The sequence below is a fragment of the Notolepis coatsorum genome (genome assembly GCF_963971535.1).
Source record: "Notolepis coatsorum genome assembly, chromosome: 9".
Taxonomy (NCBI): Eukaryota; Metazoa; Chordata; class Actinopteri; order Aulopiformes; family Paralepididae; genus Notolepis; species Notolepis coatsorum.
The window spans coordinates 11850843-11922931 of record NC_140173.1 but is presented as its reverse complement, the minus strand read 5'-3'; the positions used below and the strand labels follow the sequence as shown (position 1 = coordinate 11922931).

Sequence of the window (72089 nt, the reverse complement as noted above, 5' to 3'; positions counted from 1 at the left end):
GTGGTAGTGAAAGGGTTAACCTTCTGTAGTGTGGTAGTGAAAGGTTAACTTCTGTAGTGTGGCAGTGAAAGGTTAACCGTCTGTAGTGTGGTAGTGAAAGGTTAACCGTCTGTAGTGTGGTAGTGAAAGGTTAACCGTCTGTAGTGTGATAGTGAAAGGTTAACCGTCTGTAGTGTGGTAGTGAAAGGTTAACCTTCTGTAGTGTGGTAGCGAAAGGTTAACCTTCTGTAGTGTGGTAGTGAAAGGGTTAACCGTCTGTAGTGTGGTAGTGAAAGGTTAACCTTCTGTAGTGTGGTAGTGAAAGGTTAACCTTCTGTAGTGTGGTAGTGAAAGGTTAACCTTCTGTAGTGTGGCAGTGAAAGGTTAACCTTCTGTAGTGTGGTAGTGAAAGGGTTAACAAGCAGAGGGATACTCTCACTGTAACCAATATGGCCGTCTCCTCTGTCACCACCAGGTGAGCCGTGGCCTCTGCTCAGGCCAAGGGCAGACAGCAGCCAGCGGATCATTCTCTCGACGAGAAGGTGATCGGCTGCAACCTGCCATCCCTCCTGGACGCCTCCCACCCTGTGGACACAGCCTCCTCCAAACACTCCCCTCTGGCAGAAGGCTGCGCTCCATTGGGACCAAAACCTCACACCAGAAGAACGGTTTCTTCCCGTCTGCAGCTGGGCTCTACAACTACCCCCCCCCCCCCCCCCCCCAGCCCATAGACACTGTTACCTATCCACTTCGTGCCTAGTGGAAGGCCCACATAAGGCCTTCACAGAGCGTTTCCACTTCTCCCGGTCAGCTGCCGTTGTTCTTGCTTCAGGCCATGAGCTCCACCCTGCCTCTTTTATTTCTTTCTCTACCGTGCGTCTCCAGGTGGTCTTTGGTCGTCCTTTTCTTCTTTTCCCTTCTGGTGCCCAAGTCATTGCTATGTTGCAGTCGTTGTTGTGGTCTTGCCTCAGTATGTGTCCTATCATCTTCCATCTTCGCCACTTCACTTCCTTGCTCAACGGCTTCATGTCGGCTCTTTCTAGTAGCTCTACGGTGCTGATGCGGTCTTGCCACTGGATTCTGAGGATTCTTCTCTGAGGCATCTGTTATGGAACACGTCGACTGATTTGTTGTCTCCCTTGTTCATCTTCCATGTTTCACATCCATACAGTAGGACTGGCACCACCAGTGTTTTGTACAGTCTCAGCTTTGTTCTTCTTGAGATGCTGTTGGAGTGCCAGATCTTTTTGAGTTTGATGAATGCAGCTCTTGCTTTGGAGAGTCTGTTCTTTAGGTCTTTCATACCTCCTCCCCCTTTACAGACGGTGGCTCCCAAGTATGTGAATTGGTCTACATCCTCAATCTCTTGGTCATTGATCTTGATTTCTCATGGTTTTTGTCTTTCCGGTGTTAATCTCGAGTCCCACTCGTCTGGCTTTCTCCGTTTATTGTATGCACCAACGTACCAAAATAAATGTATTGTACTGTGCAAATGTACTTGGTAAGAAACCTGATTCTGAGACAGCTCTTCATAATAATAAAAAGTATAACGCCCATGCGCCCATTCAAGTGAAAGAGGGCCAATAGAAAACTTGCCATTTCCATAGGAGTGACTAATGTGATGGGTAGTCAAGCGAGAGAGAGAGCGAGAGAGAGAGAGAGAGAGAGAGAGAGAGAGAGAGAGAGAGAGAGAGAGAGAGAGAGAGAGAGAGAGAGAGAGAGGGAGAGAGAGAGAGAGAGAGAAACGAGGGCGTATTCTGCTTCGCTCTCAGCTTGGCTGGGAGGATGACAGATTTGTAGCCACTTACTAGTCTCTGGCAGGGCTGATAATGTGCCTTCACATAATAGACCCTGTCCATCAGCGCAAGCAAGCGAGCGAGCGGAGAGGAGAGGAGAGGAGAGGAGAGGAGAGGAGAGAGAGAGAGAGAGAGAGAGGGAGAGGGAGAGGGAGAGGAAGGGACCAGGGAAAAACCACACCAAATGATGTGTACCTTTTCTACCCCCCTAATCTATATATATATATAATGTAAATTTTTATAGTTTTAAGAGTTTTTGATGTACCAACTGTTGGTGCATCCAACAACGTCAACAACCGCCTTGCTGCGCGCGTCTATGACGACACTGTTGACACCATGTATCCGTGACGTGCGCCCCGCGACAACACTAGTCGTTTTGGGGGGGGCTCTACCACCGCCCCTGATCCTAGGGGAGACACTGCCGTCTGTAGTGTGATAGTGAAAGGGTTAACCTTCTACAGTGCGAAAGTGAAAGGGTTATGGGAAATAAATCATAATCACCATTATTTTAGTCAATAATGATTACTCGTCGAATTTGGAAACACCAGTCCTCATTTATCAACAATGCTTAGAAAGTGTTCTATTTTCGTTCTTAAGCACAGAATTTAGAATGTGTGTACGTACAGAAAAATCGGGATTTATCGGACGTGCGTAGTGTACACAGGTTCTACACACACTCCGTGTTGATAAATACCATTTGTTCTACGCTCGGCGCTCGTGCACGATTTTAAGTATTTGCATATAGAACCGCCCGTAATTAACCATATACGGTAATGAAACACCCCCATGAAATGTGGAAAAGTGGACTAAACCGAGCGAAGCGTGTTATGGGAGAAATACGCGACAGGCTGACAGACATGTACACGTACGGTGTTGTCGGATATGATATCTATTAACTTCCTAAAGACCATTGCTGCCTGGGCAGCGCAAACACTAATAAAGACCGTTAACCACTGTTTGCCATTGGTGTCATTAATAACCATGCTGGAATATGACTGCTTTTTCTTCGTTTCGTTCGATTAATACCCAGGGATTAAAGTTCTCCGTCAATTTTCTACCTGCATATGATTTGTAGAGGCATACAATCTATTTTGATGTCGGTATTAAGTAGCCTATATAAACAATAATACGAGAGCATATACAAGAACAATGAATCTCACTGCCATGTAGCCTACGCCATGTGTAGCCTGCCTATATGTGATCAATACAAACTTGAACTTGAATTCCATCATGCCTGTGTGCGGGAGCTCACAAGGCTGTTGTCACAATGTAAATAAAAACGTGCACTGAAAAGTTACAGTATGTAGTTGGTTGATTATTTGTATGACAGTCAGTAAACCCTTGCAAAAAGTATCGGTTTTATTTAATGAATTAACATGCAGCATTGCCTTCCTCCCGGCATGCAGCAACAACATGCATCAGGCAAATGCGCATCGCAACATTGACTGAGTGGAATCCCTTTCTATTCACATAACTGCATTTGTGATGGAGCTTTGACAGCTACATGGGTGGTACAGTAACAGTCTATTGCTCGATCCATCTCCAATATCACGATGGACCGTGCCATGTAGCCTATGTATAGCCTGCCTATGTGATCAATAAAAAAACGCGAACTTGAATCCCATCATCATATTTATATGTTGTTTCTGTCCACTATGTGTGTTACTTTGTTATCCCCCCCCCCCTATCTATGTAAAGCGACATTGGGTCTCTTGAAAGGCGCTATATAAAATGAAGCTAATAAGCTATTATTATTATTGTTATTATTATCACGTCTGTGCGCGGAGCTCACAAAAAAAAATTATTTTACTTTTAGTCTCAGTGAAGTTTCAACGGAGGTCATCTATTCTAACTAACAAATTGAAGTAGAAAGCATTTCGTTGTGGCCAATCTTATTTGGACCGTGCCGGTGGCCAAAGACCCGAGGGTGGAGAGGACTTGAAGTCAGTGCACCCCATAGTATTCCGATAACCCTATATATAAACCATGCTGCATTCATTCGGAAAGAAAGAAAGACTTATTCCAAATGCTATATTTATAGGGTTTGACAATAATTACACTACTGTCGCTATTTCACAATGAACTATAATGAATTACGGGTCAACCTCATGGTTTATTTTTACTACTTTAGATTATATACAGTATGTATATTGTATCTTTACTTTTTTAATTTTTTTACTTACTTTCTTACTTTTTTTAACTGTATGTAAAGCATTTCACCGTAAAGTACGTGTATTTTATTGTGATATTTAATAAACAAACTTGAACTTGAAACTACCATGTAAACACCTAGAAACCCAGTGCTCGCGAGTAACTAAAGTATAGCAATCCATTTAAAACAGCAGTGCTGCATGACCAATGGGTTAAGCATAAAGTCTAGAGCTAAAAAACAAATCCATTTCACAGCTACCCCTAGAACACAAAGCCACAGTATAGTATATGCTGATCGACATCAACTCCGTTCCACATAAGATGATAATGTAGACGTTCCCACGATGTGAAGGCCATGACAACTCCATGTGACTTTTCCCACTGCTCTTCCATCAGACACGCCGTGGTAATATGATATCTGTACCACGCCTTTGGAAGTTAGATCCTACTGCGGTGACTAGTGAAGAAGTGAGTGCATTCTGAGTTACAGTGTTTTAACTGGTTAAGGAGTGATTCAATTCTCAGGGGGCTATAGCGATCAAGTATATATGCATATTATATTTTACATTGTTCGTTATATGTTTTGTCTATCTGTCTGTAATCTATGTGGTTGGCGCACGGCATGGCCATAATGTTTTTAGTGTAGGAAAAGTATCCAAAATCCCGCCTGTATCTAACCCATCGTGTAGGTTTAGCTACAGTAGGTACATTACTTCCAGAGGTACAGCGATAAATGTCCTGTGTAACTGTTTTGGTTAATTCAGAAATATATAGACTATAGAGAGTTGCTCTCCTCAATTGTGCCCGGCTGGGAGCGAACCAAGACTGCAGTGTGTACGTACGCAAAGCAGAAGGGACCCCCATCTGAGGATATTTGAGTTGTTACATGATGATTATGATTGAATCGACAATTCCATAACTACCTGCAGTGGAAAACGAACGAAGTACCAGGTACCAAAAGTGAGTTGAGTCGAAAAGCGGCAGGGCAATTCCAGCGTTATGGATGTTACATTCAGAGAGAAAATTGGAAACTTAACTTAACATTGACAAGGCATCGATTTGAATTGGAAGTATAATTTACACATTTTAGTTACACTTATTGAGATAAAGATGAGCCTGCAGTAAAAAATAATTTTACCTTTTGGATTTTGAGATAGGTGACAAAATACACAGCGTTATGGATGTTACGGAAATGGACAAGCTTTTCGGACTCACTGAACACATGATGAAAACTCTATGAATATCTTTTTCAAAGAATAACATGTTTACTATCACTTTGTAGGGAAGGGTTTGAGGTACCCAAAAAGCACATTCAGGAAAACCTGGCATTTCCTCTCAAGGAATGAATCACAAAAAAGTGCTGTTATGGATGTTACATTTTTGCGTTATGGATGTCACACATCTGAAATAGACAAAAAACACTATCAAAAATAGGGCTTTACCCACATGTGTTTGACTTCGTGGACCATTTTGAGGGTCAAACCAGTCTGGATTCATGTTGTAGTCTGAAAAAATGCCAGGAAATGTTACTTCCGGTTTTGCACTCAAACAGGAAGTGGACCGGAAGTAATGTTACTGTGACATCACAAATGTTCTAGAATGTTTGATTATGACATCATACTGTGACATCACAAATGTCAACCTCACCATGAAAAAATTTAAATAACATGATAATAACCAAACCAATTTCAAATGTATCATCAAGGTCTATATTTTGAAGTACAAAATAGATTTGATCGTAATATTTATGAGAATGCATGTTTTTTCACACTACAGGAGGAGACACAATGATGTAAAAAAAAGAATTTCAATTAACCTAATTGTATGACTTTCTGAATGGCCAGAATGGCAAAAAAATCAAGAGATATTTTTCTAACCTCACCTTTGGTCATGAAGATCTGTTGCATCAATATGTGAATCAATTATGTACTTTGTGTCTTTCTATTGACAGTGCCACATTCTTTAGTACCAAATTATGTTTCCAGAACTGGCTGTGGGATATATAGGCCATGGTGTGTGTATACTAGGTTAGGTTTGAGCCCCCCCCCTTAAATGTCATGATATATATATCTGTATATCTGTATGTCGTGTATGTCATAAATGTCATTATGAATAGAAAAGGGGGACCCTGATGTAAACGAGACGAAAAACTTTCTCTGGTCTGCATCCCCTTAACAATTGTGTGTATTGAGCCATACTGTATTGTACCCATTCTGCAATCTGTTAATAAAGTTTTCAATCAATCCTGCTGCAGAACGAGAGGAAATGGTGAAAGAAGTTATGACAACTCAAATTCGGTCATTCTTGGTTTAGCGTCGAGTTGGTTATGTGTTATGTTATGAGTCATGTGTTATGAGTCCGCTGCAGAAACATTCAGTGCGCTCGACTGTTGTTTTTTGTGTAGTATGTCAAAAAGTGTGTGTGTTTGATTGATTGAAAATGTTATTACCAGATTGCAGAATGGGTACAATACAGTACAGCTCAATACACACACATTTCTTTTTTTGGATCCACTTTTTCTCCTTATTTTCTATTTTTTCTCCCATCCCAATTTCGTGTTTCCAATTCTCCCCTCCCCTGTCTTGAACGTTGCTCGCATATGCCCCCCACTGGTCGGTTGTAGGGAGGATAGAAGCCTTGCATCACGTGTCCCCTCCGATACACGAGGAGGCAGCCTGTCACATCTTTTCACCTGCCAGCGCGGACTCTCATTGGCGAGGTGTAACGTGTGGGAGGCTCATGCTGCCCCCGCCATCTCCAGTCTCTGCTGTGCAGGCAGGCGTCCCCCAACCGACCTGTAGGAGTCGCTGTCCACAACGTCCAGATTACCACCCATCGACTTCCACCTGCTGACTCTGCCAATTGAGCCAGTGACAACCGGCCCAAGCCGGAGGCAACGCCGACAGCCGGAGTCGAACCCGGTGTCTCTTGCGTTGGTGACGAGTGCAATGTCCGCTGCGCCACCCAGCCGCCTCCAATACACACAATTGTTAACACTTTCCGTGCCGGAGCTCGGTGCCCCGGAACCTCCTTGAATGCCGCGACCCACTTCAATGTTAGCATTAAAAACGCCTAATCTATGTTTTATATTATGGCTATGTGTCTAATCTGCCCGTCGCTTATCAATGACTCGTTTGCAGTCAACATTGTTGAAACGGATTGTTTTTTTATCGGTTCATTTTCGTTTTATAGCATTTTGAAAAGCCCTCGTTTTCAAGGACAATATAAAGATTCCGTGATAAAAGACATTTACTGGAATATTCTAGAATACACAAAAACTGTCATTTTTCGGCCTATTTATGAATTTTAGACGCGAGCTGAAAATTGATTCTCTTATTTCCTCATCAGCGATCACAGCCAAACAGCCACATCACACATAGGGGACACGCTGTTATCTCAGCGAATACAGCTCCGATTACCCCAAGACTGGTAACAGACTCCTTACCTTAGATCAGATGTTCTCCAAAAAGATTATTCCAATTCTGATCGCCATTCCAAATATCGATCACGCTTATTGATTGATTATTGGCTGCTGTAAATATATATTCCAGGCTGATTTCCGTCCCGTGATCAGATCCCTCTTGAGCAGACTGCTCGCCAGCACAAGGAGCCAGTTGGCTCCACCTCTACGGATCTACAGATCCCAGGTCAGTCTAAGCGACTGACCTGCAGTTACACAGGGATAGACGATAGGGGGCGCTTTTTCCCAATCTGAGCTCCCGTAAGGGCTGGTGTACCAACGGGAGACTCGGTTGATGAAATATGAATTCAGATCGCTAATAAAAAAATAAAACGATAATAATCATCGTCTGCACTCAGTGGGGGGGGGGGGGGGGGTAATAAAACGAGATATGACGTCGCTGGCACTCAATGTGGGGATGCAGACCAGAGAAAGACTTTCGTCTTGTTTACATCAGGGTCCTCCATTTTCAATCCATCTTGACATAATATGACATACAGGTAGACAGTACTGCTACATCTATACATTTATGACATACCAGATTTACAAATACAGTGTGTGTGTGTGTGTGTGTGTGTGTGTGTGTGTGTGTGTGTGTGTGTGTGTGTGTGTGTGTGTGTGTGTGTAAGAGTAAGAGAGAGAGAGAGAGGGAGAGGGAGAGGGGGAGAGGGAGAGAGAGGGGGAGAGAGAGAGGTAGCACCAAGAGAGAAAACAGGAGTCCCACATCAGCCATCATCATCCAGGAAACAACAACTCACCATATCATAGACGTTTAAGATGATCGGCTCGTTTGCCATCACTCTGCGGGCCTCTCCTCTCTGTGACGCCGTCTCTCTCGCCTCCACACCTCCTCCTCCTCCTCCTCCTCTTCCTCCTCCTCCTCCTCAGATCACTCGGCAGCAGGTCTCCTGTTCGGTGTCACAACAATCAGCCCTCAGTTCCAGTAACAACACAGTTCCCCAGGAGCAGCAGCGGTTGCCCGACGACATCCAAAGTCTTTGTCCCCCAACATCCCCCTCCCAACAACAACAACAACAACAACAACAGCAGCAGCAAACAGCTGTAGCTAGTATCCTTCTAGCTTCTAGCTACCGAGGTCCTCCGAGTGAAAGGGGTGACTTGTTCTCTCGAGGCGGGGGGGAGACACGTCTTCTCCGAGGAGATGGGTTGGCAGTGGCAGGAGGAGGATACAGCAAAGTCATTTTCCTCATCAACAACAACAGGAACTCGGATGTTTCATTGTGTTTCCGATTATATCAAAACCGCGATTTATTTCCTCCGATCATATAGTTGTCTTGTTGTCGGCGGGTTGGCGAGCTAACGGTCGGCTGCTGCTGCTGCTGCTGCTGTGAGGATGGTTCAGAGAGAGAGAGAGAGAGAGAGAGGAGGAGAGAACGACTCATCCATATTCGATTCGTCAGCCTTGCCGCCGTGTAGCCTTATGGGTAATGTAGTTCAATGTAGTTTCAATTCCACTATGAATTGAAAATGGGGGACCCTGATGTAAACAAGACGAAAGTCTTTCTCTGGTCTGCAAACAATTGTGTGTATTGGAGGCGGCTGGGTGGCGCAGCGGTCTAAGCGCTCGCCACCAACGCGAGAGACACCACCGGTATCGAATCCGGCTGTCGGCGTTGCCTCCGGCTTGGACCGGCCATCATACTGACTCAATTTGGCAGAGTCAGCGGGAGGGGAGTCGGGATCATCCCTATGTTCCCCGGGTCCTATGTTCCCCGGGTTCTATGTTCCCCGCTTTGATTGATTAATAGATTGAAAATGTTATAATTTTTTATTATTTTATTAATTATTAATGTCCGCCTTGTTTCGAACGGTTAAGCTTAGGCCCTCGTTCGAACTGGTTAAGGTTAGAGTTTGGAATCAGGGCTGGTGGTCTAAAATTTTCAATCTATCAATCAATCAAAGCGGGGAACATAGAACCCGGGGAACATAGGACCCGGGGAACATAGACATGCTCCCGGGGAGTCGATGGGTAGTAAGTAATCTGGTCGTTGTAAACAGCGACTCCTACAGGTCGGTCAGGGCGCCGGCACAGCAAGGACAGACGTTACACCTCGCCAATGAGAGTCCGCGCTGGTGTAACGGAGGTCCGTGAGGATATCCACAGTCACAGAAACAGGGGTGTTGACAGGTGACTGTGGCAGTAAGCGGGCTGTGAGTTAAACTCACTTCCTCATAACAGGGTTAATAGACGCATATAGGTACGGTACTTAGCAGTGGATTCACTTCTTAGTGCAGCAGTCTATGTCGTCGCCCGCGGAGCGGGAGACCCCAGTTCGACTCTCCCTCGGGGCATCAGCATTTAATACACAACGCAGTAATTGTGTGTATTGAGCCATACTGTATTGTACCCATTCTGCAATCTGTTAAATAAAGTTTTCATTCATTCATTCATTCATTCATTCATTCATTCATTCATTCATTCATTCATTCATAGTATAATTGGTTGGGTTGGGTGGGCTGTGGCAGGTAGGTGGTAAATCTTTTTTTATATAAGATATTATAGTTCTTTTTATTGTCTTTTGATACAGAAATTGGTTTTGTGTTGGAACACAATACTGTGTTACAAAAAAGAAGCACATAGGACAACCATGTTACAGCACATAGACATACATACAGACGAGACAACAGAGATACAATGTAATTAACCTTCCCTCCCAACCAACATGATTCATTTGATGTGGCCCAGCCACAGTCCCATAGGTCCAAGGTCATGTTGTCTTGCTGCACAGCCCTTTCACTGTCCTGGGTAGGTTGGGCCACATTTCTATCCTGCTTGTTAAGTAGGCTGTACAAATAAAAAAATATATATATCTTTTCAGTCTCCTCTTGGGGATCTGAAACGCCTATGTGAGGGTAGCAGCTGTGTGTAACACATGTGATCTGAAGAGTCTATGTGAGTGTATTCTGTGTGTAACACATGTGATCTGAAGAGTCTATGTGAGGGTATTCTGTGTGTAATACATGTGATCTGAAGAGTCTATGTGAGGGTATTCTGTGTGTAATACATGTGATCTGAAGAGTCTATGTGAGGGTATTCTGTGTGTAACACATGTGATCTGAAGAGTCTATGTGAGGGTATTCTGTGTGTAATACATGTGATCTGAAGAGTCTATGTGAGGGTATTCTGTGTGTAATACATGTGATCTGAAGAGTCTATGTGAGGGTATTCTGTGTGTAACACATGTGATCTGAAGAGTCTATGTGAGGGTATTCTGTGTGTAACACATGTGATCTGAAGAGTCTATGTGAGGGTATTCTGTGTGTAACACATGTGATCTGAAGAGTCTATGTGAGGGTATTCTGTGTGTAATACATGTGATCTGAAGAGTCTATGTGAGGGTATTCTGTGTGTAATACATGTGATCTGAAGAGTCTATGTGAGGGTATTCTGTGTGTAATACATGTGATCTGAAGAGTCTATGTGAGGGTATTCCGTGTGTAATACATGTGATCTGAAGAGTCTATGTGAGGGTATTCTGTGTGTAACACATGTGATCTGAAGAGTCTATGTGAGGGTATTCTGTGTGTAATACATGTGATCTGAAGAGTCTATGTGAGGGTATTCTGTGTGTAATACATGTGATCTGAAGAGTCTATGTGAGGGTATTCTGTGTGTAACACATGTGATCTGAAGAGTCTATGTGAGGGTATTCTGTGTGTAACACATGTGATCTGAAGAGTCTATGTGAGGGTATTCTGTGTGTAATACATGTGATCTGAAGAGTCTATGTGAGGGTATTCTGTGTGTAATACATGTGATCTGAAGAGTCTATGTGAGGGTATTCCGTGTGTAATACATGTGATCTGAAGAGTCTATGTGAGGGTATTCTGTGTGTAACACATGTGATCTGAAGAGTCTATGTGAGGGTATTCTGTGTGTAATACATGTGATCTGAAGAGTCTATGTGAGGGTATTCTGTGTGTAATACATGTGATCTGAAGAGTCTATGTGAGGGTATTCTGTGTGTAACACATGTGATCTGAAGAGTCTATGTGAGGGTATTCTGTGTGTAACACATGTGATCTGAAGAGTCTATGTGAGGGTATTCCGTGTGTAATACATGTGATCTGAAGAGTCTATGTGAGGGTAGCAGCTGTGTGTAATACATGTGATCTGAAGAGTCTATGTGAGGGTATTCCGTGTGTAATACATGTGATCTGAAGAGTCTATGTGAGGGTATTCTGTGTGTAATACATGTGATCTGAAGAGTCTATGTGAGGGTATTCTGTGTGTAATACATGTGATCTGAAGAGTCTATGTGAGGGTATTCCGTGTGTAATACATGTGAGGGTTCTTCTGTGATTTTATGGGCCATTCTCAACATATTTGTAGTGTAACTTTCCAGGAAGGATTTTAACCCTTTCACTGCCACACTATACAGAAGGTTAACCCTTTACTATCACACAACCGACGGTCGACGTGGCAGTGAAAGGGTTAACCTTCTGTGAATTGTCACCGTGAAAGGGTTAACCGTTTTGGTAGTGCGGCAGTGAAAGGGTTAAGGAGGCTCGCCACTCTGGATGTTGCCCGGACCGTGATGCTATAATACCAGACGATGATGATGCAGCACTGGATGACACTGTACTGTAACAGAAGAGGCTAAACGTTTTCTCTTCATACTGTTTTGATGTGTAGATTGTTTCTCTGGTTTTTATTTATGAATGTGAACATTTTAAAATTTAAAAATATAGTTTTGGGTAAACTATTCCAGAATTCTTGGCAGTCGATGTACAAGAATGAGTCTTTCCCCATCAAGCCTTTAAAGCGACAGTGTGTAATATTTGTCTATTAATGAATTAAGTTCTGGAGCGTGTACGGAGCAAGTTGAGACCACTATGCGTGTTTGCTGATGGCCTCACATCAGGTCTGGTGCCTAGAATGAACCAGACGAGATTGTCTCTTCACGCACAGAACACAGGGTGTTTTTTGCAACACTGGAGAACAAACACACAGCCATCTAGAAACCAAGAATTAGCTCTACAGAAAGTCTGCAGGGAAAATAAAATGTGAAATAATTAGCTACACACCCTCAAGACGGCCTACACTCTTCTTCTGGCCGCCTCAGACCCACTCCTATCCCAACTCCGGGGGGGTCATTGAAAAGAAGCAGGCTATTCTCTGTCCTTTGTACTGTATTTAACTTTTATGCACTTTGCTACTAAATAATCTACCTTGCCTATATTACTATGCACTCAAGACTGTAGCACCAAAGCTTCTGTTTGACAAACATTGTTACTCAGCTGAATGAGTTGTTCCGTTCCTGCTGACCTGTTGTACAGAACCTTCCTGCTGACCTGTTGTACAGAACCTTCCTGCTGACCTGTTGTACAGAACCTTCCTGCTGACCTGTTGTACAGAACCTTCCTGCTGACCTGTTGTACAGAACCTTCCTGCTGACCTGTCGTACAGAACCTTCCTGCTGACCTGTTGTACAGAACCTTCCTGCTGACCTGTTGTACAGAACCTTCCTGCTGACCTGTTGTACAGAACCTTCCTGCTGACCTGTTGTACAGAACCTTCCTGCTGACCTGTTGTACAGAACCTTCCTGCTGACCTGTTGTACAGAACCTTCCTGCTGACCTCAGACCTGTTGTACAGAACCTGTTCCCTTCCTGCTGACCTCTGACCTGTTGTACAGAACCTGTTCCCTTCCTGCTGACCTCTGACCTGTTGTACAGAACCTTCCTGCTGACCTGTTGTACAGAACCTTCCTGCTGACCTGTTGTACAGAACCTTCCTGCTGACCTGTTGTACAGAACCTTCCTGCTGACCTGTTGTACAGAACCTTCCTGCTGACCTGTTGTACAGAACCTTCCTGCTGACCTGTTGTACAGAACCTTCCTGCTGACTTGTTGTACAGAACTTTCCTGCTGACCTGTTGTACAGAACCTTCCTGCTGACCTGTTGTACAGAACCTTCCTGCTGACCTGTTGTACAGAACCTTCCTGCTGACCTCTGACCTGTTGTGCAGAACCTGTTCCCTTCCTGCTGACCTCAGACCTGTTGTACAGAACTTGTGAGTCGCTTTGGATAAAAGGGTCAGCCAAAATCACCAAACGTAAATGTAAATGAAAAAAGTGTTGAAAACACAGAGGCAGTACCGCTCACGGCCAGCAGGCACCACAATTACACGTTATCGTGTTAAATTAGTAAAGGACAAAATCAATAGGGGTTCCTGTTGGTGGAATGCTGGTGGTAATTAAAATAATTATAGGTAATGTGGGACTTTCCCCGCCTTTGGCAAGTCAAGTTTCTTTAATAGTTGTCATACAGAAGTACAGAATACTTTTATACAAAATGCTTCTTACTGTTACGCTCCAGAGACTGTGCTAGACAAGATAAGTATGAAATAAAATAGTATAGCATGTAAAATAGAAGTAAAAATAGAGGTCACAGTGTTCAGTATAGACATATGTACAATGTTCGATGCAGAATAGAAGTAACTGAGTTACCATACAATATACTATGCAATATACTAATATACAATACTATATAGTGCAAAGCAGAAATGGGATGAGGTACAATTTAGGTACAATTTACAGTAAGGTGTACGAGTTGTAGTGCAAATCCTTTACCAATAAATATAAAGTGTGTTTAGGTGATCTAAAGTGTGGAGAGTGGGTGCTGCAGTGTGTTGTTTGTTTTTTTTTGTTTTTTATCCACTTTTTCTCCCATTTTCTATATTTTCTCCCATCCCAATTTCGTATCATCCAATTCAACCCTCCCCTGTCACAAACGCTGTTTCTTGCCTCCCACAAGCCGGCTGCAATGTGGACTAAGTCATACATAGCACAAGTCCCCTCCGGTACTCGAGGTAACAGCAGTCGCATCTTTTCACCTGCGCAGCTCGATCTCTCAGTGGCGAGGAGTAACGCGTGGGAGGCTCACGCTGCCCCCGACACTTCCTGATTCTACTGCGCAGGCGCACCAACCGACCTGTAGGAGTCGCTGTCCACAACGCCCGATCCCCACCCATCAGTTTCCCACCCCCTAATACGGCCAATGTGTATTAGTATGAACGACCAGCTAAACTGAAAGCAATGTCGAGCGCTGGGCTCGAACAGGCGAGCCCAGCATCTCCACATTCGTGGCGAGCGCCTTGCCCACTACGCCACGTAGCCGCCCTCAGTGTGTTGTTTGTTTAAAGTGAGTATGTGGGTGTGTGTGCTGTGTGCATTTGATGGTTGTTGCATAGTGTTTATTGTTCGTTGAGCAGCCTGATGGCCTGGGGATAGAAGCTTCTTCTGAGTCTTTCTGTGCTCGCCTTGAGACTCCGGTATCGCTTGCCTGACCGCAGCAGTTCAAAGAGGCAGTTCGGGTGGCTGGAGTCCTTGATGATTCTCTTAGCCTTACCCCTGCACCGCTTGTTGTAAATGTTCTGGAGGGTGGGAAGCCCCCCTCCAATTGTGCGTTCGGCTGAACGTGTCACTCTCTGTAGTCTGCTTCGGTCTTGTGCAGTGCTATTCCCAAACCAGGAGGTGATGTTGCCAGTCAGGATGCTCTCTATTGTACATGAGTAGAAGTTCTTAAGGATCTTCTGACTGACTTGGAACTTCCTTAGGCGCCTGAGGAAGTAGAGGCGTTGCCGTGCCTTCTTCACAACACTGTCAATGTGTGTGGTCCATGTCAAGTCCTCGGATATGTGGGCTCCGAGGTACTTAAAACTGTTCACTCTCAACCGGTGCCCCGTCGATGCTGAGGGGGCTGTAGTCCTTGACCCCCGACCTCCTAAAGTCCACAATCATCTCCTTTGTTTTGCTGACGTTCAGGGAGAGGCTGTTCTCCTGGCACCATCCCGCCAGGACCTTGACCTCTTCCAGGTAGGCCCTCTCGTCGTTTGCAGAGATCAGGCCCACCACTACTTTCCAGCCCACCATTATCTCCAGCACCTAGTGTGCTCTGGGAAACAAAACAAATGCACCCACTTGCACGTGACCACGCCACTCCCATGCGTGCCTCTATATTATACTATATTTATGATGAATTGAAAATGGGGGACCCTGATGTAAACAAGACGAAAGTCTTTCTCTGGTCTGCATCCCCTTAACAATTGTATGTATTGAGCTGTACTGTACTGTACCCATTCTGCAATCTGTTAATAAAGTTTTCAATCAATCAATCAATCAAGTGGTCACGCCTCACCCTTCCTCATTTCGTTTCCAATGCGGAAGCAGCTCAGATGCACTTCTTGAACTGGAAATTGTAAAGCGTAAGGAGAAATTACACAATGTTGGGAATTCGCCTGAAGTTCGCCAGCCCCCGGAACCTTCTCGGCAAGTCCTAACAGTGCGGCGGTCCTGTCCTGTTTTTTCCTCGTCGCATGACAGCGGACCGAGGGACTTCGCGCGACGGTTGGCAGTCGAGCCACGTCGCGCCCAGGTAGGACCTGCGCTAGCAGGCATTGGTACTGGCATGTGTAATACTGCTTGTTGTCTCGTGAGACGACCGAGTGATGTATTGGCGCAGGGGGCGGGATATTTGGATAAACGTGGTCATCATGACTCACTTTTGGATGTTTTTCCAAGTATCAAGTTTCTTTAATATTTGTCATACAGAAGTACAGAATACTTTTATACAAAAGTATCCTAGCACGCGCAGTTAATGCTAATGCTAAGATGTTTGGGACACCGTTCCCATGTTCCCCACCGGGGTTGTCACCACTCTTCCCTCTTAACCGTTTCATTGCTGAAGGTCAATCGGTGTCTAATGTTGAGGGTTTTGCTTAGGCTTTTTTACCCTTTACACGGGGGGATGGGCTGACGACAGGGCTCAGGACAGGTGTGCCGTGCTTAGAGGAGCAGGTAGCCTCGGCCCTTTGCCCTGGCATGGTTGAACGGTATCTCACCCGGAAGCCGACGCCGGAGGGCGAGTTGGCCCGGCAGGTGGCTGAGTGGGCTGATGAAGCTTTTTTTTTTTTTTTTACTTTATTTTTTAGCGTTTATCGCTTTTCTGGTCAAGCATGACCGACAGATACAGGGTGAAACGGGATATAGATCAGGGGAAGACATTCTGGCAAATGACGGCGGGTCCGGGAATCGAACTCGGAGTCCACCAGATCCGTGACGCAGCACGGTTTTCCCCGACGCAGAAATAGCGCAGAGATATGCGGTGAGCTACTGGAGCCCCCCTGATGATGAAGCTTATACCGCAGCGGGACGGAATTTAGCAGCAACCAATAACATTGGCTGCTTTTCTGTCCAAAATGGTGTCGGTGGTGAGGCCTTAGGGCCAGCCGACGTCAAATACATTGCGCAGGTTTTTGAGGATATACAGCTTTCGACCCAGCCGCAAGCTATAACCGCAGGGAGGGCTAGGATGCTGTCAACGCTTGTTCACAGGCATCTTTGGTTGGAGCAGTCTCCCCTTGAGGAGGAGAGGAGACATCCCCTCCTCAGGGCTCCCATCTCCGCGGATGGACTTTTTGGTCTGTCCGCAGGGGCGCGGGCGGTATTTGACCTGGGCTCCACACCGCCCCACACCGTGCAGCCAGAAGTGAGAGCACGGCCTCGCCAGCGGCTGCAGCGAGGCCCCCGACCAGCGGCCATGTTTCCCCTGCCTGAGATACCCTGGGCACAAAGAGAACAGGTGATCACAAGGCCGACAGCCTCGGCGGCCGAGGGATCGGCTACATTAGATGGGCACGCCCTAAAAAAACTTTGCCATCTAGCTGTGTCTAGCACGCTCTCCGGTTACTCCCCCCCGCTACACTACGGGACTCAGGGCTCTGATTTGTCCCCTTTGGCTGTGGGCTGCGTTCTTCCAGTGAAGCGCAAGCGGCCCCACATTTCGCTTCTCATGGAGACAGGGGCTGACACCCAGTTGCTAGCTAGGCCTGGGTCTGTCTATGAGAATGCTGTGCTGTCAAGCGGCTCCCACACCACACGTCCTGCGTCTGTGTTTGGTGAGCGTGGTGTTGTGTCTGTCGACGGAGCAGGCTTCCCTGTATCTAAATCTTTTTGTCAGATGGGGAACTCTAGGCCAGGAGGTCGCAGCGTGGGTTCCCCCAGCCCCGCCCTCGCCAGGCCGGGTATTACGTTAGTGCCTCCCCCGACCGGAAGACCGGCGGTGGTCAGTCAGGCACGCGTGATTTGGGTGGTAGTAATATCACTACAGGGCTACGGTGTGTAGGGACTACTCACCCTATCGGGCAGCGTGGGGACCACACACCTTGCATGTCCAGCTGCAGAGCAGGCTGTCCTCAGCGGTCTATGCCGGGAAGATGCTCAGCGGGGGAGCCTATGTCACCAGGGGTGATGGCTGCTCTCCCCGTATCAGGCTGGCCCTTTCTGTCGGGGTCCCCCCTTGGGTGCGATTGCCTCGTTGGTTGAGTCAGGGTGCAATATCCCGGCTCCGCGAGACACCCTGCTCGCACGGTTGGCGAGTCCAAGGTTGGCAACACACAGCGGGAGGGACCGGGCCTCCTATCTACGGTTCCTGGCGGACCAGCGCCAGTTGGCTGCGGGTGCGCTTTGGGATTATCATCACGTATGGTTACAGGAGTGCCATATGTCGAGGTGGATGGAGAGAATGCTGAGGGAGGGGCTTGTGTTACAGTTTGCACAACCCCACCCTCCGTTTTTGGGTTTGGTACAGACCCTTTTGTCAGGGTCCGCAGCTGTGACAGCTCTGGCCAACGAGATCCAATCTCTGTTGGCGAAGCAGGCCATCGTCGTGGTCCCAAGGGAGGACGTGATGTGTGGCGTTTATTCCCGGTATTTTCTGGTGCCCAAGAAATCGGGAGGTGTCAGACCTATACTGGACCTGTCCGCGTTCAATCGACTGATTGTGGCGAGAAGGTTCAGAATGTTGACCGTCAAACACCTGTTAAGCGCTGTCAGAGTGGGAGACTGGTTCACCTCCATAGACCTGAAGGATGCGTATTTTCACATCCCGATCTTCCCTCCTCACAGGAAATTCCTACGGTTCCTGTTTCAGGGCATAGCGTACGAGTACCCGAGGCTGCCGTTCGGCTACTCTCTGGCTCCTCGCACATTCACCAAGTGCGTGGAGACCGCGCTGGACCCTCTGCGTCGTCAGGGGATACGAATTTTATTCTACCTCGACGACATTCTGGTCCTCAGCCGGTCAGAGGAGATCGCCAGGTTTCATAACAGGCTGGTGGTGGAATTCCTTGCCAGTCTGGGTTTTGCTGTGAACTGGAAGAAGAGTACTCCTCTTCCCAGTCAACAGGTGGAGTACTTGGGCTTGGTTCTAAGCTCAAGGCACATGAGGGCAACCCTCTCAGAGCAGCGGCGGGAGGATATTCTCGGCGCGCTCAGGAGGTTCCGTCCTGGCAGGACGGTTACGGCGCTGTCCGTGATGCGCCTGCTCGGTATGATGGCATCTGCTCACTCTGTGGTCTCTCTTGGCCTCCTCTTCATGAGGAGGATACAGAGGTGGTTTTCCAGTATGAAAATAGACCCGGTGAGAGACAAGTGGAAGCGGCTGAAGGTTCCCGTGTCAATACTGGGGGATCTCAACCACTGGGGGGGGGGGCCTGGGGCCCTCAGTGGCTCAGACAGTGGCTCAGGAGGTAGAGCGGTCGTCTGGTAATCTGAAGGTTAGGGTTAGACAGTGGCTCAGGAGGTAGAGTCTGGTAATCTGAAGGTTAGGGTTAGACAGTGGCTCAGGAGGTAGAGCGGCCGTCTGGTAATCTGAAGGTTAGGGTTAGACAGTGGCTCAGGAGGTAGAGCGGCCATCTGGTCATCTGAAGGTTAGGGTTATACAGTGGCTCAGGAGGTAGAGCTGGTCGTCTGGTAATCAGAAGGTTAGGGTTAGACAGTGTCTCAGGAGGTAGAGCAGGTCATCTGGTAATCAGAAGGTTAGGGTTAGACAGTGTCTCAGGAGGTAGAGCGGTCGTCTGGTAATCTGAAGGTTAGGGTTAGACAGTGTCTCAGGAGGTAGAGCAGGTCGTCTGGTAATCAGAAGGTTAGGGTTAGACAGTGTCTCAGGAGGTAGAGCAGGTCGTCTGGTAATCAGAAGGTTAGGGTTAGACAGTGTCTCAGGAGGTAGAGCGATCGTCTGGTAATCTGAAGGTTAGGGTTAGACAGTGTCTCAGGAGGTAGAGCGGTCGTCTGGTAATCTGAAGGTTAGGGTTAGACAGTGGCTCAGGAGGTAGAGCAGGTCGTCTGGTAATCTGAAGGTTAGGGTTAGACAGTGTCTCAGGAGGTAGAGCAGGTCGTCTGGTAATCAGAAGGTTAGTGTTAGACAGTGTCTCAGGAGGTAGAGCAGGTCGTCTGGTAATCAGAAGGTTAGGGTTAGACAGTGTCTCAGGAGGTAGAGTCTGGTAATCAGAAGGTTAGGGTTAGACAGTGTCTCAGGAGGTAGAGCTGGCCGTCTGGTAATCTGAAGGTTAGGGTTAGACAGTGTCTCAGGAGGTAGAGCTGGTCGTCTGGTAATCAGAAGGTTAGAGTTAGACAGTGGCTCAGGAGGTAGAGCAGGTCGTCTGGTAATCAGAAGGTTAGGGTTAGACAGTGTCTCAGGAGGTAGAGCTGGTCGTCTGGTAATCAGAAGGTTAGGGTTAGACAGTGTCTCAGGAGGTAGAGCTGGTCGTCTGGTAATCAGAAGGTTAGGGTTATACAGTGTCTCAGGAGGTAGAGCTGGTGTCTGGTAATCAGAAGGTTAGGGTTAGACAGTGTCTCAGGAGGTAGAGCGGTCGTCTGGTAATCAGAAGGTTGGGGTTAGACAGTGCCTCAGGAGGTAGAGCGGTCGTCTGGTAATCAGAAGGTTAGGGTTAGACAGTGGCTCAGGAGGTAGAGCAGGTCGTCTGGTAATCTGAAGGTTAGGGTTAGACAGTGTCTCAGGAGGTAGAGCGGTCGTCTGGTAATCAGAAGGTTAGGGTTAGACAGTGGCTCAGGAGGTAGAGTGGTCATCTGGTAATCTGAAGGTTAGGGTTAGACAGTGTCTCAGGAGGTAGAGCTGGTCGTCTGGTAATCTGAAGGTTAGGGTTAGACAGTGGCTCAGGAGGTACAGCGGTCGTCTGGTAAATCAGAATCAGAATCAGAAAGGTCTTTATTGCCAAGTAGTTTTCCCATACAAGGAATTTGCTTTGGACGTTATCGGTGCGACATTAGCGGACAGACATTAACAGACAGATAATAAAATAAAGAGGTGGAGTAAAATCAAATCAAATATGAGCTAAGTTAAGCACAATAGAATAATATAATTATGAAATAAAATGTACAACTGTAAATAAGAGGTTGAATACAATTATATGGGATATAAACTAAATTAAATATAGCACAATAGTACAATTCTAAGTTAAAAAAAAAAAAAAAAGGAATAGGTCAGGGCTGTACAACTGGGCAGATGTGGTCAATTATATACACTAATTAGAATGAAGTAACAATACAGTGGGCAAGTATATAGTCCAGTAGGGTGTGTTAATGTAACACAGTGGGGGGTGTCAGTGAGGGTCCCGAGCCTTGTTGATGAGGCTCACTGCAGAGGGGAAGAAACTGCTCTTGTGGCGTGAGGTTTTGGCCCTGGTGGACCACAGCCTCCTGCCAGAGGGGAGGGTTAGACAGTGGCTCAGGAGGTCGAGCGGTCGTCTGGTAATCTGAAGGTTGCAGTTTGATTCTGGCTTCTCCCGGCAGCGTGTTGAATTTAACCCCTAACTGCTCCTGATGTGAAGGTTGGCACCTTGCGTGTGTGAATATGAGGCATAAGTTGTAAAGCGCTTTGGATAAAAGCTGTTATATAAATGCAGTCCATTTACCATTTTTAGGGGCTCTGTGTCCTCTGCCTCATCATTGTCTTTATGATATACTAATAATGCTGAGTCATCTGCATATCATTCACAACGAAAAGGTACACTGCCCTGGGGGACCCCACACTCCCCACGCAAGTCGCCCTGACATTGACAATTTGCATTCTACCTAAAAGATAAGACTGAACCCAATTGACTGCTTCGTTGCTGAAAACCAACACGTTTAATGACACTGTGTCGCCAAGCTTTTTGCAGGTCTAAAAATTACTCAACAACCAACTAGGCTGCAGCAAAAAACTAAAAACCAGATTTACAAACATAAACATAAAGACAGAAAACACTCATCACAGACAAGCTGGATGTGGCTAAATGTGGCTAAACATATTCTTTACAAACATAGCCACAGCACTGGTTAATAAACTACCCTCCCACTCAGGGCATTATGGGGTAGAACACATAGTAGCATACTACAAAAACCTAGGGGTCCGAAAAGACGACTTAAAGCTGGAAATGGTAACAACCGATGAGGTACTCAATAAACTGAGCGCCCTCCAACCCAACAAGGCCACTGGCCATGACAACATCCCCTCCAAATTCCTCAGAGACTCAGCAGCCGCCATCACCCCAGTCATCATCATCACACACATAATAATCCTCTCCATTAAACAGGGACACGTCCCCAAAGACTTCAAAATTGCGAGAGTGACCCTGCATAAAAAAGGCAGCAAATTAGACCCAGGCAACTACCGCCCTGTTTCTATTCTTACCTCCATCTCGAAAGTCATGGAAAAAATTGTCTACGAACAGGTCGAAAAGTACCATGCGGAAAAAATCGAATCTACGAATTCCAATCTGGCTTCAGAACATCCCACTGTGGCGGCTGGGTGGCGCAGCGGACTAAGCGCTCGTCACCAACGCGAGAGACACTGGTATCGACTCCGGCTGTCAGCGTTGCCTCCGGCTTGGCCGGCCGTCATACTGGCTCAATTGGCAGAGTCAGCGGGAGGGAAGCCGGTGGGTGCTAATCTGGTCGTTGTAAACAGCGGCTCCTACAGGTCGGTCAGGGCGCCTGCACAGCGAGGAAGGGAGATGGTGGGGGTAGTGTGAGCCTCCCACACGTTACACCTCACCAATGAGAGTCCATGCTGGCAGGTGAAAAGAAGTGGCTGGCTGACTCCGCATGTATCGGAGGGAACATGCGATAGTATCTATCAACCCTCCCTAGACCGACCAGTGGGGGGCACATGCGAGCAGTGATGCCACAGATTACTTGTAAAAATAATCTGATTACTGATTACTCATTACTCTTTTAAAAAGTAATCTAGTTACTTTACTGATTACTTGATTATCAAAGTAACTTAGTTACTTTGAAAGTAACTAGGATACGAAGTTGTCGTCCCCCCCCCTGCTGCTGCCACAACATGAAAATGACAACAGTTTTTTTAATAATTATAATGCTTTATTGAAAGTGCATAATGTCATAACTCATGATTGGCTGCTCAGACAGGTCATCATGAGACGTCATCAGCCATCAGGCCATATAAGGTCACAGCTGTCCACTGCTCAGGCACTCTAGGACAGTGGTTCCCAAACGAAATAAAATAGAAAATGTATATAATATAATTTTAATAAAAAATAAAATTGTAAAACCGTTGTGAAATATAAAACGTGTTTTTTTTTTGTATTTTCTTTTGTATAATTTTTTATACATAACATCAAATTAGACACACAGGCATTAACAGTAAACATCCAATGAAATCACCATTTGAATCATTATAAATGTAGTATACGAGATATATACCTAATACTTGCTATCTAATACCCTACATACATATGCTCTTGCTCGCTCACCCCCCCCGGACCCCCACTTGGATAATCCATCCATTTTCATTCGTTTCTAACCAGGCACTACATGGTATTATAGTTTGTTATTCTCATGTGTGTGTGGCTGTGTGAGTGCGTGCGCGAGCGCACGTCCCATCTCCGGTCTAGCTGACTGTACTCCTGGCTCTCTTATCATCAGCATTATGAGATAGTAACTAAATAGTACACTTGGAAAAGTAACTGTAATCAGATTACTGGCTTGTAAAAAGTAACAAGTTAGATGACTATTTACTGAAAAAAGTTATCAGATTAGAGTAACTAGTTACTTAGTAACTAGTTACTGGCATCACTGCATGCGAGCAACGACCAGGAAGGGGAGGGGGGAATTGGCACGACTAAATTGGGATGGGAGAAAAAAATCACAGAAAACAGGAGGAGAAAAAGTTAAAAAAAGTAAAAAAAAAAAAAAAAGAACATCCCACTCCACTGACACATGCCTTCTCTATTTGAACGACCACATCAAACAAGAGGTGGACGCGGGCAAATACTGCGGCATGGTCATGCTGGACCTACAAAAGGCCTTCGACACTGTCAATCACACCATTCTGATTGACAAGCTAAAAGCAATTGTTTTTTAGCTGGATGTAATCCTACCTGGAGGGGAGAGAACAGATGGTGGAGGTAAACGGTACTATATAGCTGCATGTCCCTGTCATAAATCTCATGATGTCATATGTTGTGTATGTCATAAATGTCACTATGAATTGAAAATGGGGGACCCTGATGTAAACAAGACAAACGGCTTTCTCTGGTCTGCATCCCCTTAACAATTGTGTGTATTGAGCCGTACTGTATTGTACCCATTCTGCAATCTGTTAATAAAGTTTTCATTCATCCATTCATTCACAGTCCACCTCTCCCCTAATATGTTAGGTACAGCAGGCAGGTGTCTGTGGAATGAGAGAGGAAATGTATCCCATCAATCTGTTCCAAAATCTGTCCTCTACTGAGAGTGCACAGAACAGACAGGCCGGTAATTTGCGTGCTCAAGTTTACTGCCCTTCTTATCGAGGGGAATAACGCACGCAGGTCCCAGCTCTGTGGGGAACTTCCCTTTCACAATAGATAGGATCACTGTGTCACACGGGGTGCGATTGCGTTGGCACGCTGTCTAAACCAGTCGCCTTGAAGCGGTGCAGTTCATTTAGCCTTTTGAGATCAGTTGACCCTGGCACGCTATCAAATGATAAAGTATTAACTAAGAGAAACTATTAAAAGTCTGAATATTCTTCCTGTTGGTCCGCGCCAATGGAGTGAGGGCGGATCTTCCGTGTCGCCAAAAATCAAGTCCTTCCCCAAACAGTTTCCTTTGGAAACATGTCGAATCATGGAAGTGGAACATCACACTAAACCTGAGTCAATCCCATGACAGACCATCAGTGTGCTTCACCGTACAGGCCCTGTAGACGACCTAAATAGTGTTTTGATATAACTGATATCAAAGCAATAGTGATTCAATTGATTACATTACATTTCGAATGTCCATGCTACAGTGACACAAAGACTACCACGATACTGATTTAGGTTACTTTGATTTCATTGGCTTGAAGAAATGTTTTCACTGTCAAATTGACTGACTGCGGTCATTATATGAGGATATATCAGTATCAAGAGTATTCTGAAGCAAGAATATGTTTATGTTTGCAAACAATGAAGCAAAGCAAACACTGAAGCAAACTGTGTTTTTTGTAGCCCAAGCGAGGCGAATATATTGGAGGCACATTTCATTAGTCGTTTGCCCACCTTCATATCCCCTCACTGCTGATAATGTAACACCAGCTGCCCACCTTCATATCCCCTCACTGCTGATAATGTAACACCAGCTGCCCACCTTCATATCCCCTCACTGCTGATAATGTAACACCAGCTGCCCACCTTCATATCCCCTCACTGCTGATAATGTAACACCAGCTGGCCACCTTCATATCCCCTCACTGCTGATAATGTAACACCAGCTGGCCACCTTCATATCCCCTCACTGCTGATAATGTAACACCAGCTGGCCACCTTCATATCCCCTCACTGCTGATAATGTAACACCAGCTGGCCACCTTCATATCCCCTCACTGCTGATAATGTAACACCAGCTGGCCACCTTCATATCCCCTCACTGCTGATAATGTAACACCAGCTGCCCACCTTCATATCCCCTCACTGCTGATAATGTAACACCAGCTGCCCACCTTCATATCCCCTCACTGCTGATAATGTAACACCAGCTGCCCACCTTCATATCCCCTCACTGCTGATAATGTAACACCAGCTGCCCACCTTCATATCCCCTCACTGCTGATACTGTAACACCAGCTGCCCACCTTCATATCCCCTCACTGCTGATAATGTAACACCAGCTGCCCACCTTCATATCCCCTCACTGCTGATAATGTAACACCAGCTGGCCACCTTCATATCCCCTCACTGCTGATAATGTAACACCAGCTGCCCACCTTCATATCCCCTCACTGCTGATAATGTAACACCAGCTGCCCACCTTCATATCCCCTCACTGCTGATGATGTAACACCAGCTGCCCACCTTCATATCCCCTCACTGCTGATGTAACACCAGCTGCCCACCTTCATATCCCCTCACTGCTGATAATGTAACACCAGCTGCCCACCTTCATATCCCCTCACTGCTGATAATGTAACACCAGCTGGCCACCTTCATATCCCCTCACTGCTGATGATGTAACACCAGCTGCCCACCTTCATATCCCCTCACTGCTGATAATGTAACACCAGCTGCCCACCTTCATATCCCCTCACTGCTGATAATGTAACACCAGCTGGCCACCTTCATATCCCCTCACTGCTGATAATGTAACACCAGCTGCCCACCTTCATATCCCCTCACTGCTGATAATGTAACACCAGCTGCCCACCTTCATATCCCCTCACTGCTGATAATGTAACACCAGCTGCCCACCTTCATATCCCCTCACTGCTGATAATGTAACACCAGCTGCCCACCTTCATATCCCCTCACTGCTGATAATGTAACACCAGCTGCCCACCTTCATATCCCCTCACTGCTGATAATGTAACACCAGCTGCCCACCTTCATATCCCCTCACTGCTGATAATGTAACACCAGCTGCCCACCTTCATATCCCCTCACTGCTGATAATGTAACACCAGCTGCCCACCTTCATATCCCCTCACTGCTGATAATGTAACACCAGCTGGCCACCTTCATATCCCCTCACTGCTGATAATGTAACACCAGCTGCCCACCTTCATATCCCCTCACTGCTGATAATGTAACACCAGCTGCCCACCTTCATATCCCCTCACTGCTGATAATGTAACACCAGCTGCCCACCTTCATATCCCCTCACTGCTGATAATGTAACACCAGCTGCCCACCTTCATATCCCCTCACTGCTGATAATGTAACACCAGCTGCCCACCTTCATATCCCCTCACTGCTGATAATGTAACACCAGCTGCCCACCTTCATATCCCCTCACTGCTGATGATGTAACACCAGCTGGCCACCTTCATATCCCCTCACTGCTGATAATGTAACACCAGCTGCCCACCTTCATATCCCCTCACTGCTGATGATGTAACACCAGCTGCCCACCTTCATATCCCCTCACTGCTGATAATGTAATACCAGCTGCCCACCTTCATATCCCCTCACTGCTGATAATGTAACACCAGCTGCCCACCTTCATATCCCCTCACTGCTGATGATGTAACACCAGCTGGCCACCTTCATATCCCCTCACTGCTGATAATGTAACACCAGCTGGCCACCTTCATATCCCCTCACTGCTGATAATGTAACACCAGCTGCCCACCTTCATATCCCCTCACTGCTGATACTGTAACACCAGCTGCCCACCTTCATATCCCCTCACTGCTGATAATGTAACACCAGCTGGCCACCTTCATATCCCCTCACTGCTGATAATGTAACACCAGCTGGCCACCTTCATATCCCCTCACTGCTGATGATGTAACACCAGCTGCCCACCTTCATATCCCCTCACTGCTGATAATGTAACACCAGCTGGCCACCTTCATATCCCCTCACTGCTGATAATGTAACACCAGCTGCCCACCTTCATATCCCCTCACTGCTGATGATGTAACACCAGCTGCCCACCTTCATATCCCCTCACTGCTGATAATGTAACACCAGCTGGCCACCTTCATATCCCCTCACTGCTGATAATGTAACACCAGCTGCCCACCTTCATATCCCCTCACTGCTGATAATGTAACACCAGCTGGCCACCTTCATATCCCCTCACTGCTGATAATGTAACACCAGCTGGCCACCTTCATATCCCCTCACTGCTGATGATGTAACACCAGCTGCCCACCTTCATATCCCCTCACTGCTGATAATGTAACACCAGCTGGCCACCTTCATATCCCCTCACTGCTGATAATGTAACACCAGCTGCCCACCTTCATATCCCCTCACTGCTGATGATGTAACACCAGCTGCCCACCTTCATATCCCCTCACTGCTGATAATGTAACACCAGCTGGCCACCTTCATATCCCCTCACTGCTGATAATGTAACACCAGCTGCCCACCTTCATATCCCCTCACTGCTGATAATGTAACACCAGCTGGCCACCTTCATATCCCCTCACTGCTGATAATGTAACACCAGCTGGCCACCTTCATATCCCCTCACTGCTGATGATGTAACACCAGCTGCCCACCTTCATATCCCCTCACTGCTGATAATGTAACACCAGCTGGCCACCTTCATATCCCCTCACTGCTGATAATGTAACACCAGCTGGCCACCTTCATATCCCCTCACTGCTGATGATGTAACACCAGCTGCCCACCTTCATATCCCCTCACTGCTGATAATGTAACACCAGCTGGCCACCTTCATATCCCCTCACTGCTGATAATGTAACACCAGCTGCCCACCTTCATATCCCCTCACTGCTGATGATGTAACACCAGCTGCCCACCTTCATATCCCCTCACTGCTGATAATGTAACACCAGCTGGCCACCTTCATATCCCCTCACTGCTGATAATGTAACACCAGCTGCCCACCTTCATATCCCCTCACTGCTGATAATGTAACACCAGCTGGCCACCTTCATATCCCCTCACTGCTGATAATGTAACACCAGCTGCCCACCTTCATATCCCCTCACTGCTGATGATGTAACACCAGCTGGCCACCTTCATATCCCCTCACTGCTGATAATGTAACACCAGCTGGCCACCTTCATATCCCCTCACTGCTGATGATGTAACACCAGCTGGCCACCTTCATATCCCCTCACTGCTGATGATGTAACACCAGCTGGCCACCTTCATATCCCCTCACTGCTGATAATGTAACACCAGCTGCCCACCTTCATATCCCCTCACTGCTGATAATGTAACACCAGCTGCCCACCTTCATATCCCCTCACTGCTGATAATGTAACACCAGCTGCCCACCTTCATATCCCCTCACTGCTGATAATGTAACACCAGCTGCCCACCTTCATATCCCCTCACTGCTGATAATGTAACACCAGCTGCCCACCTTCATATCCCCTCACTGCTGATGATGTAACACCAGCTGGCCACCTTCATATCCCCTCACTGCTGATAATGTAACACCAGCTGGCCACCTTCATATCCCCTCACTGCTGATAATGTAACACCAGCTGGCCACCTTCATATCCCCTCACTGCTGATAATGTAACACCAGCTGCCCACCTTCATATCCCCTCACTGCTGATAATGTAACACCAGCTGCCCACCTTCATATCCCCTCACTGCTGATAATGTAACACCAGCTGGCCACCTTCATATCCCCTCACTGCTGATAATGTAACACCAGCTGGCCACCTTCATATCCCCTCACTGCTGATAATGACAGTGGAGCAGAGGGGGGGGGGGCAGGGTACACAGTGGAGCAGGGTACACAGTGGAGCAGAGGGGGGGGGCAGGGGGGGGGGGCAGGGTACACAGTGGAGCAGGGGGGTGCAGGCCGGTACTCTCTCTTTCTTTCTTCTTATACATGTGTAGCAGGGTGGATTATCCCTGCTCCGTGGGAACGGGTGTGCACGGTCACTGGGTAGCGAGACACAGTAGAACTCTGGCCAGCTGCACCTCCGTCTTTGGGTCCGGAGCGTCAACTGGAGGCTGGCAGTGGGAGTGTATGGGGCCCGGGATTTACGAACCTGGTCCGGTACTCTGGTCTTCCTCTCCCGTCCAGGGCAGTCAGCAGTACTCCCCAACACGCTCTCACTTCCCCCCAGTTACTCCTCTAGCACCCTCCCACACCTAGTGACTGGATTGTAAATAAATAACTTGGTTCCCCCCGCAAGCAGTACCCTCCCTCGTAAACCCTAGAAACCTTACAGTAGGAAAGGGAAGGTTGAATAGGAAGGGATTAATAGTATGTATGTTACCCGCATCAAAAATGGTTAGGATTAGGCTCAGTAAAAGACACACACACCGTGCTCCCATTCAGTTTGTTATTATTGCACCATTGTTATCGTTACACAATAGTTACAATACAATGGTATTCATGTAATTACGCCCTAGGCACCAAGTGCTCTCGCTGTAAACAGACTAAGTGCTGCCCACGTGGGCTAGACACAGTACCAATACCTTCCCTAAGGGTTTACATATACTGCTCTAGTACTCCCAACTATGGGGGAAGAAGGGAGGACATGAGAAAGGAATAGAAGGGTTCACTGAATGGGAATTTACTATAAATAAACATACACGTTATTACACTTAAATAAAAGGAAAGAAATCAACAAGTGGGCCAACAAAATACCAAACAGAAGTCCTATCTTAATGCCGGCATATATTGTTTGGGGTTCCCCTTATGAACTGTAATAGCAACGCTGACTTCGCCCGCGGGCTGCATCACACTGTGTACGGTGTAAGGCTCCGGAGCATAGACGCTCATTTATACTCATCCAAAATGGCCGCCTCGCCGCGCCACTGTTGTCCGGAAGGCAAGATGGCGTCGAGCACTCTCGGCGAGGACACTAGCAGGCGGAGCTGGAGCAGAGAGGCAGTGCTGGCTGAGAGCGTGTGCGGGGCGACGACGACCTCTGCTGGACGGGGCGAACTCTTGTATCCTGCAGGCAGCCTGGTGCAGATCTGGTCGCAGGTAGCCGGGGCAGACTGGTTGCAGGCAGCCGGGAGCAGACTGGTTGTAGGTCCACGCGTGTATCTGGGCTCGCACTCTATACCGTCACACTGCTACTGTAACCCGACTACTATGGACTCAGATATGCTGTTAGCCGCACGCTACTTATACCGCCACACTACTACTGTAACCCGACTATTATGAACGTTAGTGCTTTGTTCTGTACCGTTTGCTCACACACTATCGCTGGTACTTCTAGGATATCACGTCAACTAGCAAGTACTTCCTATCACCCGTCGCTATCCCACGGGGCCCTTCAACTTAACTTCTGCAACAGGGCTCTTCCAGAGCACACGCCCATTGCGACTGTTCATGGTCAAGTTCACTGCCGAAGAGGCTGGTTCCTCGCACTTCCGTCTCAGTTGGCTTGCTTCCTTCTCCGTCGCTCTCGTACGCTCTCTGCTTGCCACCGCGGCCCCTGCTGGTACCGCCTACTAGCTCCACAGGGAAAAGGATTGTAGAATAGAGTCCAGTAATGCCGTTTATAATCCATATTTCGGTCGGTGGAAGGAGGGACTCGCATCATTGTTCGTGAGAATATCAATGATGTCTTTGTGCACAAAGAGGAAGTAGAAGATTACGTTATGCACTTCTGAATAATAGAAGAATATTCAGGATGCTACACTTTGATATCATCAGCCCTCGACTCACTGAGCCTTTATCTGCTGGGTGTTTGACGATGGCATGTTTAAAATGGGCTCACCCTGCCTGGAGTCTGGTGGCTGTTATCTGGAGCAGGATTATACATCATAGGGTTAACAATAGAGTTCTAACCCTGCGCTGACTGGTGACGTGTTACAAAGGGCAACTTTAGTCCAGTGGCAATTAACCTAAAGATAATGTAACCCAGAGGAAGTCCCTGTTTAGACCTGGATCTGGATATCTCATCATGAAACCATCCGATCTGGCCTTTGTGTTTACACCTGTTATTTACACCTTTTATTTATATGCATTCTCGTTGTCTGCATTCTGTCCGCATTGGGATCTCGTCGTTTCTCACATGCAATATGCAAACGTCCAAAGCATGTAAGTAGGTGGGGGTGGCGACAAGTCAGTGGTAAACATATTGTTCTTTTCTTTTGTGAACACTTTTAATATTGTAATGCAGCGGGAAGGGAAGGATATGGAATGGGATGTACCTGCCCATGCAGACAACAGGGACATCTAAAGTTCTACAGGAGTGAGGTGACGTCGTTACAGAGAGCAACCAGTTGCACGTTGCACTCTCAAGTTTGAGATGTTGCATCACCGCTCTCAGCCACTCAGTCCAGCTCGGTGGCTTCTCTGTGCAACGTGGCACGTTTTCTCTTATCTGGGCTTTAGTCCTGGAGAGATTATGATTGTTTTCTCCTCCTGCTACACCAAAAATAACAATCATCAGGATCTGGCTGAATTACCATTTCAAAAAAGAAAAAACATCTGACAGTGTTTTAAAAATGTAACTCCAGTAAGTGGACCGTTTCAGACATTGCCAGGATGAGTGTGCAGGAGACGCCTGCACCTGTCACAGGTGGGATCTACAATTTGGGAACATTTTAGAGAGTTTGACGTTTTGAGAACTGTAGTTGAATGAAGCCATGTTGGAGCACAGATTGAAGCCATGTGTACCTCTCTTCTGAAGCGTCTTCCCCTTGCTCTGCAGTCAAAGCCACTCCCAAATGCCCCTCCCACGCAGATCCCATAATCTCCGGCAATGGGTTCGAGGTAGAGGGGAATTACACCGCTCCTAGAAGGCTCAAAGAAAAACAGAGATTCCATGAGCATCTTTTCGGGCAACTCTGGAAAGTAAGGTGTATTGGCTTCATGTAACTGCGAATCTGGAGGAATTTAAGAAGTCATAAGTCTCTTGTGGCAGTACAAATTAATTATAGAAGAAAACAAACTAAGGATGTGTGGATTTTTCTGTCCTATCGCAAACATATCTGGTTGAAGTCCTCTGCCGCTTGTGGGGAATCAAACGTTTTTCTCACCCCCTCGTCTAGGTTGGTAACTGATTGTGGGACACTAAAGGCTGTGCCCACCTCCCAGAGCCTCGTCTTCACCACATCAACCCTTTCACTACCACACTACCAAAGTGGTAACCCTTTCACAGCGACAATACAGGTTAACCCTTTCACTGCCACACGACAAAGGGTTAACCCTTTCACAACCACACTACAGACAGGTAGTGAAAGGTTAATCTTCTGTAGTGTGGTAGTGAACGGGTTAAAGGTAGATCAGGGTATATGTGGACCACTGTGCCCCAGAAGGGGAGGGAACCTTTCCCCCTGGGAGGCCCACAATCCTCTCTATCTTTGTGTAGAGTAGTGCAACAGGGCGATGATAGGTCTCTAGGTCAGTCTCCCTTTTTTGGGCTTTGGTGCAAGTGACCAATGCGATCGAGGGCGTGTGCCACACAGCTTGCTCTGTAGTCACCTGGGCTCGATCGTGGCAGATCTTCTTCACCTTCTCTCCAACATCTTGGCGCAGGCCTTCAAAACGTTGTTGTTTCGGAGCATATGGTCTCAATTTCTTGTCTTACACACGAGAGATTCCATTGTTATTAATTTGCGCCTCGACATTTTGTTCCACTCACCAGCTTAGCTGCCATCCGCTCCTATTGTTCCCGGGTCCGTTTCTCTCTGTCAAAATTGAACTATAGTAGTAGGAATGTGCAAAATAAGTGAAAGATAACGGGGGCCGTCCACCTCTACTCCATCCCAGGGCAGAACCGGAGGTCCACATAGGATTATTATTATTACACTTATCTTGATATTGTTCATTTACTTACACTACTGTAGCGTTTGTTCAGCCATTGGTTCTTGCACAGGAAAAGACAAAAAAAAAATCACAATGCATTCTGGCTAATATGGTCCTCATGTTGTGGCATAGAGACAAGTGTACATTGTTATTAATAACTTGCTTCCTCTGAAGGGTTGATCTCACAACGTTCACTTGAACTTCTTATATAACGGGACGGTGCTTAAGATGGCAGCAGGGAGTTCCCCCGAGAGGAAGTTGACGAGGGCAGATGTTAAATGGGGATGGGGCACATTGTTGGCACATAGTTGGCACATGCTCAGAGTGCGCTGGTCTGTATTGCCGTGAAACAGCAATATCTGGAGGAAAAAGTGCCCTGCTTGGTATTGCACTTTGTTTATATTTCTTGTTTTGGTCTAACGTGTGGGTTGGAGTTGATTGTGGAGGATGGGGTGGAGTTGCTATAGGCTCTGTCACAGATTCAACCTTTAAACTAAGTCTCGCTTTTTGTTACACGTCCTGTAAAAAGCAGTCAGACGCTGAGCTCCACACCAGACCAACTGGGTCTGAACTACAGCGTCTCAGTAGCTCTGCTCATGGAGGCAGCTGTAGGCCTACAAACAAAAGGAATTTTTTTTGTATCCACTTTTTCTCCCATTTTCTATATTTTCTCCCATCCCAATTTCGTATCATCCAATTCAACCCTCCCCTGTCACGGACGCTGTTTCTTGCCTCCCACAAGCCGGCTGCAATGTGGACTAAGTCATACATAGCACAAGTCCCCTCCGGTACTTGAGGTAACAGCAGTCGCATCTTTTCACCTGCGCAGCTCGATCTCTCAGTGTCGAGGAGTAACGCGTGGGAGGCTCATAGCTGCCCCCGACACTTCCTGATTCTACTGCGCAGGCGCACCAACCGACCTGTAGGAGTCGCTGTCCACAACGCCCGATCCCCACCCATCAGTTTCCCACCCCCTAATACGGCCAATGTGTATTAGTACGGACGACCAGCTAAACTGAAAGCAAATGTGGAGCGCTGGGCTCGAACAGGCGAAGCCAACGTCTCCAGTATTCGTGGTGAGCGCCTTGCCCACTGCACCACGAGCGCCTTGCCCACTGCACCACGTAGCTAAGGATTTTTTTTTTTTAATAAAAACCAATACAAAATGTATCAGAAAGAAACTTATACTCAAACAATAGAAAAACTGAGCTAGACCCACGGCTCTTGGGCCCCAAGCAGACCCTTAGCAAAGTTCCAACCTCACTCACTGGAAGCTCCGGAATCAATCACTTAACTCAATAAATCAATAGACATTATTGCCATGAATAAATACTACAGCATATGAGATTCATCACAAAAAAGAAAAAAAAATTACTTTTGTGAGCCCTCAGGTGGAGCAACAAGCTCTCTTTGGAGTCTTCAAGTTGTCCACAATCAGCCTCTAATGATTGGTGAACACAGTATTGTGCACAGTCAGGGAAGGCTCACTCAAAATATACAGCCAGCCTCAAAATGTTGGACAGCTAACAGTCCACCTGTGAGTGAGTGAGCCAGAGAAAGGTGTCAAGTTGCCCCCTAGTGGTTACGGTCAACACTCAGAGAGAAACAGACTGTAATGCATGAAATGTGACAATGTTTCCACCAAACATGTTCTTTCATTGATCATGACTGTATGTTGTAGGAAATAGAACATGAGTCTGTACAACATTCTAACTCTTCATGCGTGGCATTATCTGTTCACAAACAACCATTCTGGCAAAATTCACATCATGTGACCAATTTAAATATACTATGCACTCAAAGTGTCGCACTCAAGTTTGGCACTGCTAGACGAACAATACCACGTACCCATAGCCATACCCCTCCTGCTGAATTTGTAAGTTGCTTTGGATAAAAGTGTCAGCTAAATGAATAAATGTTCATGTAAAATGTTGTAATGATTGTGAATTACATCTCTGCATCTCAAAAAATAAAACGCTTTGCTTTGCAATTGTGTTCCGTTAAGACAGTTTGTTCCTTCAGTTTGTGCTTCTAGTTGATTGGTCGATACATCTTCCTCATAATGTAACAACAAGCCAACTGTCTGTCAAAGGAGGTCGGACTTGTTACAACTCCACCCAAAACTGACGAGGAAACTTAACAGGCTTGAATATAAACATTGCAAAAGCAAGGAAAACTCTGAAAATGGACTTTGAAAGGGTTATGAGGTAGGAAAAGTATCCATCATATTCATTTGTACCAACAGAGGCACAAAAACACCAAACACCAAAAGAGAAATAGCTAAAAAAAATAATAATAATAATTACCATAGCTTCTTTACAACATTTTACAGCATCGTTGAACACATACATTTTTATTTATTTATAAATGTTCACTTCCAACATGGCAGTGCGTAACCATCGGTAACCACTATCCAAACATTCCGTGACAAGCCTCTATTCGATTCGGACAGAGTCGTCGTGCCTTTAAGTGCACAATGGTCATTACTGTGTATACTGTATACTGTACACCAACACATGAATGGCCCCTGGGAGTCATTATTTATGAGTGGGAAACTGGGAAATAACAGTGGTGCCAGAGTTTCCACGTTGTGACGTTTCATCGCAGGGAACATGCAGGAGAGCACCACAGACAGTTGATGGTAATAAAATAATATTATTGAATTATTATATAATCCAATTTGTATAGTTACATTTTATTTTAGTTATATTGTTTTATATGTAGTTTAGTAAAGATTACCCACAGGGGAAGAAAAGCTTTGGCACAGCGTCCATGTTCGTCGCCATTTCCCTCCAGAGCCCCTGAACACCAGTCAAGTTGTGATTCCGGATTCCTACGGCGTTAAGTATAGGAGCTTCCCGGTTGCACCAGAAAGGCACCGATATTCCCAGTCTTCAAATACGGCAGTACCACTCTCCAAACGTTCCGTGACAAAGCCTCTATTCCACTCTGACAAAGAGTGTCGTGGTCATCCGGACCGCTCGTACTCAAGGTTCTCCCAGGAGGTCCATGAGCGACTCCTGGTGGGAGAACTCCTGCAGTGACGTGTTCATCTCCTCCAGCAGATCCTCTCCCAACAGGAACTCCCCCACGTTGTGCACCGTCCTCCCGATGCGGTGGTCCGTGATCCGGTCCTGGGGGAAGTTGTACGTACGGATCTTTTCCGATCTGCCTCTGGTGCCGATCTAGAGAGAAATCAAGTCAATTAACTTCCCTGCCACCTTGTATTGTATAGTTTGTATTAGGGATGTCCGATATTATCGGCCGATATTGGCATTAAAATGTGATATCGGAAAATATCTGTATCCAATTTTTTTATTTACATTTCTATAACCTTTATTTACCCAGGCAAGCAAGTAAGAACAAATTCTTATTTTATTTATTGTCAAAAGTATGCATAATGTTGTGTTAATTCCACAACAAGAGATATGTAATGTTAATTACCTGAAATTATTAATTTTTTGGGGGGGGAAACCCTGCATATATCGGTATCGGTTGATATCGGTATCGGAAATTAAGAGTTGGACAATATCGGTATATCGGTATCGGTAAAAAAGCCAATATCGAGCATCCCTAGTTTGTATAGATAGTGTATTATGTCTAGTTTATAGTTTAGTTATAGTTTTAGTTTATAGTTTATTTATATAGTTAGTATAGTGTATAGTTAGTATAGATAGAATATGCATTGTGTATTATGTCTACTCTAGTTTATAGTTATAGTTTGTATAGATAGAATATACATTGTGTATTATGTTTAGTTTATAGTTTATTTATAGCTTATTTAGTTTATAGTTAAAGTTTATACTTTATAGTTATAGTTTGTATAGATAGAATATAAGTTGTGTATTATGTTTACAAATCTACTACGGTTGAGGAGCCGGGAAAAACAAGCATCTCACGTTCTTCTGAATGTATGTACAGTCAGGAGCTGAAACTTGCTCAATATTCCGCCATTGAATAAAAACACACTTTTTCATTTCAATGACGTGACATAATATCGTGACGTCCTCACTGTCTTTTACTACTATGTTACTATGTTACTATGCCTATACTACTACCTATACTATGCACTCAGAGAGTAGCACTCACGCTTGGCACTGCTAGACGAACAATGCCCCGTACCCATACCTCTCCTGCTGACTTGTTGTACACAATTTGTGAGTTGCTTTGGATAAAAGTGTCAGCTAAGTGAATAAATGTTAATGTAAAAGGTTGTAATGATTGTGAATGACATCTCCGCATTTAAAGAAAAATAAAACGCCTTGTTCCTCCCCGTTTCTCTGTCATCACTGTACTTTAAGAGATTCCATTCCACGTGTGATATTGTAATATTTCATCTTTTTTAGTTTAGTTTAGTTTTCCTTCCTCCTGTATGTTTCATTTATCTTATATCCCATACCGGAGGTACAGCCGTACACACTCGCAGCTCCCAACACATCAAACTAACCACCTGGGCCGGTCCTTTATACCGGCAGCCATCAGGCTCACATTAACATTAACAGCTTAAAAAACAAATTGGATGAAATCAAACAATTATTCATAAATGGTAAGGCAAACATACTGTGCTTCTCAGAAACTAAGCTTGACGATTCTGTAAAAGATCCAGAGATAGAGATTGAGAACTACTCAATAATCAGGAATGATAGGAACAAACAGGGAGGTGGTGTCTGTAGGTACATACATAAAGACACCAAATTCATCAACAGAACTGACCTGAATCATAAATCAATTGAAACTGTATGGGTGGAAATCCTATTCGAAAGGGCGAAATCCCTACTGGTTGGCACAGTCTACAGGCCGCCAGATCATAGTGGCTTTTATGATACACTGGATGGGTGTTTAGCTGGAGTTGAGGATGTAGACAAAATTCTTATTGGAGACTGGAACACGGATATGCAACGAAAAGATGCACCCGTCTTCAAGTCATTCAGTAGGTTTTGTGATCTGCACGGCCTCAGCCAGCTAATCACCCAACCCACACGTGTATGTGAATCAACTCAGACTACCATTGACCTCATTCTGACCTCCGACAAGTCCAAGATCTCCAATAAAGGGGTTATAGCATGCGGGTTAAGTGATCATTATATGATATTCTGTACCCGCAAAAAACTAAAACAAAAGGCTGGCTGCCACAAAACAGTCACATCTAGAGACCTCAAAACCTACTCTAGCGAGGCCTTCAACCTTGAACTGGAGAGTCTGGACTGGTCAGATGAACTCAATGGTACACTGGTTGAAGAAACATGGCTTGGTTTCAAAACCAAATTCTCAACAATACTAAACGACATGGCCCCCCTAAGAACCACCAGGGTAAAAAATCGCGCTGAGCCGTGGATGCACTCCGAAATACTGGCTGCTATGAAAACCAGAGACAAAAAATGTTTCGTAAAAGTCAGTCAAAGCTTACTAAAAGCACGAGCAGTGAACTCCAAGCCCACGTGACTGAACTCAAACTAGAAAGAAACAGACTAAGGCCCCGTTTAGACGGAAACGCTAGCAGGTGAATCCGCAAAAATATTTTTTCGGATGTGCCTTTCGTTTATACGGAAACTGCGTTTTTACGGGGTGAAACCGCAAAAAAGTGAGACTACCTTCCAGGGTGGAATTCCTAGAAACGCAAAAGCTTTGCGCTCTCGTCTAAACTGTTAAAACGTATAAATCTGATAAAACGATGACGAAAGGTTTGTCACGGCTCTGGTCGCGCGTACTGCTTACGTCACAGGTAGCAGGTATGCGCCAGTAGCCGAGACGTAAACAAAGCAAGTATGTCTGACTTATATCAACGGAGATCACCTGAAGGCTACATTGGCAGTACTTTTAACCCTTTCACTGCCACACGACAGAAGGTTACCCCTTTACTATCACACAACCGGCTGTCGTGTGGCAGTGAAAGGGTTAAATACACAAGAATCTGTCCCGCGGCGTAAGTGGACCCACTGTCTGTGAGTGACTCTGCTTTGGTGCAATCACATTCCCCATCCACAGTCTGCGAATCAGAGGCAGAGTAGGGCGGGTCTTCACAGCACGTCATGTGACATATGCGCCAATCGTGTGACAGCGGGTCTCCGTCGTTACAGCGTCGTCTGCACGGAGAATTCCACTCCAAAACGCTCGTCTAAACGTAAAATTAAAAGTGAAACCGCAAGATGACTTTTGCGGTTTCTGTTCACAAAACGCTTGTCTAAACGGGGCCTAAGAAACGACGTAAACTCCATGATCAAAACTGCAAAAAAGAATTTCATCAATGACAAAACTGAGGAAAACAAAAACAAACCACGTGAACTTTGGAAATTACTCAATAATCAACTAGGATGCAGTAAAAAACTTAAAACCAGATTCTCAAACATAAACATAAAAACGGACAACACGCTCATCACAGACAAGCTGGATGTAGCCAATTACTTAAACATTTTCTTCACAAACATAGCCACAACACTGGTAAACAAACTACCCTCCCACTCAGGGCTTTATGGGGTAGAACACATAGTAGCTTACTACAAAAACCTAGGGGTCCGCAAGGACGACTTCAAGCTGGAAATGGTAACAACAGATGAGGTACTCAATAAACTGAGCGCCCTCCAACCTAACAAGGCCACTGGCCATGACAACATCCCCTCCAAATTCCTCAGAGACTCAGCAGCCGCCATCACCCCAATCATCACACACATAATAAACCTCTCCATAAAACAGGGACACGTCCCCAAGGACTTCAAAATTGCGAGGGTGACCCCTCTGCACAAAAAGGGCAGCAAATTAGACCCAGGCAACTACCGCCCTGTTTCTATTCTCACCTCCATCTCGAAAGTCATGGAAAAAATAGTCTACGAACAGGTCGAAAAGTACCTAGCGGAAAAAAATCTAATCTACGAATTCCAATCTGGCTTCAGAACATCCCACTCCACTGACACATGCCTTCTCTATTTGAATGACCACATCAAACAAGAGGTGGACGCAGGCAAATACTGCGGCATGGTCATGCTGGACCTACAAAAGGCCTTTGACACGGTCAATCATTCCATTCTGATTGACAAGCTAAAAGCAATTGGTTTTGATAGTCTATCAGTGAGCTGGATGCAATCCTACCTTGAGGGGAGGGAACAGATGGTGGAGGTAAACCGTACCCTATCCCTCCCCCTCACAGTGAGCTGTGGTGTTCCACAAGGAAGCATACTAGGACCGCTACTGTTCCTAATTTATGCAAATGACATGTCGTCAGCTTGTGACTGCAACTTGTTCCTGTTTGCGGACGACTCAGCCCTGCTGGTCTCTGACAAGAACAAGTTACAGGTTGAAAAAACCCTCAGCTCGGAACTAGGCAGAATCTGCATATGGCTCGCTGATAACAAACTATCATTACACATGGGCAAAACAGAGTCCATTCTCTTCGGTTCAAATAACAAACTCAGCAAGACCGACGGCTTCTCAGTTACAGTGGGTGACAATATCGTCACAAGGAAAGATGAAATTACCTACCTGGGTTCCATCCTAGAGGCTAATCTCTCCTGTGACAAAATGGCATCCAATGTAATAAAAAAAGTCAACCAACGAACTCGATTCTTGTACCGGATCTCCTCTCTGGTAAACAAGAATACACTGAAGACTCTGGCAGGAGCACTCATTCAGGGGTACTATGACTATGCTTGCACCTCATGGTACCAAAGCACCTCAAAGGCGCTAAAAACAAAATTACAAACATCTCAAAACAAACTGGTCAGACTACTGCTTGACCTTACTCCTAGAACCCACCTCACCCCTGCCCACTTTGACAACCTAGGATGGCTTAGAGTAGACGACAGAGTACAGCAACTTGCAATGGGCCTGGTCTACAAGATACACTACACGACCAAGGTACCCATGTACATGTCAAAATACTTCCCAAAGGTCAGTGAATACCACGATCACAACACCAGAGGGAGCTCCACAAATCATGTTAAACCCAGATTCGGCTCAAATAAGGGACTAAACACGTTTCGCAATTATGCCACATCAATGTGGAACGCCCTACCCAAAGCTGTAAAGGAATGTGGATCATTCACTACCCACTTTCAAAACCTCTCTCAAGGGACACCTACGGGAGACTGCAATTCAACACTGGCCCCTGTAAATATCCTAACCCAACCCCCTCCAATGTACAGTCATTTACCTAGTATGGTTGTCAATAGTCCAATGTACAATTTTGTTTGTTTGTACAGTGTCCCCCCCCCCCCCCTCAATGTACAGTTTTGCTTGTTTATACAGTGTGCCCCCCCCCCCCCCCCCCCCCAACCACCTCCAATGTAGATTACCCAGTATGGTTGTCAATATCCCAGTGTACAGTTTCTACGTCAAATGTATATACTCCCTTTTCCTGACTCCTTCTGTATCACAAACAGTACTGTATTTGCAAATCTGGTATGTCATAAATGTATAGATGTAGCAGTACTGACTATCTGTATGTCATGTATGTCATATATGTCCTGATGAATTGAAAATGGGGGACCCTGATGTAAACAAGACGAAAGTCTTTCTCTGGTCTGCATCCCCTTAACAATTGTGTGTATTGAGCTGTACTGTATTGTACCCATTCTGCAATCTGTTAATAAAGTTTTCAATCAATCAATCAATCAATACCGGCAGCCATCAGGCTCTACAACAAAGGGTTCTGCTGCCAGAACTATCACTGTCACAACTCGGGACTTGAGAACTAGAGACTCACATCACCGTACTGACTATCTTGTATTTTGCACTAGAGACTCATATCACTGGACTCTCATCACTATCTTGTGTTTGTACTTTTTTTTATATTATACTTGTATCTATACATATTAGTGTATCTATAGTGTATATAGATACTGGACTGTATAGGACTGTGAAGCTATGTATCCCCCACCCTGTATTCCCCCCCCCCCCCCCCCCCCCCATGCTGCTTTGACACCCGAATTTCCCCAAGGGGATCAATAAAGGATCATGCGTTTCCCCCTGATCCTTTCCTCACCTGGATCTTGCGTGCGTTGTACCGCTTGCTGGTCGCCTCCTCCAGCTTCATGCTGTAGAGTTTGGCTCGTAGAAGCGTCATGGCCGTCTCCTTGTTCTTTATCTGGGAGCGCCCCTCCTGGCACTCTGCCACCACACCTGAAACACACATATCATATGATTGATTGATTGATTGATTGATTGATTGATTGATTACTTTATTAACAGATTGCAGAATGGGTACAATACAGTACAGCTCAATACACACAATTGTTAAGGGGATGCAGACCAGAGAAAGACTTTCGTCTTGTTTACATCAGGGTCCCCCATTTTCAATTCATCTTGACGTTTACGACATACCAATATACAGTACTGTTACATCCAGACATTTATGACATACAAGATATACAAATATACAGTACTGTTTTAGTGACAGAGTTTCTAAAAGAAAATATATACATTGGAGGGGGGAGAAACTGTACATTTGGAGGGGGTTGGGTGGAATCTCAGGTGCTGATGTATGACTGGTCACTACAGTATTTATGACTGGTGCAATCACTACAGTATTTATGACTGGTGCAATCACTACAGTATTTATGACTGGTGCAATCACTACAGTATCTCCGATTAGAACACATTGAGTCGATGTCCAGGTTTAGAGAAGTTTTATTCACAAGGTGTCACACAGCCCATCTTCAACAAGTGAATATTGTTGCTGTCCAATCTCTCCAAGTCTATATGGGTGGTTTTGAAGTAAATATAACATATACAGAGTATGTGTAAGTAAACGTTAATATAGATTAATTAGACTAAACATTCTCACTTAAACAGTTACTATAACAACAGAAATAAGTATAGTCTCCTCAACATAGACACTATTAACATGGCTACGATGCTATCAGTGAGAGACTGTCCACATGCTAGTCATGGGCAGCATCATCACCATACTAACTGGAGCATGTTGGATATACAAAACCACAAGAGATGTCTCTAAGAATTATACATAAAAAGGTTCTTCCCACATATTCTAAGAATGCACCAACTTTTTTTATTTTGTATTCTATTTATTTTTGGGCTTTCTGTATTTTTCACCCATCCCAATTATGCCAAACCCCTTCCTGGTCGTTGCGCCCATTGCCCCACTGTCAGCCTGGGGAGGGTGTAGAACTACCACACGCCTCCTCCGATACATGTGGAGTCGCCAGCTGCTTCTTTTCACCCGACAGCGAGGAGTTTCACTGGGGGAACGTAGCGTGTTTCGGAGGTTCATGCTATTTCCCCCAGATCCCCTCCCTGCTGAACAGGCGCCCCGACCGACCAGTAGGAGTCGCAGACCAGGACACACACCCCACCGGCTTCCCACCCGCTAACACTGCCAATTGTGTTAGTAGGGACGACTGACCAAGCTGGAGGTACCGCTGTCGGCTGGATTCGATCCCAGAGTCTCTGCGGTGGTAGTCGATCAAAAGTCCCATTAGCCTGATTAAATTAACCCGATGTTTGAAACCAGGCTTTCCCTGTTCCTCGAACGCTGATTCACTCTTGTTAATTCGAACCAGACTTGATACTCAGGATAATTGCGCGCGGCCGCCTCACCTGAAAAGACAGCAGGTGTCGATCGCAGAAATCCTGATTTTCTAACGACATTGATTGATTGATTGAAAACTTTATTAACGGATAGCAGAATGGGTACAATACAGTACGGCTCAATAGCCTCGCCGACAAGTTAAATGCATATCTATAGGCTAATTTTAAGTCCCTCATTACCCCAATCAATCAGATTATATTTCTTTAAATGTGCCCGCTGGCAGTAGGCTTAATGGAATGAATAATCAAATGAGATCTTGCTAGCGAAAATAATTTGTTCAACTCTTTCAGAATAAGTAGATAAAAACAAGCCCAAAGAGTATCTAATTGATACGAATTAATAGATACTTATGAGGATATCTGTACTGTATGCGCTTAGGTATCATGTACTATATAAATACATGGTTCCCAAAGTTTTCAAGGCGTGACCCCCGAAATAACGTGTTAGAGAGGCTTGGAGGCTATACAGTTTCACTATTAATCAGGTTTTAATCTGTTTCGGACATCATCCATACATGCATTGAATTGATTAACCTTTGGTTTATACCAGTGACACCAGTCATGTTCATCACCCTCTTGTTCATCATCAGATAACTGCTTGAACAGATAAATGCATTTTCTCAAATTCATTCATCAAAACGTCGCTGATTCACTTTTCTCAAGTCACGTCCACGTCATCAAATCCATCAAACAGCGCATCTCCTCAGACATTTTAATCCCAGTTACAATATCACAATAAACGTGTGAGTGACAGTGATACAATTCAACAATCCACAGATTCAGATTCGTCGTAATTCACATCCACAATCCATGCATAAAGACGCTTCAATTTATGCTTGAGTGAAACACAATCCGGGTGCTCCGTTAAGCAAATACATCCACAGCGGAGATTATGAAACAAATCAGAGCCAAACGCCCGTTTAATTCACATTTGCAATGCTCCGTTATTAAAATAAATAACCACATAGTGTGTGTCGCGACTCGCAAGCGCCGTATAGCTATATGACGTGCATTATTTAGGACAAAGTAAATCCATAGGCTGAATATGATTTATTATCAGCATTTTAGGTCTATTATTTTACATTTCAAAAGCCCCCTCAAGAAAAACAAAGCACAAAAACATAATTCAGAATCTGTGAGGAAGGGAGCTGGCATTTCTTTGCGAGGGCGTGGCCAGTTTATCCAGCTAACTGAACTAAACTCTGCGTACCACGACCATGTGGACCGATTTGCAGAGAGCAATGAGAACCTAGTGGGACGTTTCAGGCTACCAAGACCTGTCCTAATGGAGCTGTGCTCGTCCCATGCCTCTTTTTTTCAGTGGCTTTGGGGGGCGACAGTGGCTCGGGAGGTAGAGCAGTCGTCTGGTAATACGGAGGTTCCCGGTTCGATTCCCACTCCTCCCGGGCAGCGTGTCAAACTGCTACCGATGAGCAGGTCGGCACCTTGCATGGTCTACTTGCCTCCGCCGTCGGTGTGTGAATGTGCGAGTGAATGGGTAAAATGTGAGGAACAAATTGTAAAGCGATTTGGATAAAAGCGCTCTATAAATGCAGCCATTTACCATTTACACTAACTACTAAAGCAGGTCTCTTTTGCCTAGAGGTCGCTGTTTTTAAATTTTTTTTATTATCTTTTTCCCCCTCCTTTTTTCCGATTTTTCTCCCATCCCACTGTTAGTCGTTATGCCAATTCCCAACCCCCTTCCTGGTTGTTGCACACACCCCCCTACTGTTGGTCCGAGAGGCCGGAGACTGTCACATGTTTTCCTCCAACACACGTGCAGCCAGCCGGCAGCCAGCCTGGCCGCGCAGATTCTCACCGGGAGAGTGTAACGTGTGGAAGGTCACACTACCTTTCTCCAGATCCTACCCTCGCTGTGCAGGCGCCCCGACCGAACTGTAGGGGTCCCTGTCCACAACGCCCAGGACCCACCCACGGCTTCCCTCCCCCTAACTCAGCCAAACGAGTTAGTATAGCGATCAGCCCGAGCCAAGGCAATGCGGACTCTCCGGGAGTCGAGACCGCAGCCTCTTGCATTGGTGACGAGCACAATCTCCACTACGCCACCTGACCGCCCAAAGGTCGCTGTTGACGGCATTACAGATTCTACCTACGTCCAGCATCATATTCCCTCCTTGGTCCACGGCCAACATGTCAAACTGTTTGGCCTCCCCTTGTATAGTGTTGTATAGTCTAGTAGTACCTGTAGGTAGATGCACTATTCTCACTGCGCTGTCTGTAGTGTTGACATGTTGGCCCCCCTTGTATAGTGTTGTATAGTCTAGTTAGTACCTGTAGGTAGATGTTTGGCCCCCCTTGTATAGTGTTGTATAGTCTAGTAGTACCTGTAGGTAGATGTTTGGCCTCCCCTGGTATAGTGTTGTATAGTCTAGTAGTACCTGTAGGTAGATGTTTGGCCTCCCCTGGTATAGTGTTGTATAGTCTAGTAGTACCTGTAGGTAGATGTTTGGCCTCCCCTGGTATAGTGTTGTATAGTCTAGTAGTACCTGTAGGTAGATGTTTGGCCTCCCCTGGTATAGTGTTGTATAGTCTAGTAGTACCTGTAGGTAGATGCACTATTCTCACTGCGCTGTCTGTAGTGTTGACATGTTGGCCCCCCGCTCCACTCGCTCTCTTGGTCTCTATCTTCAGGTCCTTTGCACCAATAGTGAAAGAAATCTGATTGAAAAACAGGCACACACACAGACACACACACACACGCACACACAGTAAACTTTAAAGCACAACCAGATTTGCGATTGACGATCACTCACAACTAGTAGTTATTAAAACACATCATTTGAAATAGCATCAAAGCTAGCATAACAATTCCATGGAGTTAGTTCAGGAACCACTTCTTTACAAAGACCCTCTTCCTTCGATAGATTCCCCGTCAGCCAACTGACGGTTATGAATGGAAGTGGATACGGACCAGTAGCCTAGCTTAAAACTCCGGGAGGGGTGTTTCTGGCCAACGGCTAGGCTAGCTGGTCCGTATCAGTTTCCATTCATTTACATTTACATTTAGTCATTTAGCTGACGCTTTATCCAAAGCGACTTACAAGTTCTGTACGACTAGTCACCAGGAAGGGAACAACTATCAGCTGAGTAACAATGTTCATCAAAGTGTTGAGTGCTACAGTGTAGGTTAGTTTATTAGGACAAGTGCATGACAGTAAGGTTAGTTAGGGTTAGATTTTTAATTTTTTTTTATCATTTCAGATAATGGTTGAAGAAGTGAGTCTTTAGTCGACGGCGAAAGATTGGACATTTGTGCTGAGCTAGGCTAGCATGCAGCCGGATAGCTTCCTACTGAACGCACAGAGAGGAAATTGGTATCCATCTTCTTTTTGGACTCTGGAGAAGACGCTAAGCACATTTACAATAATGCCGTGTTACATAGACATACGTTTACAATACATTTAGTCATTTAGTTGAAACTTTTATCCAAAGCGATTTACATGTTCTGTATAACAAGTCAGCAGGAAGGGTAACTCTGGCAGCTAAGGGTCAGTAACGTTGTTCATCAGTGTCAGACTTGAGTGCATATTTAGCATAGTAACTAGGTACTAGTAATATAGGCACAGTGGATTCCTTAGTAGCAGAGTGCATACTGGTAAAAGACAGGGTTAGTATATTTTATTTGTTCCTTTAAAAGATGTCCTTCTCCATGATCACACGTGGGAAACACAATTATACAGAGTTGTCCATTAAATAAACCTATCGATTAGTCTGCTAAATCCTACGACTACTAGTGGACTAACAGCGCAAACACACCAGTCGCGCGCAAAGGCGGGCGGGCAGGCGGGCGGGCAGGCGACTAGCGCTTCACTTTCGCTCCCATGTTAATGGGCGTAGCTGTGCCCACCGGCCGCAAGCGGGCGCGCGACTCGCGGGCTGGAAGCGATCGTTTCCGCTTTGGTTGGATTCAGAGGCGTGCGCCGCCACGCGCATGTTCACAGAAATACACTCAATATCTGCATTATTACCACATATAGATGTTGTTCAACCAGCTAATGTGTCTGTATCTTTCCCAATACAAATAAACCATATTACTATACTTTTTCAGGAGTACAGTCACACTGATCATCATTCTAAAAATGAATTCTAACATTCTAATTAATTAAATAATAACTGGTTATACATGCAAAATGGACAATAGAACACTGGAACTGGAAATCTTTAAATAAATCTTCAAACGGGGACCGACTTCGCAATAGACTAGGCATTTACAGCTGTTCCAGTGTAAACGTGCCTTCTTCCTCCGTGCACTTTGGCCCGCGCTGAAGTCTCGGGACTCGGTGTGCCCGGCCACACGCACTGTTCTCACACGGAACCCGCAAGTGCCTGCATGCACGACTGGTGTGTTTGCGCTGCGAGAGTGTCTTTAGGACGGTGTCTTTAGGACGGTGTCTCTAGGGGGCGCTCCGCTCACCTCTGTGGGCTGAGGCAGCACCACCACGGTCATGGTGCTGGTGTGCATGCGGCCCTGCTTCTCCGTCCTGGGGATCCTCTGGACACGATGCACCCCGGCTTCAAACTTCATCCTCTTGTAGCTCTGAGGGCCACTGATGCTGGCGGAGGCGCGTCGTAGTCCCCCTGGTGGAGGAAGAGAGGACAACCAGTGTGTTACAACAACAAGTGTGTTACAACAACGAGTGTGTTACTACAATGAGTGTGTTACTACAATGAGTGTGTTACAACAACGAGTGTGTTACTGCAATGAGTGTGTTACAACAACGAGTGTGTTACTACAATGAGTGTGTTACAACAACGAGTGTGTTACTACAATGAGTGTGTTACAACAACGAGTGTGTTACTACAATGAGTGTGTTACTACAATGAGTGTGTTACAACAACGAGTGTGTTACTACAATGAGTGTGTTACAACAACGAGTGTGTTACTACAATGAGTGTGTTACAACAACGAGTGTGTTACTACAATGAGTGTGTTACAATGAGTGTGTTACAACGAGTGTGTTACAACGAGTGTGTTACGAGTGTGTTACTACAACGAGTGTGTTACAACAAGGTGTTACACCGAGTGTGTTACTACTACGAGTGCGTTACAACGAGTGTGTTACAACAAGGTGTTACAACGAGTGTGTTACTACTACGAGTGCGTTACAACGAGTGTGTTACAACGAGTGTGTTACAACAACGAGTGTGTTACTACAACGAGTGTGTTACAACAACGAGTGTGTTACAACGAGTGTGTTACTACGAGTGTGTTACAACGAGTGTGTTACTATAATGAGTGTGTTACTACAACGAGTGTGTTACTACGAGTGTGTTACAACGAGTGTGTTACTATAATGAGTGTGTTACAACGAGTGTGTTACTATAAGTATAATGAGTGTGTTACTACAACGAGTGTGTTACAACGAGTGTGTTACAACAACGAGTGTGTTACAACGAGTGTGTTACTACGAGTGTGTTACTATAATGAGTGTGTTACTACAACGAGTGTGTTACTACGAGTGTGTTACAACGAGTGTGTTACTATAATGAGTGTGTTACTACAACGAGTGTGTTACTATAAGTATAATGAGTGTGTTACTACAACGAGTGTGTTACAACAACGAGTGTGTTACTACAACGAGTGTGTTACTACAACGAGTGTGTTACTACGCGTGTGTTACTACAACGAGTGTGTTACTACGAGTGTGTTACTACAACAAGTGTGTTACTACGAGTGTGTTACTACAACGAGTGTGTTACTACAACGAGTGTGTTACAACAACGAGTGTGTTACTACAATGAGTGTGTTACAACGAGTGTGTTACTACGAGTGTGTTACAACGAGTGTGTTACTACAACGAGTGTGTTACAACGAGTGTGTTACTACAACGAGTGTGTTACAACAACGAGTGTGTTACTACGCGTGTGTTACTACAACGAGTGTGTTACTACAACGAGTGTGTTACTACAACGAGTGTGTTACAACGAGTGTGTTACTACGAGTGTGTTACTACGAGTGTGTTACTACAACGAGTGTGTTACAACGAGTGTGTTACTACAACGAGTGTGTTACAACAATGAGTGTTACAACAACGAGTGTGTTACAACAACGAGTGTGTTACAACGAGTGTGTTACTACGAGTGTGTTACAACGAGTGTGTTACTACGAGTGTGTTACAACGAGTGTGTTACAACGAGTGTGTTACAACAACGAGTGTGTTACAACGAGTGTGTTACTACGAGTGTGTTACAACGAGTGTGTTACAACGAGTGTGTTACTACGAGTGTGTTACTACAACGAGTGTGTTACTACGCGTGTGTTACAACAACGAGTGTGTTACTACAACGAGTGTGTTACTACAATGAGTGTGTTACAATGAGTGTGTTACTACAACGAGTGTGTTACTACAACGAGTGTGTTACAACAACAAGTGTGTTACAACGAGTGTGTTACTACGAGTGTGTTACAACGAGTGTGTTACTACAACGAGTGTGTTACTACAACGAGTGTGTTACTACAACGAGTGTGTTACTACAACGAGTGTGTTACTACAATGAGTGTGTTACAACGAGTGTGTTACTACAACGAGTGTGTTACTACAACGAGTGTGTTACTACAATGAGTGTGTTACAACAACGAGTGTGTTACAACGAGTGTGTTACTACGAGTGTGTTACAACGAGTGTGTTACTACAACGAGTGTGTTACAACGAGTGTGTTACAACGAGTGTGTTACTACAACGAGTGTGTTACTACGCGTGTGTTACAACAACGAGTGTGTTACTACAACGAGTGTGTTACTACAATGAGTGTGTTACAACGAGTGTGTTACTACAACGAGTGTGTTACTACAACGAGTGTGTTACAACAACGAGTGTGTTACTACGAGTGTGTTACAACGAGTGTGTTACTACAACGAGTGTGTTACAACGAGTGTGTTACTACAACGAGTGTGTTACTACAACGAGTGTGTTACTACAATGAGTGTGTTACAACAACGAGTGTGTTACAACGAGTGTGTTACTACGAGTGTGTTACAACGAGTGTGTTACTACAACGAGTGTGTTACAACGAGTGTGTTACAACGAGTGTGTTACAACGAGTGTGTTACAACAACGAGTGTGTTACGAGTGTGTTACAACGAGTGTGTTACAACGAGTGTGTTACAACGAGTGTGTTACTACAATGAGTGTGTTACAACGAGTGTGTTACTACAACGAGTGTGTTACAACGAGTGTGTTACTACAACGAGTGTGTTACAACGAGTGTGTTACTACGAGTGTGTTACTACAACGAGTGTGTTACTACGAGTGTGTTACAATGAGTGTGTTACTATAATGAGTGTTACTACAACGAGTGTGTTACAACGAGTGTGTTACTATAAGTATAATGAGTGTGTTACTACAACGAGTGTGTTACTACAACGAGTGTGTTACAACGAGTGTGTTACTATAAGTATAATGAGTGTGTTACTACAACGAGTGTGTTACTACAACAAGTGTGTTACTACAACAAGTGTGTTACTACGAGTGTGTTACAACGAGTGTGTTACTACGAGTGTGTTACTACAACGAGTGTGTTACAACGAGTGTGTTACTACAACGAGTGTGTTACAACAACGAGTGTGTTACTACAACGAGTGTGTTACTACAACGAGTGTGTTACTACAATGAGTGTGTTACAACGAGTGTGTTACAACGAGTGTGTTACTACGAGTGTGTTACTACAACGAGTGTGGTACTACAACGAGTGTGTTACTACAACGAGTGTGTTACTACGAGTGTGTTACTACGAGTGTGTTACAACAACGAGTGTGTTACTACAACGAGTGTGTTACAACAACGAGTGTGTTACTACAATGAGTGTGTTACAACGAGTGTGTTACTACGAGTGTGTTACTACAACGAGTGTGTTACTACAACGAGTGTGTTACAACGAGTGTGTTACAACGAGTGTGTTACTACAACGAGTGTTACAACGAGTGTGTTACTACAACGAGTGTGTTACTACAACGAGTGTGTTACAACGAGTGTGTTACTACAACGAGTGTGTTACTACAACGAGTGTGTTACTACGAGTGTGTTACAACGAGTGTGTTACTACAACGAGTGTTACAACGAGTGTGTTACAACGAGTGTGTTACTACGCGTGTGTTACTACAACGAGTGTGTTACAACAAGTGTGTTAAAACGAGTGTGTTACTACAACGAGTGTGTCCAACAAAATGGGAAGGGCTCGGGCAGGACTGGAATGGATGTCAGCGTCCCAAGTGGCATTGCTTCGGATTTGGTGAAGTTAATTTTGTACCCCGAGAAGGTTCCAAATGTGGAAATCATCCGGGTCAGACAAGAAATAGAAGAATTGGGTTTGGATATGAAGATTAGTACGTTGTCTGCGTAAAGAGTAATTTTGTGCTCCCTTTCACCGACCCTGATGCCTGAGATCATGGCCGACTGCCTTATAGCCTGAGCAAGTGGTTCTATAGCTATATCAAAAAGTAAAGGGCTAAGAGGATCCCCCCGTTGTAGGGGAAAATTGCTAGACCTAAGTCCGTCAACCAAGACTGCCGCCATTTGTGAGTTGTAAAGAACCCTGACCCAATCGATAAAGGTGCTTCCTAGGCCAAATTCCACAAGAGTTAAAAATAGACACGGCCATTCTACTCGGTCAAATGCCTTCTCCGCATCGAGAGACAGCACCACGGCGGGGTGGTCCATTTCATGAGTCATTTGGATGATATTAAGGAGCCGTCTCATATTGTCGCTAGAGTTCCTACCCTTAATAAAATCTTTCTGATCTTCATTAATAATGAAAGGGAGCACTTTTTCTAGACTGATGGACAAGATCTTGAAAGGTAATTTTTTATCCGAATTAAGAAGGGCTATAGGCCTATAGGAGGCGCACTTTTCAGGGCATTTTCCTTTTTTAAGGAGGAGACAAATATTGGCCTCCCGTAGGGACTGAGGTAAGATTCCGACCTCAGGAGTGATTCAGCATTGCCAACAGGGGATCCAAAAGAATATGGCTGAACTCCTTATAGAATTCACATCCGAACCCATCTGGGCCCGGAGCCTTACCAGATGGCATACCCATCAGGGCACCCAAGGCCTCCTCTTTCATAATTGGGGCATTTAGGAGCAAGTTCTGAGCATCCGTCACCCTAGGGAGACGCAGGTTCACAAAAAAGGAGTGCATGTCAGAGAGAGCGCCGTCAGGTTGTTCCATTTTATAGAGATGAGTATAAAAAGAGGCAAACTCCTTGTTAATAGTTTTGGTATCAAAGGACCTGACCCCATTTGAGTCCGAAATTGAGGCTATCGTTTGGGATTCAGCCCTCTTCTTTGCCAGGTTGGCCAGATATCTGCCGGGTTTATCACCGTGTTCATACATTCTCTGTCTGGCTAATTTAAGAGAATATTCAGAGTCTTGGATCAGAAGAGTACGTAACGCAGTTCTGGTGGCGGTCAGCTCTATAAGCAGAGTTGGAGTAGGGTTCAAAATATGTTGTTTTTCAAGGTCGGCCAGTTTGGATTCGAGGAGTTTGCACTGTTCATTTTTCTTGCGTCTCTTGGAGGCTACGTAAGACATAATCAATCCACGTGAAAAAACGTTAGATGTTTCCCAGAGTAACGAGGGGTTATCTGTAGAATGTGAGTTAATTGAGTAGAAATTTTTTTTATCCTGAGTTGAAGTAGGAGGCGAATCCATCATCCCTAGGAAGGGATGGGTTGAGTCGCCAACGACTCGATAGTGCTCTCTCTTCTGATCAAAATATACAGGAGCATGATCAGACAAGACAATACTTCCGATATTGCATGACGAGACCAGAAACGGCTTAGACTGGAAGGGATAAAAAATATATATTCTACTGTAGCTCTTATGGGGGCCGCTAAAAAAGGAGAACTTCAATTCAGAGGGACAGAAGGTTCCGAGAGTCCGATATCTGTACATAAGGAGGAGAGCATCTTTGCTTGCCTTGAGGGAGGAGCCAGACTGGGTGGGAGTTTGTCAAGAGACGGTATAAGGTGGCAATTGAAGTCTCTGCCCACAAGTCTCTGCATTTTCAGATGCCAAGCCGGCAAATTCAGTAAATATTTATATATAAAATCAGGGGATTAACCTGGGGGACAGTATACATTCATGAATATCATTTCTTTACCCTTAAGAACCCCTTTGATGATCACATAACGGCCTTGGCTATCTATAGCGGATGGGATGTAATGGGTGTGAAAGCAAGATTCTTATTAATCAATATGGCCACCCCCCTACTGAACGTAGAGTAGTTTGTGGCGAAGACCTGCCCCACCCAATTCTTTTGGAGTTTAGCGGTGTCGTTGGGCCCCATATGAGTTTCTTGTAAAAAAGCAATAGAAGGGGAGCTCCAGTAGCTCACCGCGTACCTCGAGCGCTATTTCGGCGCCGGGGACAACCGTGCTCGTCACGGATCTGGGGTTTAGCGAGTTCGAATCCCGGACTGCAGCCGTGCCTTTCCCAGAGTGTCTTCCCCCCCATCTGTACCCCTTCAGCCTGTTTCTGTCGGTCATTCTTGACCAGAGTAAATGCGATAAACGCAAAAAAGAGCCAGCGGAATGGCCAAAGTTAAAAAAAAAAAAAAAAAAAAAAAAAGCAATAGAAACATTCTCCTTCTTTAAAAAAGGACAGAATCGCCTTCCTCTTTGCTAGCTTCTGGAGACCCCAAACATTCCAGGAGCAGAGCTTAAAGCTTTCAGAATTAACCATAACCATAGAATATTAGGGGATATGTAGACAGGACAGACCTAGAAGGGCCTATAGGTATGCCAAATTCGCTTATTTTCAACAGTAAGCACATGTGTCTTGGGCCATACATAAAACAAACATTAAAAACATATAGAAATGCGGAACCAGTGGGCCTTTCCCCAACATCACAGGGACTTACCATCGATTCCACAACCCTCAAACCTACCATAAGTAGATCGCTTTCTCAATGGCTGCCTGCCACACTCCCAAACATACAAAAGTGCCTCAAAATGTAGAGTGAACGAGAAAGTTCACATTAAGCCTTATAAGGAATTGGCTAGGTTAACAAAAGAAGCCCAGAACAGGAACAATAGTAAGAGAAGGGGGGGGGGGCGTTAAATAACCTTCAAGTATATTGCATCACAACAGGTGTGCAGTACATCCACCAGGCCGGGGGGGCGATACTTTGTCCATAGGTCCATTACCTCCTATGGTTCGCTCAGAGTAGAGGTGACATAATGACTTGCTGATTCGACATAGTGCAATTAAACCGCCGCGTCAGGAGAGGGCGCTGTGCAAAAGTTTGTCTGCCATCTTAGCGAGTTAGTTTGTCGACAGCAGGTAATGATGCACCTGGCCATATAAGTGGCTAGCAGTACGTAGCTGACAGAGCTTGGCTGATGAAGTCACGATACCCCAGTTTGTTAAATGTGTAAACAAAAAACATCACAGTGGCAATGAGCCAAGACGCGGCGGGGCGTTGGTGTCACGCATAAAAGTTTTTTTTTTTATCCACTTTTTCTCCCATTTTCTATATTTTCTCCCATCCCAATTTTGTATCATCCAATTCAACCCTCCCCTGTCACGAACGCTGTTTCTTGCCTCCCACAAGCCGGCTGCAATGTGGACTAAGTCATACATAGCACAAGTCCCCTCCGGTACTTGAGGTAACAGCAGTCGCATCTTTTCACCTGCGCAGCTCGATCTCTCAGTGGCGAGGAGTAACGCGTGGGAGGCTCACGCTGCCCCCGACACTTCCTGATTCTACTGGGCAGGCGCACCAACCGACCTGTAGGAGTCGCTGTCCACAACGCCCGATCCCCACCCATCAGTTTCCCACCCCCTAATACGGCCAATGTGTATTAGTATGAACGACCAGCTAAACTGAAAGCAATGTGGAGCGCTGGGCTCGAACAGGCAAGCCCAGCGTCTCCAGCATTTCATGGCGAGCGCCTTGCCCACTACGCCACGTAGCCGCCCTGTCACGCGTAAAAGTTATAGTAGAAATATCAAAAGCATAACTTGGGGGGAAAAAATTAAAAGGGTGAGTTTCTTTTTAAAACGGAAAGCTAGCGCTTAGCTCCCCAGCACATGGCAGATGCCAAAACCATGCAACAATACAACAGTCATATAAAAACAGAACGGGACCGCCCCGCCCCTTATGTCAAATGTCGAAAAAGATAAACTTCCAAGCGACACCTAAACGTCACGTGGTCATCCATATTTATATGCGCCGCAGAGAAATAATAGGTGCCACACCGCTCGGTGTGTTAGCCATAGCGGCATGCTAACGGCCCAAAATCAGGCTGCTACCGCGACTCGGCCTGGTGAAGCCGGCGTCGGAGCCTCCTTGATCCGGGTCTTCAAGAAGTCCACGGCGTCCTCAGGCGATGGAAGATGTTTCCTCGTGCCGTCCTTGGTTCCGATGACGAGTCTCGCAGGGAACTGGAGCGATGGTTTGAATCCTCGCCGATACAGGGGCCCCATGACGTCTCGGTAGCGCGGACGCTGTTCCACTACCTCGGGACGGTGGTCTTCGTTTCAGCATGTTTTCCCAGCTCAGCATGGCATGTTTCTGGAGGATGGTCCAGTGGTGGTGGTGGAGAAAGGGTTTCCTGTCCAACACCTTGTGCCTGTTTATGAACTGAATGGATTGGTGTCAACGTGGTTTTTGCAGGTCTGAGACCAGCTGGTTATGCAGTGTTATGTCAGATGGGACATAATTACTGAGTTGAAGTAGAGTTTGGCTGTTTCCATGTTGAGGAGTCTCGTTTTTTACCTGTTTTTTTGAAGGTGAGGTTCGAGTCCAAGGTTATTCCGAGGTATTTAAAATATTTGACTACTTCAAGCCTCTCCTTTGCTGCAAACACATCTGGGCCATCCGTTGATTCTTTCAAGTCTCGGCTTAAAACACACTTCTATTCACTAGTATTAGAATCTTCATAATGGCTTTTGTGCTGCTATAGTGTATATGTCTCTATGTACTGATATTTGTATGCCTGCCTTACCATATTTTAACATGTTATTATTTATAAGGCCTTGTAAGTTGACGTGACAAAATAGTTGCATTATATTGTGTACTGTGCATCTTTTGGTGCTCTGATCTATATGTGAAGTGGAAGCACACTGCTGTTACGTTTTTATTTTAGTCTGTCTGTCTGTCTGTCTGTCTGTCTGTCTGTCTGTCTGTCTGTCTGTCTGTCTGTCTGTCTGTCTGTCTGTCTGTCTGTGTGTGTGTGTGTCCACAGCATGCCACTAACCTAAGTCACTGGTCATGCGCTCCAAGACGTCGAAGGCCCAGCCCTGGTGCTGAGCAAAGTCTTGGTACATGTCAAACACCTGTGAGGTGAGAAAATATATTCAGCAATCTGGATTATATTTGGCCATATATTTGGGCCTTTTATTGCCAAGATGTCTCACACACACACACACACCTCAGAGGTGAACAGCATGGCCTCCTGACCTCCGACCCCAGCCGTGACCTCTAGGACAAGGTCACTCAGGTCTGCGTCCTCTTCGGGAATCAAGAGGCCCAGGATCTGAATGGTGGAGTAGATTGATTGACAGATATATGAGAGGAGAGAGAGAGAGAAAGAGAAAGAGAAAGAGAAAGAGAAAGAGAAAGAGAAAGAGAAAGAGAGAGAGAGAGAGAGAGAGAGCACACACAGAGGCAGGTACACACAGGAAATTAGACAGTGACACAGGAGTAAGATATAACCTAACTAGGAGAGTCATAGTAAGATACAACCTCACTAAGATACATAACCTAACTAGCAGTCGTAGTACTAGTAACTAACAACCTCACAAAGAATTTAGCATTTTTATATAGCACTTTTATCCAAAGCACTTTACAATTTTTGTTCCTCAAATTCACCCATTCACTCACACATTCAGACACTGACAAGCGGAGGCGACCATGCAAGGTGCCAACCTGCTCGTCGGGAGAAATGAGGAGTTAAGTGTCTTGCTCAAGGACACTTCGACACACGCTGCCCGGGAGGAGCGGGAATCGAACAGGGAACCTCCGGATTACCAGACTACTGCTCTACCTCCTGAGGCACTGTCGCCCACAATACTAAGATATAACCTAATGTTACAAAGGGTCAGATTAAACCGAATATATATATTTATTGCCTGAGATCCCATGTATAATATTTGTATATCGTTTGATATCCCTTGTGTATTCTTTGTACATATACACTGAATATCCCTTTAGTCTACAGGACAGACCATAATATTCGTTCTCCTATTGGAAGCGATCCCCTAGGCGCCAGTGACTTACCCCTAGAGCTGACTTGAAAGCTACCGACACGAACATGTCCCAACTAGCCCCGGTTCCGCGTAGGAATACGGCTACCGAAATACGAATGGTACTATTTGTTCACCGTGCACATAAATAGGGCGCAAGAAATGTAGAATTCCTCTTAGTCCCTTGTCCCGTTCAGTCTCGTTCAGTTCCAGTTATCCAAGTGACGTCTCTCCCCACTACGCAACGTGGGCAGAGTAGGGCTCGCATCGCCCCAAGATAGAGTCTCGTGTTATCCTAATACGTTTGTTTAACGTATCGTTCGCTATTTATTAGTAAACCTTCATTACGAGTCAAAGACCACGTGAAGTGGGTAATTGTGCGTCTACATAGAGCATTTATTGCCGCGTACTAATAGGATAGTAACGTCAAGTTCAACCGTGCACTACCGCGCACCGGAGGATACCTACACCGGACCAGCAGAGCCACTTTCCGGCAAGGATTATTATTCTTCATTGCTTTGACCAAGCTGCTGGAGCAGAGAACCGCCTACCCCACTGCTACTGTGGGATCTACACCTGCCCGTGAGACCATCACTCGAGCCCGTCTCTGTCGTACCAGAGGCTCCACGGCTTTCACCTACGCGGCGCGCACCCTGGGACCAGGCTGCCTTTCCCCGCTGCTCCAGGGAGTAAGATCGCCTCCGTGGACCATTGACTTTCATAGAGCATTGCCTCCCCCTGCTGGCTTACAACCGGTAGTACACCCCCCCTCCCCAGAATACCAGATCTAAGTCCTAACATTCATTATTGATTTGCCTGCACATTCTTTGCCTTATAAGCGCACCAAAGTAATGTAATATAATATTCTTTATGTAATAAATATTCTAAACGAGTATTTGTGTGGAAACCGTTTCATTGTGGAAGTGTTGTCATCTAATATACTTGTGTACAGTAAGGCCAGTAATGTACATACACGGTAGTAGTTTAATGATACTAATACTTGATTAATACAGTCAGGGAATTGTACCCCTCAGTTACAATTGGTCCTTCGAGCCGGAGAATAATTAGCGTAATATTAATATAATATTAATATTGACATGGCCGATGACGAACACTCCACAAACGGTTCTCCTAAGCTAGATCGCCCGCAGCGCAGACGGCAGCCACCTCCCTATCTAGAGGCATACTCTGTCAGTCCAATACCTAGCTTTAAAGGGAAGTTAAACGCGGAAAAAGTAGAAAGTAAAATTATGTCCGACCCTAACAACCAGGCTACCCCGCCAACAGAGGCCCTAGTGGGTTCTAATGTAACTGACCAAGCTCACGGTGGGGACCAGGAGGGAACTGACACGACTTTACCCCCAGACAATACTGAAGAAATAGTCCCCGATCAGCTCCGGGAGGAAGACAACCCTAAAGAGACGCGCACCCAGGAGACGGATCTCCTCGGTACGCAACAGGAGAACGGATCTCCAACAAGTACTGCCGGGAGCCGATCGCCCCGAACGGCGTCTTCCCCCAGCGAGGCGGACAAGATGCTGGCGCAAGCACTCATCGCCACCCTGGCAGCCTCCACCGAACGCGATCGACTTCAAGCGCAACAGACGTGCGAGCGCGAACATTTTGCAGGCGAGCGAGAGCGCTTCCAGGCGCAACAAAGGAGTGAAGACGACCGAATAAGACTGGAGACCAGACGCCTCCAGACAGAAGAGAACATCGAGAGAAGCCGCGGCGACGTCGCAAATGCACAGCTCCACGCCGCCCATGCCAGCGCCAATGCCCAGCGCGACGTCGCCAACGCACAGCGCGACGCTGCCCAGGCCAGCGCCAATGCGCAGCGCGACATCGCCAATGCCCAGCGCGAAGCCGCGCGCGACGCAGCCCATGCCCGGCGCGAGGCAGAGCGCGACCGGCTGCAGGCGGAGCTGATGGACAAACTGGTTGCCATGGCGACACCCCCTCACTCCGCACGGAGCTCTCAGAGATCGTCAAGACATGGGTCTAGGACACATTCCCCTACCCGACGAAGCGACCTGGGACCCCGCCAACAGGAGGATCCTGTCCACGTCTCGGAACCCCCTCCCCGGCCGGTCCATACGAGACCTAGCAACCGGGAAGAACCGGACCACGCCGAGAGACTGAACAGAAGACTCCAGGTCCTAGCAGAGGGAGAGGAGGAGGAGGAGGAGGAGTGTCAAGCCGACCAGCAGCAACGTGCTCTGGCCCAGGAGGCCCAGTACAGCCCCGACCAGCAGCAACGTACTCAGGACCAGGAGGTCCAGTACAGCCCAGAAGTCAGCCCCGAGGCCCTGCGCTACAAACCCCCGACTCAACTCACGGGTGAGTTTGACGCACCCTCAGCCCCGAGGAACAGCACCTGGGTACCCGACCTTCGGTACCCACCAAGTACCAGCCCAAGACGACACGCAAGAGGAGACTCGCCTAGGAGGCCTCTCCCCCAACGCTCACCGATGTGCCAGTCATCCATGACATCATACACTGGCACACCGACGTTTCAAGACTTCACCCATGAGAATCGAGCACAGTATACGGAGCTCCGGATGTGCTTAGAGACAATGATGGTGGATGTCGCTGATGAACGCCACAAGTATGCAATATTACTGCAGCACCTGAAAGTGCCCCGGGCGCACAATATAGCGCTAGCCTATGCCACCTCTACGACCCCATACACCGCGGCTCTAGCAGCGCTGGACCAGAGATATGGACGTATATGGGATTACGTAATAGAAGAGATAAGGCATATTGACCGCTTACCCCCAGCAACAGACAATCGCTCACTAGACGACCTGTCTATAAAAGTACAGTCCCTGGTAGGGATGCTGGGAGCGCAACGAGAAAAGGGTATGCACGAGCTATACGCCAACTCTAACGTCGAGAGGATTTTAGAGAAGCTGCCGCCCGCCAGACAGGAGCGCTTCAGGCAGCAAAGAGACCACCGTGATCCTAACGGTCCAGAACCATCCCTCCTAGACTTGGCCGACTTCCTGGCGAGAGAAGTCAGCAGCCTACGATTGGATACGTTCGTGCGGAGCACACCAAGCTCCAGAGAGGGACCTAGGAGAGTAAACGATGGCCGAAGATCGGTGACTGTTATGCACCAAGCCGAATCAGTACCGCAGCACCAGAACCACAACACCCCCTCGACGAAAGAGGACCAGTGGAAGATTGAGTGCCAGTACTGTGAGGGAGAACATCGGCTCTATCAGTGCGAAGATTTCAAGAAGCTGACCACGGATGATGTGAGCCAGTGGGTCAAGGACCACCGCCGCTGCTTCCGCTGCGCGCGCAGCCACCTAGCAGCTGAGTGCCGCTTGAAAAAGAAGTGCAGCAGGTGCGGTGGCACCCACCTGGAGGTCCTGCATGACATCAACAGGCGTCAGCCAGGACAACAGAGTGGGCCCGTCGCGGTAATGTACCATGCCGAGGCGGTGGCACCAGAACCAAAGTTCCACCAGACCGCTCCCTGGTGTCCCGACTGCTACGGCAGACACTGGGAGTCAAGGTGCGACTCGTACCATATAGAGTCTACGTCACCACCCACAGGAGTGCTCCACATTGACCAGCACAGCGGGACCCCCCGTGTGCTCCTCAAAGTGGTCAGAGTGCTCCTGAGCCACGAGGACAAGGTCCTGGACACTTACGCCGTCCTGGACGATGGGTCCGAAAAGACTCTCCTCCTCGCTTCCGCAGCAGCCCAGTTGGGCCTGCAAGGTGTCAAAGATACAATGACCATACGCACCATCAGAAGGGACCAGAAGACCATAAAGGGTGAAAAGGTCTCCTTCGAGATAGCAGCGGTGGACCAGCCCGAGAAGCAGTATAGTATAAGCAACGTCTTCACTAGCCACGACATAGGCCTGTCGCAGTACACCTACCCCATCCCACAGCTGATGGCTAAGTATGGGCACCTACGTCAACTACCTATACCGCTTATCGACGGCGCCACACCGACCCTGCTCATCGGCTCCGACCACGCGGACCTCATTCTCCCAATTGAGACGGCCCATGTCGGACCCAAAGGATGCCCGGTCGCGGTTCAGACCCGACTGGGATGGACGCTCCAAGGCCCCCTCTACGGACTTGACAGTCAACCCACGTCTACAAGCTGCCTACACACAGAGGCGAGCGACACCGGCCTCTCCCCCGTACAGCAGAGGCTATTGACATTAAGCGAGAGGCCCGTGAGAGAACCGTGGGTACCAGAGGGAGTTCGGAACTCCACCCCCCTCAGCTGCGCTTCAGACGTAGCTGACCTCGAACCCAGCACCCCAAGCGACTCCTTGACGGGGCGGCCGGGACCGGCCCCTCCTCACACGGGGTACAGAGCGAACAAGAGAAACAGACGGAGGAGGAGAAAGCACAGCCAAGCACAGATCAAAGCAGTCTCAGGCCCGCTTCCTCCTAAGCCCCCCTTCATCCCGTCCAGTCGTCATGACCATAGACCAGTCACCACCCCGAGCTGTGTGGCTGGCCGGCCGCGTAAGCAAAGTGACCACTGGTGCCGACGGAAAGGTCAGAGTGGCAGAAGTGCTCGGCCAAGGGCGGATCTACAACCGACCCGTGGCGAGGCTGATAGAGTCGCCAAGGCTCCCCGACTCGCCTAATGACGACCATGACCCCTGACTTTGTGAACTGCCCGACCCCTCACAGACATTGAGTAGTGGACAGTGCGGTTAATCTGTCTCTGCTTAGCTAATTAGGTGGGACTAATTAGGGGGCGGCTGTTACAAAGGGTCAGATTAAACCGAATATATATATTTATTGCCTGAGATCCCATGTATAATATTTGTATATCGTTTGATATCCCTTGTGTATTCTTTGTACATATACACTGAATATCCCTTTAGTCTACAGGACAGACCATAATATTCGTTCTCCTATTGGAAGCGATCCCCTAGGCGCCAGTGACTTACCCCTAGAGCTGACTTGAAAGCTACCGACACGAACATGTCCCAACTAGCCCCGGTTCCGCGTAGGAATACGGCTACCGAAATACGAATGGTACTATTTGTTCACCGTGCACATAAATAGGGCGCAAGAAATGTAGAATTCCTCTTAGTCCCTTGTCCCGTTCAGTCTCGTTCAGTTCCAGTTATCCAAGTGACGTCTCTCCCCACTACGCAACGTGGGCAGAGTAGGGCTCGCATCGCCCCAAGATAGAGTCTCGTGTTATCCTAATACGTTTGTTTAACGTATCGTTCGCTATTTATTAGTAAACCTTCATTACGAGTCAAAGACCACGTGAAGTGGGTAATTGTGCGTCTACATAGAGCATTTATTGCCGCGTACTAATAGGATAGTAACGTCAAGTTCAACCGTGCACTACCGCGCACCGGAGGATACCTACACCGGACCAGCAGAGCCACTTTCCGGCAAGGATTATTATTCTTCATTGCTTTGACCAAGCTGCTGGAGCAGAGAACCGCCTACCACACTGCTACTGTGGGATCTACACCTGCCCGTGAGACCATCACTCGAGCCCGTCTCTGTCGTACCAGAGGCTCCACGGCTTTCACCTACGCGGCGCGCACCCTGGGACCAGGCTGCCTTTCCCCGCTGCTCCAGGGAGTAAGATCGCCTCCGTGGACCATTGACTTTCATAGAGCATTGCCTCCCCCTGCTGGCTTACAACCGGTAGTACACCCCCCCTCCCCAGAATACCAGATCTAAGTCCTAACATTCATTATTGATTTGCCTGCACATTCTTTGCCTTATAAGCGCACCAAAGTAATGTAATATAATATTCTTTATGTAATAAATATTCTAAACGAGTATTTGTGTGGAAACCGTTTCATTGTGGAAGTGTTGTCATCTAATATACTTGTGTACAGTAAGGCCAGTAATGTACATACACGGTAGTAGTTTAATGATACTAATACTTGATTAATACAGTCAGGGAATTGTACCCCTCAGTTACACCTAAGATATAACCTAAGTAGGAGTCATAGTAAGATACAACCTAGCTTTGGCCATGCGAGTCATCATCACATATCTAAACCTCAGTCTGTCAGCAGGCATAAAAAAGACACAAATCAATATGAGTTTCAGGTGCTATCGTGATTCGTGAGGCTACAGCCTTCTTCTGTAAAGGCCCGACCCGTGATCCTAACCTAGTGGGTAAAAATCGCCCAAAAAAAGAATTAGGAATGGAGACATGTTTTCATTCTCTAGTTGACAGACTGAACTCTGGATACAAGGACTAACACTAGACAACATGCTGTCATTCTCTAGTTGACAAGACTGAGCTCTTGGTACAAGGACTAACACTAGACAACATGCTGTCATTCTCTAGTTGACAAGACTGAGCTCTTGATACAAGGACTAACACTAGACAACATGCTGTCATTCTCTAGTTGACTGACTGAGCTCTAGATACAAGGACTAACACTAGACAACATGCTGTCATTCTCTAGTTGACTGACTGAGCTCTAGATACAAGGACTAACACTAGACAACATGCTGTCATTCTCTAGTTGACAAGACTGAGCTCTTGATACAACAGGACTAACACTAGACAACATGCTGTCATTCTCTAGTCTAGTTGACTGACTGAGCTCTGGATACAAGGACTAACACTAGCCAACATGCTGTCATTCTCTAGTTGACTGACTGAGCTCTAGATACAAGGACTAACACTAGCCAACATGCTGTCATTCTCTAGTTGACTGACTGAGCTCTAGATACAAGGACTAACACTAGACAACATGCTGTCATTCTCTAGTTGACTGACTGAGCTCTGGATACAAGGACTAACACTAGACAACATGCTGTCATTCTCTAGTTGACTGACTGAGCTCTTGATACAAGGACTAACACTAGACAACATGCTGTCATTCTCTAGTTGACTGACTGAGCTCTTGATACAAGGACTAACACTAGACAACATGCTGTCATTCTCTAGTTGACTGACTGAGCTCTAGATACAAGGACTAACACTAGACAACATGCTGTCATTCTCTAGTTGACTGACTGAGCTCTTGATACAAGGACTAACACTAGACAACATGCTGTCATTCTCTAGTTCAGTGGTTCCCAAAGTCGGGGTCGCGACCCAAAGGTGGGCCGCGAGCAGCCACGGGTGGGCCGCGAGATGATTTAAATTTTTTTTTTTTTTTTTTTTTTTTTTTTTTAATTTTTTTTGTCAGGCCACTGAACTTAGAAGCAGGCCAGGACAGTGTTTCTAGTTGTATTCTAAAATTCTATTCTATTGTATTCTAAAATGTGACTATATGATTTTATATTAACTTAATAAATAAACAAAAACGAAAAATCTACTTATTTCAACGAACATTTCAAACTAAATAACAGATTATGCACATAAAACGCTGAAAACAACCGAAGCAACAATAGTATTTTAATGAGGCTATTATTATTATCATTATTATTTTGCAACAAGTTAGCCCTCTCATAAATAGCACATATAAATGAATAACTAACTTGAACTAACTTAATAGGATTGAAGTGATGTTTGGCTCAAAAAATCGGTCGCCTGGCAAAAAAAAAAAAAAAAACGCCAGACGATGTGCATTGGGCCGCGGCTCTCTGACGCCTTATTTTCTGGGCCCCGGCCTGAAAAGTTTGGGAACCCCTGCTCTAGTTGACTGACTGAGCTCTAGATACAAGGACTAACACTAGACAACATGCTGTCATTCTCTAGTTGACTGACTGAGCTCTAGATACAAGGACTAACACTAGACAACATGCTGTCATTCTCTAGTTGACTGACTAAACTCTGGATACAACAGGACTAACACTAGACAACATGCTGTCATTCTCTAGTTGACTGACTGAGCTCTAGATACAAGGACTAACACTAGACAACATGCTGTCATTCTCTAGTTGACTGACTGAGCTCTAGATACAAGGACTAACACTAGACAACATGCTGTCATTCTCTAGTTGACTGACTGAGCTCTAGATACAAGGACTAACACTAGACAACATGCTGTCATTCTCTAGTTGACTGACTGAGCTCTAGATACAAGGACTAACACTAGACAACATGCTGTCATTCTCTAGTTGACTGACTGAGCTCTAGATACAAGGACTAACACTAGACAACATGCTGTCATTCTCTAGTTGACTGGATACAAGGAGTGAGTTTTTAAATTGTATTCGCTATAACACTGGAGTTAAACCGATTTTTTTAATTTAGCCTTTATTTAACCAGGTCAGTCCCATTGAGACACAGTGATCTCTTTTCCAAGGGAAGCCTGGTTAAGACGACCGCAGCTTAAAGCATCGAATTTCAACAGTTAAAAACAGACAATGCAAAATTACACAATAAAACAATACCAAATCAACAACAGATAGACAAAATACAATCTGGTCAGAGCGATAGTTAAATAATGGGCCTTTCATATAAAGCAGGAGCAAGACCGATATGAGGCTGATTCCAAGTCACTCACGAGGTTTTTAACCCTTTCACTGCCACACGACAGCCGGTTAACCTTTTCACTGTGATGTGACAATACAGAAGGTTAGCCCTTTCACTGTGACAATACACAGAAGGTTAGCCCTTTACTATCACACAACCGACGGCGATGCTCCATCATTAGCATCATTATCTCCGCGGATGCTAATGATGCTAATGATGGAGCATCGCCGTCGGTTGTGTGATAGTAGAGGGTTAACCTTCTGTCATGTGGCAGTGAAAGGGTTAAATGTTCTAAGAGAAATGAGCTCCTTCAGGTCCAGAGTGCTCTGTAGTGAACTCCAGGCAGCGGGGTGCAAAGTGCACGAAGGAGCGCTCGCCGAATTCAGTGCAAACTTTGGGGATATGTAGCAGATAACAGTCAAATTGGAACTATATATCTAGTTAGCCTATATCAAATTGACAAAAGAAAGACATGTCCAAATAGCCTATTTTCCATCTACAGACCAAACACTTCCAAGAGTGTATGAGAATTAGGGCCGTCAAAGTTAATGCTTTAACTTTGGAGATTAATTTAAATGATTTAAATCATTAAAATAAATGCATCTCTAGATTAATCTATGGAGTGAAAAATCTTCAACGTTCTGAACTTTCAGCAGTATCTTTGCTTTTTCTTTTTTTGCATTGACTCGTGCACCTTTTTGAAAATCATCTGACATGAAGATGGAACACATTTTTGTTGTTAATATGATTTATATTACTGGTAGTTCATACAAGACATTATCGTCCTCTAAGCCAATCTGCACTTTAATACAGGCCTGGGTTGTTTTTATTTCTGTTAGCGCCGCAGATATAAGAAAGCGGTCTAGCTGAGTCAATGTTGATGGTTTTGTTGAACATTTGTATTTCACAGGAGAGAAACTGTATTCAAAGAAAGCTATTAAAATAGTCTTTGAATCTAAATATACTTTCTTTGTGTTGATTTTACATTAATTCCATGATTTTACTCAAGTAAATATCTGTTACAAACTTCGGTCTTAAGTAGAAAAATGCAATTTTTTTATCTAGATTAATTACAGAAAATTGTGAGATTAATCAGTTAAATTTTTTTTTTATCTATTGACAGCACTAATGAGAATATAAACCACAAATTCCTACCTGTTGTCTGAGATCCTGAATCGCTCGGAGACAATCTTCCCTTTCTAGGTCAGCCAATTCACGTATGTCAGGGTCCTCGTCTGTAAGGAAGCGCAGAAGACGATGAACCCACACACAAACACAGCGCTCCAGTGTCACCCCAACCACAGACAGTTTGCCCTCCTCCCCTCTGGGAGGCACTATAGGAATCTCAGTTCCAGGGCCAGTAGGCTCAGGAACAGCTTCCTCCTCTCAACCGTCATCTCGTCTGAACAGAGCCAAGACAACAAACACGACTCAATGGTTGCCTGATTCAAAGTAGGGGTGAGCGATATGACGATATTAAATAAATATCGGGTACAGTTCATTAACGATACTTTTTAAACGTATCGTGGACATCGTGATGTTTTTCACAAAAGAAATTATTCTTATTTTCTCACAGTAGTGTGCGTGTATCTTTTTGGGTAAAGTGGATAGAAAACAGTACAAATTAGAGTTTTAGCACTATAGTCTTTAGGATGTGAGAGGGTTGTTTGTGTTCACTGATCTTTTTTTTTTACTATCTTGATCAATTATTAAATATTAACCCTTTCACTGCCACACGACAGAAGGTTAACCCTTTACTATCACACAACCGACGGAGCTAATGATGCTAATGATGGAGCATCGCCGTCGGTTGTGTGATAGTAAAGGGCTAACCTTCTGTATTGTCACAGTGAAAGGGTTAACCGGCTGTCGTGTGGCAGTGAAAGGGTTAAACGGGAGAGGAGGGGCTGCTGCGTCCTGGTACTGAACAGCCGTCTCACCTGTCAGCAGAGATTCGGCCTCTACCGTCTCCTGCTGTTTGGTTCTGAGCTCCCGGATGCGCTGGATGAGAGGAGTCAGCAGCGACACTCTTGTCCTCTTTGCACCCAGGTCTCCATCGCTCCCCTGGAGCTCCGCGGTGACGTTGTTTACATCTCCCAGACACACCGTGTACTCGCTCTCCGTCTTCTCCAAGTAGCCCTGAAGAGATCTCTTGGCGAAGATCTCGTCCAGTGATAGTAATTTAGCCAGCCCCAGTGACTGGCTGGTGTGCAAAGTCCTGCTGATTGATTGATTGAAAATGTTATTAACAGATTGCAGAATGGGTACAATACAGTACGGCTCAATACACACAATGTGTTAAGCCAAGGGGATGCAGACCAGAGAAAGACTTTCGTCTTGTTTACATCAGGGTCCCCCATTTTCAATTCATCATAACATAATGATGACATACAGATAGACAGTACTGCTACATCTATACATTTATGACATACCAGATTAACAAATACAGTACTGTTTGTGATAAAATAATAGTCTTAAAAAAGAGAGTATATACATTTGACGAAGAAACTCTACATACCTGCTGCTACTCTGACAGCGGCTGAAACGTTGTGACGTCACACGGGGTGGTGTTTGGAGATGAGTCCATCGTAGGCTCCAGGTAAACTCCTTCCCCATGTTGTGCAGCAGGACGCTGGCAGCTCTTCTGGACGCCATTGTAAAAGCAGCTTTGAGTTTGGCTTTTCCTCCACAAACACGGGTTGACTGTAATAAAATTATTTTCATTCAAAGTTCATTGTTCCAGTTGTAATAATAATAAATCCTCCTGCTTCCCCTTCGTATGTTTATGGGGGCGGCCATGTTGGACATGCGCAATGGAAACGACGTCGATCGTCTTCAATCTATTTGCGGATAGCAACTGCATACCGCCACCTTCTGTACCGGGGTGTAATCACACTTTTAACCTAGATTTCCCCCAGTCTATGATTTTGAAATACCATTACATCCTATGAAACTGAAAATGATTTTGCTTTCTAATCTTGTGTCACGTCATGGTCAACTATTAGAAGGTATACGATTTTTTCTTCTTCCTGTTCCTTTCGGCCATGGAATTTGGTGAATTATATTAATATGTACTGTTGGACTGGTAATTCCATGTCTACGAATAAATAAATGATGATGATGATGATGATGATGATGTTTCATCGAGTGATGCTTACTTGCAGAGCCATTTTGCATGTTACCAATAGGGCTCTCTAATAATAATAATAATAATAATAATAATAATAATAATAATAATAATAATAATACATTTTGTTGTGAAGGATCAGATTAAACCGAATATGTATATTTATTTATATATATATATTTAATTGTATTTGTATATCGTTTGATATCCCCTGTATATTCCTTGTACAATATGCATTGAATATCCCCGTTTCTACTGAACAGCCCATAATAGTTTCATTCTACCATTGGACGAGAACCTGGCGCCAGGTTGCCATACCCCTAGGTCCAAGTTCAATCGTGCCGCCTAACATGTCGAGGCAACCCCCGGTTCCGCGCAGTAATATGTCGGGCGAAATACGAATGGTACTATTTGTTCATAGCGCATATATATATGGCGCCAGTAAAGTAGAACTTTCTTTTAGTCCAGTTCTTTACCCTCCAACAGAGTGACAGACGCAAAAGCCTCCCCACGACGCACGTGCGGTGTAGTAAGGCCTACTTGGCCCAGAATAGGCATTGAGATATCGTGTAGATTAATAGTTGAATGGTCATAGTTTGGCACCATACCGTCGAGTTGGACGTATTCTATTAAGCTAATAGTAGTCTATTTATGTATGGTGCATCGTTCGGTTAGAGTTCTACAGTTATCAGTACCCCCCATCGTTCCTGACGTTATCTGGACGCTTAACCAGGCTGGTCAGACCCCTAGTGGTGATTGCATCCGAGGAGCTCCGGGCCAAGAGCGACTGGACCTGTATATTGGATTACTCTACCCGGACGACGGCGAGCCTTCCCCGGCTTGGATTATGCTTTGTGTGCTTTGATTATTCCATGGATAAAGGCCAACACTGCGGAGTGTTGGAATTACCCCCCGGAGAGGACTCCAGGTGAGACGGCGCTCTACACGTGAGGTCGCCTCACGTCTCTCCATTGTGGACCGGCAGATACCGTTCCACAGAGGGTCCAGCTGTATTCGTCTGCGGTCCGAGGTTCTGTGGGCACCGTGTCCAAGACTTTGGATTCTCCCAAGACACCGTCGGCCAGATGGGATACCGCCAGCGGCTTCTCTAACCCCCCCTTCCTACTGCCTTACAACCAGCGGGACACCCCCCCCCCCCCTTAGTGTATCCAGCTATAATCATTTAAGTACCATCGCTATCGTTTTCCTAAATATTCCAGGTTGTATACTTACTCCCTGCGCAACCAGAGATTGGACATTCAATGTTGATTTACCTACGAATACTCATTTGCCATAAAAGTGCATATTCCATATTTCAAATCATAAATGTAATTAAGTGATCGTTGTATACACCCTTTGCTGTATTAAACCTTCGATTTGGTACATTTGTGTTGGTTCGTTTCATCAGGTGGGAAAGTGTTCATCATACTTATATCTTGTACTGGGTGGCCAGAAGTTAAAGTACATGAGGTAGTGGTATTAAATATCATATCTAACAATACAGTCAGGGAATTGTACCCCTCAGTTACAATTGGTCCTTCGAGCCGGAGGGTAACTAGTGTAATATTAATATAGTGTTATTAATATCGAAATGGCCTATGATGAACACTCCACGAAACGATCCTCCTAACCTAGAACGCCCGCGGCGCAGACGACAGACACCTCAGTACTTAGAGGCTTACACTGTCAGTCAACTACCTAGCCTTCGACAAACGGTAAACGCGGTAAAAGTAGAAAGTAAAATTATGTCTGACCTTAACGAGCAGGTTTCCCCGACCACAGAGGCCCTAGTAGGTCCTAATGTAACTGACCAGGCTCACGGTGGGGACCAGGAGGGAATTGACATGCCTTTACCCCCCGCCACTACTCAAGAAGTAGTCCCCGACAAGCCCCGGGAGGAAGACAACCCTACAGAGAGAGAACTCTGCACGGAAGAAGAGGAGGAGAGCGCCGAGGAACTAGAGCTCCAGGACTCCCCAACGAGTACCCCCAGGAGCGGCTCACGCAGGAGCGGCTCACCTCCACTACCGCCTTCCCCCAACGAAGCGGAGAGGACACTACAACAGGCGTTCCTCGTCAGCCTGACAGCCTCTGCCGAGCGCGATCGTCTCCAAGCACAGATGCTTGGCGAGCGCGAACACCTCCAAGCACAGCAACGGAGCGAAGAACAGCGCACACGTCTGGAGATGAGATGCTTCCAGATGGAAGAGAATATGGCAAGAGACCGGGCCGACGCCCAGCGCGCCGCTGCCGGTGCCCAAAGAGAAGCAGAGCGTGCCGCCGCCGACGCCCAGCGCGCCGCTGCCGGTGCCCAAAGAGACGCAGAGCGCGACAGACTACAAGCGCAACTAATAGAGCAGCTGATCAAAAGGACAACTCCCTCTCCCTCCGCCAGGGGCTCAAGGAACTCGTCGAGACAACAGTCAAGAGCAGCGTCACCGCAACGAGCAAGCGACCCTGAACTTGACCAACAGACCGAGTCTAGACCCCCCGCAGACCCCCTTCCCATACCGGTCCAAGCGAGACCCAGCTACAAGGAAGGAGCGGCATACACTGCGGAGAAGCTAAATAAACGATTACAGGATCTGGAAGATTTGATAGAGGAAGAAGAGGGAGAAGAGGAGAACCAAGCCCGACGACAGCACAGTACTCCACCGGACCAGGAGGTCCCATACAGTCCAGGCTATACCCCCGCGGCGCTGCGCTACAGACCCCCGACTCTATTCACGGGTGAGCACGACGCACGACCAGCCCCGAGGAACAGTACCTGGACCAGCGGGCCATGGTACCCTGCCAGTACCAGCCCACAGCGAGGCGCAAGAGGGGACTCGCCCAGGAGGTTTCTCCCCCAACGCTTGCCGATGTATCAGCCATCCACGGCGTCATACAACGCCACGCCGTCATTCCCAGACTTCGCCTATG

General features: G+C 46.0%; 2 protein-coding genes across 2 annotated transcripts in view; both read right to left on the bottom strand.

Moving 5' to 3' along the window:
* desi2 (desumoylating isopeptidase 2) overlaps window positions 1-8217 on the bottom strand; it is a gene marked incomplete at its 3' end in the record, with an annotated part of 75944 nt that extends 67727 nt beyond the window's left edge. Inside the window, exon 1 of the mRNA XM_084321001.1 lies at window positions 8145-8217. Coding sequence (XP_084177127.1) covers window positions 8145-8183 — 39 coding nt within the window. The 5' untranslated portion in view covers window positions 8184-8217. The remainder of the gene's footprint in view (window positions 1-8144) is intronic.
* A 27070-nt stretch (window positions 8218-35287) lies between these two features.
* mtrf1l (mitochondrial translational release factor 1-like) lies at window positions 35288-68830 on the bottom strand. Its single transcript, XM_084322150.1, has 9 exons — window positions 68559-68830; window positions 67981-68261; window positions 67196-67275; window positions 56829-56933; window positions 56655-56733; window positions 47870-48033; window positions 45996-46113; window positions 41867-42003; window positions 35288-36077 (listed from the first exon to the last, which is right to left on the bottom strand). Exons 1-9 carry the CDS (start codon window positions 68762-68764, stop codon window positions 35880-35882), a joined length of 1368 nt encoding a protein of 455 aa, XP_084178276.1. The 5' UTR covers window positions 68765-68830; the 3' UTR covers window positions 35288-35879.
* Window positions 68831-72089: the final 3259 nt, after the last annotated feature.

What these genes read in the sequence shown, in the direction of transcription:
- mtrf1l (XM_084322150.1), bottom strand. Translation starts at nt 68,764, where the DNA reads ATGAAAATAATTTTATTACAGTCAACCCGTGTTTGTGGAGGAAAAGCC. An exon ending in CCATGCTGTTCACCTCTGAG is followed by an intron (nt 56,734 to 56,828) that starts GTGTGTGTGTGT and finishes CTCACCTCACAG; the next exon opens with GTGTTTGACATGTACCAAGA. An exon ending in ACAACGCACGCAAGATCCAG is followed by an intron (nt 36,078 to 41,866) that starts GTGAGGAAAGGA and finishes ATTTCTCTCTAG; the next exon opens with ATCGGCACCAGAGGCAGATC.